The following is a 72,089-nucleotide window of genomic DNA, read 5'->3' as shown; positions in this document are numbered from 1 at the left end:
CGACACTACTTTCAAGAGTGTTTGATTACAGTAGCCTCGGAAGTGCCACTTAATGATATTATAAACAACCGTGACGCTATGGGCCGGATTGCCAAATGGGCCATTGAGCTCCTCCCGTTCGACATAACATACAAACCTCGACGAGCCATCAAGTCGCAAGTATTGGCCGACTTCATCGCCGAATGGACGGAGGCCGAACTCCCTAAAGAGTACGGTGCATACTCCAATTGGATCATGCACTTCGACGGTTCTAAAATGCTGGCTGGTCTAGGGGTTGGCGTCGTCCTAACATCCCCAACCAGAGATACTGTTCAGTACGTGCTGCAAATATTGTATACAGACTCCAACAATTTAGCTGAATACAAAGCTCTGTTGCATGGTCTTAGGATGGCAGTCTCCATGGGCATTCAACGTTTGGAGGTGCGTGGGGATTCAAACCTTGCAATATCCCAAATAAACGGAGACTTTGACGCCAAGGATCCAAAAATGGCGGCCTATCAAAACGACGTCCTAAAAATGTCAGCTCAGTTCGAGGGGCTTGAATTTCACCATGTGGCTCGGGAAAACAATCAGGCAGCGGATATCCTCGCCCGCATCGGCGCAAAACGCGATGCAGTCCCCCCCAACATATTTTTGGAAAGGCTGTTTAAACCATCCGTAGTATGGGAAGGGGACACCGGTAACAACAGTCCGGACACGGCCGAAATACCCGATACCGAACTCTGTGACACAATCGGAGGCTCTGTCACCGAAATAACACCTGCAGCCCACGAAATAATGGCCATCATTGCCCCATGGACTGAACCATTCCTGGCCTACCTAACTAGACAGGAACTTCCGGAGGACCAAAATGAGGCACGCTGCATAGTGCGGCGATCCAAGGCCTACAAGGTCCATGAGGGAGAATTGTACAAAAAAAGTACCACCGGAGTCCTTCAAAGGCGCATCTCCGAAGTGAAAGGGCGGAATCTTTTGGCGGAAATTCACACCGGACTCGGCGGTCATCACGCCACAGCCCGGGCTCTTGTAAGCAAGGCCTTCCGTACAGGATTCTATTGGCTAACGTCCCGGGCAGATGCACATGACTTGGTCCAACGTTGCGCCGGTTGCCAGCTCTTTGCAAATCAAAGCCACATGCCACCCACCACCCTCCAAACAATCCCCATTACATGGCCCTTTGCGGTCTGGGGGCTTGACATGGTTGGACCCCTTAAAGGGGGAACCCACAAGAAAAAATACTTATTGGTCATGGTGGATAAATTCACCAAATGGATAGAGGCCAAACCTGTTAAAACAGCTGAATCCGGACCAGCGATAGACTTCATATCCGGGGTTGTACACCGTTATGGTGTCCCCCACAACATCATCACTGATAATGGCATGAACTTCACGGCCGATGAGGTAAAACTCTGCTACAGCAAAATGGGCATCAAGCTCGATTACGCTTCAGTCTATCACCCACAAACCAACGGTCAAGTCGAGCGAGCAAACGGTCTTATAATGAGTGGCATTAAGCCCAGACTAGTACGCTCCTTAACAGAGTCTAACACGCACTGGGTAGAGGAGCTCGACTCCGTACTTTGGGGGCCGCGGACCACGCTGAATCGTAGTACCGGATACACACCCTTCTTTATGGTGTACGACGCAATGGCAGTCTTGCCCTGTGACATAATTCATGACTCACCTCGAGTGCGCATGTATGAAGAAAGAGAAGGCAAGCTCGATCGGCAGGACAGTCTAGACACCCTGGAAGAGGAGCGCGATGTAGCGAAAACCCGTTCCGCATTTTATCAGCAACAGGCTCGCAGATACCAAAGCAGAGAAGTACGAGCCAAAACTTATAACATTAGCGAACTAGTTCTACGCCTGCCGGATAAGAAAAAGAACAAGCTCGAGCCCAAATGGGAAGGTCCTTTAATTATTGACCAAGTTCTGACCGGTGGAGCGTACCGACTGTGGGATGCATCGACTAGTCGACTCGAGCCGAACCCATGGAACGCGGCCAGGCTCTGAAGATTCTACGCCTAGCACCGGACTCTATGTTAGTCCCCTCCCTGTGTCCATTTTCTGCATATACATCATCTGTCTTGTTTCCCTTTCTTTCTTTCTTTTTTATTTCTCTAGGCCTTCAAGGGTCACCTTGTGCCTCGCTTGTACTTTATAGATGCGCTAGCCGCACTCTTCATACCTGGGGGCTTCTTTCACAGAAGCTTAAATTATTTATCTAGGCCTCATGCCCAACACATGTGTTATACTTCCGCATATACCTTTTTTTCACCATTATATGCATCGATATGACTTAAGTTTTGGCCAAGCTAGGTTGCCTGGCTCTTGTATTTATGCCCTACATTCCCGTTAATTCGGCTAGGGCATAAGGGGAGCACCTCTGCGATTGTTACTGCCAGGTCAGCCAGATGTGTACCTCAGACTGGGTGAAGCCGAAAGCTAGCATTCTTAAGGGAATATTCGGTCGATGAACAAAAGATGATTTTTATTTATTGTCCATATCTGCCCCCAGATGTTTTTTCTACGTTTCCTATCGCAGTCCGGACATCACTTTAGGGCATGCTTACCCAGGGAAAGGAACCCTTAACAGAACTATTCTCCCTGGAAGATGTTTCTTACTACCCATGTAATATAACATAACTAGTTGGGCACTTGTCTGATAAAGCACTAATGACCCCTACGCCTGGTCTCCACGCATACCCCGGTTTTATATAACTGAGCGGGTATTCGGATTCCCTCCGGACTATCGGGTCCGGAGGTTGAAGCGAAAAGGTCCGCAATGACAAATGATCTACAATCTGGCTAGAAGGCATTATACATGTCACTTTAATTACAAAGTCATGCAGACTGACTAAATTCCTCCTCTATACCATCCAACAGGCGGTCTAGCTTACAATCCTATTGGGAATACTTTGTGGCTAATTCTACTTGCCCATAAACTAAGCTAACGGGGATCTCTTTTCCGTTGGGCCCCACAGGTCCGACCTCGGCCATGTGATTTGGGTCTGCCTTGGTATACCGCGTCTTCACCATGGCCCAGGCTTCTTTGGCACCCTGTCGGCAGGCTGATATCTTCCATAGTCGGAAGCGCCGCCGTGCTCCCTTCAGCTTCTCCGCAAGCTCTGCAACGCCTTCTGGCAGGGAGACGGATGGCCACAAGGCCTGGGCAACACCCTGCATCACCTGCCGAACTTGTTCGTGCAGATGTGATAGCTCAGACAAAAGATCACCCGCAGACCCGGGCATTTCCTCCGTGGGATGACCCATCAGCATACCTACAAACATAACGCTATTAGTCAGTTTCTTCGCCGAAATCCTTTAAAAGGATTCGTTCCAACACTTACTGAAAATGCCGCGCCCAAGCCGCTTATTCTCCTTCTCGGAGTCCGCAAGCTGGCCCTGAACGTCTTTTAGTTCCACGTTCAGCTTAATATTGGCGTCTTGGAGATTGTTTTTCTCCCGCATAACCTTAGTCAGCACGCATTTGCCAGCCTCTAGCTTTCGCATAACATGCTGGTCCCCCGGATTTTCTCCGGATTCATCTGCATCAATTGTTAGATATGCAGACACGCCGCACACTATATGGTAACCATCATTCTTTAAGGTAAATGTTACCAGCGGGAGCCTTTTTCTATTCCTGCAATGCGGCAAGAGCGGCCCGCAGTTGGGTCTTGCATTCCTCCAGCTCCTGGGACAGCCTAGTATTCTTCTCTGTAAGAACCTGCACATTAAAGATGATCCTTAAATCAGTTCTGCTAACTGTTTCAAGTCTCAGGGGCTACTGATACATATAAATCGCCAGATTTACTCACCCGTACATCCTTTACATACTGATCCGTGGCTCTGGCTAGACCATCTTGAGCAGCACGGAGGTACGCCTCTCCAGAATTGAAGGCGTCGAACGCCTCTGGTGAGAAACAAGCGTCGCGGAGTACGGCCCGGCGGCGCCTATGATTCATGGCACTTTCCACTTCTGAGTTTGTAGCGGATAATCTATCCGCATCCTCTATAGGGGGATTATCCGGCGCCTGCCCCATATCGGCTTCCGCCTCCATGTCCGGTCCTGGCGCCCGACTGGTGGAAGCTTGATTGGCAGCATCGCCGGACATATTCCGGCAAGCGTTTTTTCTGTTAAAGAAATGCGGGCGTCATTACATTTTGAGAAAGACGACAACCACGGAGCGGGTTTTTTCCTATACCTTTGCGCCGGCGTCTCCGTCCTGACCGCCTTCCTTTTTGGCCTACCCGGCCTCGGTGCCTCTTGTTGGTGAGTTGCTGCGGGTTCGGCAGGGCATCCCGAATGCCTACCTTGTAAAAGATGCCATGTGTATATGGTGGGTGAAGTGACTAAAAGGGGATCCTAGTTTTGGAGTTGGGACTTTTTGATTTTTCTTACCTGTGATGCAGGGAGCAGTCCGGGATAGTCGGCCATAATGGACACCAGGGCATCGTCGCAACTTAACTGATAGAATTGCCGGTCTATCAGTTCCACGGAGATAACCGGATCTCCTTCAAGTCCAGAATCGAGGGACCGGTCAGGGTCCTCTGGTTGGGGAGAAGGGCTGGTGACCTCCTTTATGGCTTTTCGCAGTTCTTGCCGCAAAGTGGCAAGGTGAATACTTACGACTAAGAATGCGGGAAAAATGGGGGCAGGGAGATATAACTTACCCAGCTTGGAGGATTGTACATGGAGAATCCATCCCGTGGCTTGATGCGGGTGAACTCCTCTTCCTCACCCTTGAACAGTTCGGACAGAATTTTCGCTAGAGTGGCAGCATTGTCCGGACCCTTACGCCCGCAGCAGGTGGCGTCATCTGCCCCGTTATAACACCACAAGGGGTGCCCACGATATTGAAGTGGCTGCACTCCCCGCATTATGCAAATCGACATAACTTCGATTATTGTCAATCCTGATCGAGCCAGTGCTTTGATCCGGTTCATCAGATAGAGGACTTCTCCGTTGTCTTCCGCCTGGGGGCTCCGTGGGCGCCAACTTCGGCGCTTCTTCAAAGGAGCATTGTTGAACTCAGGAAGACCCCGCCGAACAGGGTCCGGAAGGGGGACGTCCTCCATATAAAACCATTCTGAAGGCCAGTCTTCGGACGGCTTCTTCGGGGTACCGGACAGGTATCCGGTATCTGCGATGCGCCATATTCTGGCTCCGCCCACTTGATAAAGTGATTCCCTCTGAGTGCGAGGGACAAGGCAGAATAGCCTTTTCCACAGCTCGAAGTGAGCCTCGCAGCCCAGGAACAACTCGCAGAGAGCAACATAGCCGGTGATATGTAGAATGGAGGCAGGGGTGAGATTGTGTAATTGGAGGCCGTAGAACTCCAGGAGCCCGCGGAGGAACGGATGAATTGGAAATCCGAGCCCCCTTAGTAAATAAGGAACAAGGCAGACCTGTTCCCCCATGGAGGGACAAGGACAACTCTCCGCTTGTGCCCCGCCATTGTAGGTGGCAAGCCCGGCTCGAACGGGCACCATATACGCCAGAGGGAGAAATCCCTTAGTCTGCAGCTCGACTAATCGACTGTGTGGGACTGAACACCTCTCCGAATCACCGGGCTTAGGGCTACGGGGGCGGGAGGAGGAGCTGCGGAGGTCGTCCATGCTGGAGTGGATCTTTCCGAAATGCGCTCTGATGAATTCTCTCTAGGGGAGGATGGTATGGATCGGATCTAAGAATCCCCATTCCTTTAATAGACAATTTATTTATCTAGCTAGGGGGGTGAAGGTAAAAATGCCCTGGCACCTCGTATTCATTCGACGCATGGGAGAAAGCCGTTATTGGGCATAGAAGCCAAGAGGTTCAACACTTATGGAGCCGGACACTACTTACGAACACTTGAAAGTTGGAGAAGAACCCGCCTTGCAATGCCGAAGACAACACTGCTCGCCGGACTCATCGTCATTGAAGCCTGGTTCGGGGGCTACTGAGGGAGTCCTGGATTGGGGGGTCTCCGGACAGCCGGATTATATCCTTTGGCCGGCTGCTGGACTATGAAGATACAGGATTGAAGACCTCGTCTCGTGTCCGGATGGGACTCTACTTGGCGTGGAAGGCAAGTTAGGCAATACGGATATGCATATCTCCTCCTTTGTAACCGACCTTGTGTAACCCTAGCCCTCTCCGGTGTCTATATAAACCAGAGGGTTTTAGTCCGTAGGACAACACACAATCATACCATAGGCTAGCTTCTAGGGTTTAGCCTCTCTGATCTCATGGTAGATCTACTCTTGTACTACCCATATCATCAATATTAATCAAGCAGGACGTAGGGTTTTACCTCCATCAAGAGGGCCCGAACCTGGGTAAAACTTCGTGTCCCCTGCCTCCTGTTACCATCCGCCTAGACGCACAGTTCGGGACCCCCCTACCCGAGATCCGCCGGTTTTGACACCGACACCTCCCGTACTCAAATAGCTACCCCGCACGACACTTCCTTGCCAATAAAAATGGGGATCCATGGTGACACGTAAATGGTAAGTAGAACACCCACGGTTTCAATAATACTTGTGTTTCCGATTTGTAACATGACAACACTTGTTACAAAATGACTTTGTCGATTGTTAAAGTGTGCGCGTTCACAAATCAGACACAATTCTTACCATAGCATGTTGGTGCCATGTCATGACACCATGCCAAGTTTCATGATTTTTAGGCTAGTTTTGGATTTACGGGAATTTTAAAACCAAGTTTCTCGATGTTTCCAGCCAAGCCAAGACGCCCAGATGTTTGAATTCCATTCCCATTTCTTGCATGGGACCTAGAAATTCGCCCAAGTACACATAAATGCTATTTTCAACTAACTTTGGCGCACTCGAGCATGTGCTTGTAGTTCAAATTTGAATTATGTGCATTAAATGCCTGGAAATTTAATTAATGTATAAAAAGGCCAAACGAACCCTGAATAATTCCAAAATTTATCCCGAAACTCCTATTTGGTCTAAGCTGCCTGTGTAAAAAAACAAGGCAGGAGAAGGCAGTGTATGTCGTTTCGCACACGGAGGTGACACCCCTCTCGGAACCACGAGCCTTCTTGAGAGAAGCTCTGTTTTGCAAGAAGCTTATACCAAAGCTTGTCCCAATTTGGCCAAAAAATTTACCACATCATGTTGGTGTCTTTTCATGACACCATGCCAAGTTTCATGATTTTCATGCATGTTTTGGATTTACAGGAATTAAAAAACCAAGTTTCTCAATATTTCCGGCCGAGCCACGACGCCCAGATGTGAATTTCATTCCCATTTCTTGCATGGGACCTAGAAATTCACCCAAGGACACACATGTGATTTTTCAACCAACTTTGTTGCACTAGAGCATGTGCTTGTAGTTCAAATTTGAATTATGCACATTAAATGCCCAAGAACTCAATTAATGTATAAAAAAGGCCAAACGAACCTAGAATAATTCCAAAATTTAACATGGCACTGATATAGTTCTATGTTGACTCTATAAAAAATCAAGGGGGGAGGCAGCGTATATCATTTCACACACAAAGGTGACGCGTTCCCTCTCGGGAACCACGAGTCTTCTTGAGAGAAGCTCCGGTTTGCAACAAGCTTATACCAAAACTTGTCCCAATTCGGCCAATTTTTTTACCACAGCATGTTGGTGCCATGAAATGACACCATGCCAAGGTTCATGATTTTCAGGTGAGTTTTGAATTTATAGGAATTTAAAAAACCAAGTTTCTCAATGTAATCGATCGATCCACGACGCCCAGATGTTTGAATTTCATTCCCAATTCTTACATGGAACCTAGAAATTCACCCAAGGACACACATGTGATTTTTCAACCAACCTTGGTGCACTGGAGCATGTGCTTGTAGTTCAAATTTGAATTATTCACATTAAATGCCTAGAAACTCAATCAATGCATAAAAAGGGCCAAACGAACCCGGAATAATTCCAAATTTTAACACGACACTCATAGTTCTATGTTTACTTTGTAAAAAAATCAAGAGGGGGGCAGCGTATGCCTTTCGCACACAAAGGTGACACGTTCCCGCTCGAAACCACACGCCTCTTATTGAGAAGCTACAATTTGCAAGAAGCTTATACCAAAACTTGTCCAGCCATTTTTTACCACAACATGTTGGTGCAATGAAATGACACCATGCCAAGTTTCATGATTTTCAAGCAAGTTTGGGATTTACAAGAATTTAAAAACCAAGTTTCTCATTGTTTCTGGCTGAGACACGACGCCCAGATATTTGAATTTCATTCCCATTCTTGCATGGGACCTATAAATTCACCCAAAGACACACATGTGATTTTTCAACAAACTTTGGTACACTGGAGCATGTGCTTGTAGTTCAAATTTGAATTATGCACACTAAATGCCTAGAAACTCAATTAATGCATAAAAATGCCAAACGAACCTGGAATAATTCCAAATTATAACACGACACTCATATAGTTGCATGTTCACTGTAGATAAATGTTCTACAATTCAAACACCATCCATTCCCTCCGTAACACCATTTTGTCTTTCAAAACAGAATGAAAAAATCAGGTATACCACAAACAATTTACTAGCAAGAATCGTGTGGGATGTGATATAAAATATCTTGGCGCACCGTCTTGTCTAGCTTACGTAGGAAGCTTCGTCGTCTACAGTCCACTACCTGCGCTTGAACCACACTTGCGTGCCAGTTTCTCGCGGCACCGAGCAAAATTTTTCTGCCACCGCGGAAATATCTATCTCCCCACCCCCACCAAAAGCCACATTTCCACTGTTCCTGCTTGCTTTCCAAGTTCAAACCTTCATTGCTGCTTACTGGCAGCTCAGCCTCCTCGCCGGCAACCCTTCTTCTTGTTGCGCGGCCTCGTCGATATGGTTAAGTAATCCACACCTCGCCCACACCATCCTCCTCCTTCCCCATCCCACATGCCCTGACCGATGGCGCGACACCTTCCACCGAAATCACTGGCCCCTTCCTCCAATTAACTGCCGCCCACAGCCATTTTGCATGCAGTATAATGTGGAGCTCAGTAGCATCTAGCAGCGAAGAAGAAAATCACGACCGCACGCACGGACGAGGTCGCTATGGCTGCCATGCGTTCCGACCGCCAGATCTTGGAGGGGCACCTCGTCTTCGAGGGCACAATCGACACCGCCACGCGGTTGTCTACTTTAAAATATAGTTCGTGCTGTTTTCTCGAGGCCACCGCTAGTGCCTTCTAGTAATTTGTCCTTTGTAATGTTAATATGCAATCTGATATTCTGAAATGTAATGTCTAGTTAATAGTTTGGTCCAACAATTACTACATTTCGTAGTACTATTCTCAAACATTCTTGATTTCATTAACTGTCTTATCTTCTAGTACATGTTCTGTTCTGCAATGTCGTGCTCAGTTAACTGTTTTGGTGCATTTGGTCTGCTGTCCTTTTAACTGTTTGGTTCAGTTCCGCAATTTGATTTTCATTTGTTGTGGGTACAATTTTGTATTGTTACGCATGTGAGAAATAAATCTAATTTGGATGTACTCAATACATATTCTACTGATAGTATGGCAACTCTCAGTTAACCTGATCAAGATCTTCCTTATATGTGTTGCAGGGAAACAATCGGAGACACTGCGGTTTACCATCGATGTTTGCTCATGCATGGTCCTTTCTCTAATAGCGCATTATTGTGCAGTTGCAGGAATCATTCTAATATTTAGGTTTCTTACAATTTGGTCTTGCACATGTAGGTCCTGTTGTCAGAGGCTTAGACCCACTGTTCGACCCATTTTGCATATGTGGAAATGAGATGTCCATGAATATCAGTCAAGTCAAGAAACTCAGAAAGATTGTTAGGATAAAGAAACTTGCGATGAATAATAGCAAGATCTTTGTTTGCGCAACGAAGAAGACATCAGTCAACTATAGGATGGTACTAACTCTTTTAGCTTGTTTTTACCCCTTGCGCCATTTCAAAATTTATAATAGCGATTTATGCATATCTTTGTTTTCAGTACTTTTCAAAGAAGTTCACCGATGATTACTTCTGAAACCACCTGCATGGTTAATAGGCGAGGAAGGTATTCATTCAACACCCACAATACAATATTGAAGTCTTCCTGAAGAGGATGAAGGTTGGGCGGGCAATTATCCATAGCCACTGGCCTAAAGTTGCAAGGACATTCAACATCATTGAAGGCTCAATATTCGCCTTCTGCTTCTGCAATTTCCCAGATGAGATTCATCTGTCTATTTACTGTGCATGATGCTACTTTTCTAAAGGTTTTCGATGTTGCATGTGAAACTTGGTGTTGTTGTGTAATGGCGTAGCTAGCTATATCCCTCTTTGGTGTAATTGAGTGCTGAAGCTATCTGATGTAATTCGATTATGAAATCCTGGTTGCCGTTATACGGATATGAAACATCTGGTGTGTTTATAAGAAATGTCAATTTGATTACTACATGGATTATCAATAATAGGCTAATTACCCTACTTATTGGGGTTTCTATTGCAGGCGGTTACTCAGACAACATTGTGGGCGATGAACTCAATCAACCCACATGGTTTCTAGAAAGTAGGTGTGTTGGTGACGATGACATGTACCTAGGGTAGGGTAATAGGCCTGACCTAGATGCCCTTCCCAAGGACACTGCCCTAAAGTCAAGTGCATTCAAGAACCAATAGAAGATACCAACTAAAATCGCATTAGAGTGCAATCCACTCGACCAAACATACCACTCGGATACCCCAATTCCACTCGACCAGTATATAGTCATTCGACCGCACAAAGAATCACTCGGAGCATGGAAACACTACAAAAAAGACACATCCGTGACATTTTGGGCCGAACGATTTTTTTTCTGTCATACATATGACACTTCTATGACGATAATTGTGACAAAACCCGGTATCATCATAGATGTGGTGGGCTCCTACTTCTATGACAAAAAATCATGACAGAAAATGGCCTTTTCGTCCTGGGCGGGCCGGAGACGCTGCTGCATGACATTCTTTGGGCCGTCCATGACGGAAAAAATCGTGGTAGAAGCGAGGGGGAGGAAAATTTCGGGGAGTTCCCGGTTACGGTGGGAGGTCGGGGCCGAGCGATGCGCATTTCTCTCGTACACGTACGCGTGTGTGTGTGGGGCGTTGGCTCTAACTGAACCCGAGCGAGGTGTTGGGCTCTAACTGAACCCGAGCGATTGCACTGCAGGCTATGAGTTACTGAACCCGAGCGATCGATCGATGGCTGTTAACTGAACCTGATCGAGCGATTCCTTCACTACTGGTGCTAACTGAAGCCAATCGATGCCGCCTCTGGGATGAAAAGTGAGCGTTGCGGGGGGGGGGGGGGGGGGGGTTGGATGAACAGTGAACGGTGGCGTTGCCTCTGGATGAACAGGACCCCGTGGTGTGGTGGAGGGCTGGATGAACAGTAGATGGTGGAGGGGTACCCGTGGAGGGGTGGTTGAACAGGACCCCGTGGTGTGGAGGGCTGGATGAACAGTAGACGGTGGAGGGGTGCCCGTGGAGGGGTGGTTGAACAGTAGTCAGTGGAGTAGCGCGCGGTGGAGGCTGGATGAACAGGAGCCTGTGGAGGCTGGAGGAGGTCGATGGTGGAGATGAACAGTATCCCATGGAGTGTCGTTTTGTGGTACGCCACACCCCTCCCGATGAACAGGACCCCCGTTTCGACCGTAGGAGGTCCGTTTCGTCTGTTTTGTGGTACGCCACACCCCTCCTGATCAACAGGACCCCCGTTTCAACCGCAGGAGGTCCGTTTCGTCCGTTTTGTGGTACGCCACACCCCTCCCGTTCAACAGGACCCCTGTTTCGACCGTAGGAGCTCTGTTTCCTCCGTTTTGCGGTACGCCAGACCCCTCGCGATCAATAGGACCCTGTTCCGAACGTACCAGGTCCGTTTCCTCCGTTGTGCGGTACACCAGGCCTCGTTTCCATTGCCTGTTCCGTCCAAGCCCTCCCAATGAACACGATCACGCATTCCGTTCCGACCCAGCCGGTTGGCTCCCACGCGTTCCGTTGCCTCCCGATGAACACGACGCATTCCGTTGCCTCCCTATGAACACAAAGCATTCCGTTGCCTCCCCATGAACACGACGATGACGCTGTTTCTCCGTTCTGACCCAGCCATGTACACGAGCCCTGGCCGTACGTATGCGCGAGTAGGCATTCGAGACCCCGCCCGTATGTACACATACGTGGCCGTATTTTCTTTCTTGCACCCTGGCCGCTGTACGTATGTGTACATGCTACGTGCGCGCCTCTACTACGACACGTACGCGCCTCTACTACGACACGTGCACGCCTCTACATCCACCAGTGTATATGTATGTACACGTTTGCGACTAGAATGACAACGCTACATGCGCTTCGACCAGGTGGGTCCCGACTGTCAGGCACTTCCTTGCCTGCAAAGATGTAGCTGGTGGGTCCCAGCAGTCAGGGGGGCTGTCAGTGTCAAAACCGGCGGATCTCGGGTAGGGGGTCCTAAACAGTGCGTCTAAGGCGGATGGTAACAGGATGCAGGGGACACGATGTTTTACCCAGGTTCGGGCCCTCTTGATGGAGGTAAAACCCTATGTCCTGCTTGATTATTCTTGATAATATGAGTAGTACAAGAGTTGATCTACCACGAGATCAGAGAGGCTAAACCCTAGAAGCTAGCCTACGGTATGATTGTTGTATATGATCTATCGACTAGCCTGACCTCGGTTTATATAATGCACCAGAAGCCTAGGATAACAAGAGTCCTAGCCGAATACGCCGGTGGGGAGGAGTCCTTGTCTTGATCACCAAGTTTTGTAGAATCTTCCATGTATGCGGCAGCTGTCCGAACTGGCCCTTGAGTATACGGCCATGGGGTCCTCGGCCCAATCTAATAGATCGGGAGATGACGTGGTGAGTACCCCCTAGTCCAGGACACCGTCAGTAGCCCCCTGAACCGGTCTTCAAGTTAGAGACGCTCCTCGATTCTTCCGAACTGTTCTTCATCTTCGGTTGTCGGTCTTAGAAACTGGTTCAAAAAATCTTCCCATCTTCGATCTTGAGGATCGCCGAAATGCATTCGACGAGTTTACACGTCGGGTATCCGAGGAGCCCCTTTAAGTTTCCGGCCTTTATCAATGCCTTGTTATTTTTATGCCGCACCTCGGGTTTGAAGTTGTTCCCGGGAGGCAGTGTCCTCTTGCGTCCGAGCTCTAACGCCGGATAGCATTTGAGGTATCTTTTGCAGCCGAGCACTAATGCCGGACTGCTTCCGAGCTCCAACGCCGAAATATATCCGAGCTCCAACGCCGGACTGTGTCCAAGCTCCAACGCCGGACTATATCCTAGATGTCATAGATCATCTTGGTCCAAAAAAGTTGAAGGAGTTTAGCCGAGCTTAATGCTGGAAATGCCCTCTATGGAGCCAGCCACTACGGCCCGAGCTTTTTGCCGGATTGCTTCCGAGGTGGTGCACCACCCCGACTGTAGGCCGATTTTTGTCAATATTTTTGATTGGTGCAATTTATTCTCTGCCGAGATATATAGCCAGTAGCCCTCAAGGTGTGTGTCGGTTTAAAACCCGAGATGCACTTGAAGGATGACGTAAGACCGCTGATCCCAGTAGCCGCTGAGACTTAGGTTGATTTATAAAATCGACCTGAGGATCAAGTCCTAGCTCGGCAGGATACTTTGGGACACAAAAAGCGGCGTGCTCAGTCCTCGAGACTCAGGTTGGGTGCGTCCGACCAACCTGAGGATCAAAATCTCCTCGGAAACTGTATTGCACTTAAAATTTTCTGCATTGGACAGGCAATGCAGTAGCCCCCAGGACACTGGTTGGGTGGCAACACCAGATCAAGTGATCGATGTGCCCCTTTAATATTTGTAAATAATAAGCCCGAAGCCCAGTAGCCCCCAAGCCTTAATGCGGGAACGGGTGGCCTAATTAAGGATCGATATCCATAGTAAAATCACAAATTATGTGTAATGACTCTATGTATCCAAGTACTTTACGTCATTAATGCTCGGATCCACATTGTACAAAACTTTGTTGACCGGCCATCAGCTTCCACCTCCTCGGCCAGTAGCCGAGGAGTGTTTGTCCTACTTTATAAAGCCTTTATGAGGGCAAAGATTTACGACAAACAAGGGAGTTTGGCCATACGATTTTATGAACAAAGGTACGCAGAGAGATATGTTATATTACTGTTTAACATAATAAATGTCTTCGAAAGAAAATAGTCCCGCTATCGGTTCCTTTCTTTGGGTTGTCATGCTAAGCATGATCATGCAGCCTCAGCTCTAATGTAAGAGCATAATATCGAGGATTTAGTTTGGGAGGCCAGTTAATAGCCCCCGGTAGTGTTCGGCGACATTCGAGGTCAAGCCGTAAACACTTCGGCCATTGTTATGAATGGCCCGTCATTTAACACTGTCATCGGATCGCTGACCAGTTTACGCTTATTGTGACAGTCAGTTTTCGGCTTTCTCCACTGAGGTGCTTAACCGTGTGAGCTGGAAGCACAATCGCAGTGGTTCTCCCTTTGCACGCCTAGCCAAACAAAGCGGAACGTAGGAAGCAAGTGCAGGAGCGGGGCAACCCAACTATTGACTGAAGACACAATTTGAAACCGATGCATATATAGCAATATCCGAGAATATTTTTGCCAAATCTATAAAGGTGTCCGGCATTGCACTGCGATACTTGTGCTGAAAACACACAAATAGTTTAAAAGTTCCATAAGCTTGGAAAACCAAAAAACGTCAGTAAAAACTTGACGTCCGAACAAGATCAAGTGTTCGGTGGCAATCCGAAAATTGGTCTTAGAAAAAAAAGAGTGCTTCGGTCGTGCTTTAACATTACACATCTGATCTCAAGACTTCAAGCGGGTCAGCCTACGGCTGCAGCCTCCTATCCCAAAGGCGGAGTGCTTCTCGTTAGACCAGTTTAGCGAACTAAACTTGAGCGGTCACTAGAGAGAAAATGAGTTATCTGGCTATTGACCACACACTCACGTCGAAAAAGGAGCGATAGAAAAAGACTTTACAATGACCAAGAAGAAAACACATTTAGTATAAAATAGCTCATATAAATTTTAAGAGCCTCCAAGTGACTTGGGTAAAAGATTTTATGTATAATGATTGTATGTACCGAAGTACTTATATCATATCTTTGTTCAACCGAACTTTAAACGCGTCTTAACCGACCGTCGGCTTCTCCCTCTTCGGTCAAGGACCGAAAAGTGTTATTTACTCCACCTGTCGAGAATATCGACAGTGTTTCCGATAACCAGGCAACCGGGCCATAAGGCTGTAACAGACAAAGCGCGCTCAGGGAACTTATGCTATATTACAGACGAAGTGTAAGAAGCATCTTCAAAGAAAACAGTACCCCCACCGATACCTTTCTTCGGTGCTCATTATTGTTATGAGACTTGTGCAATAGATTTTTTGTACTCATGAATTCCGTTGTGTGCCGACCATGATTGAAAACAATAAGAGCGCTAGCTTTCGGCTTCACCCAGTCTGAGGTTAGAGCTCGGAGGACCCGGTCGTGACAATCGCAGAGGTGCTCCCTTTACTCCCTAGCCGAACAATCGGGAACGTAGGGGTAAGCACAGGAGCCAGGCAACCCAGCTTGCAAATCGCTTAAGTCAATATGGTGCATATTGTGGCGTAATACACGAACAAGGAATGCAGCCGTACAAGTATAATCATACGCAAGAGGAAAAACTTCATAAAGGAAGCCCCCAAATAAACGGGGTATTTGAATATGCGTGTCACAAACAAAGTTTGGACAAGGAAATTTTTTACAAGCAACTTTTTTCCAAAAAAGTATAATGCTTGGTCGAACCGAACACAAGTTAAAAATTAAAACTTTGAGCATGAAAGCGACTTAGCTGGTTAATGTGTTCGGCATTGATGACGCGGTCCGAGCTTGATGCAGGACAAGGTTCCATCCCTCAAGCCGGTCCCGAAGTGGCGGAGCGGAGAGCTCGACACGCCGAAGTGGTGGCATAGCACGGTCAATGCAGACCGGCAGAGTGACGACGAAGTCCCTGGATCATTTTCCTGTGCAAAAAAATAGTGCAAACCAGAGATAATAGTAATAATAATAATTAAAAAAAATTGTTGCATAATAAATAATTTATGCAAAGTGAGTAATAAAAGAAATATGGCCTGGCGCCGAAGTCAATGTCGATGCAGGGCGTCGGCGTGATGTGGTAAATGCGTGATAAAGCCTGAATTCACAGGTCGGTTCGAGTTCCGGATGCGGCGTTCGCCGGACTATGTACGGGAACTGACCGAACCACCACGCGACCGTCGTTAATGCGACCATCATTTGATAGACCTGTGTATAGATGATGGACAAAACAGAGTAATAATTCCTTGGGAAAAATAGACCCAAGCAAGTAAAAAATACTAGGATTAATAGCACCTGGTTTATTTGTTGTAGCAATCCGAAGAAAGGTGATTCCCAAAATTGGGACTCGATCCGCACACCCATTGCCCGATGGGCGATAAATCGATGGTATGGTGATGCTGGCAAAGGTTGGCTCGCCGAGGCAAAGCCCTCGGTCCAGCTAACGTGACGGAGCTCGTCGGCTAGTGACGCCGTAGTCTCCGGAGTAGGTTGATGAAGAGATGGGGAAGCCCCCGGTCCAGCCGAGATGTCGAAGCCTCGATGTCAGCCGATGAGTCGAAGTAGGTCGGCGTGATGGACACCAGCTTGAAGAAGCAATAGTGCTGCCCTGCCGATGCAGGGCATGATGTGGTCGATGTCGCCTTGATGAAGTGACTGTGTGGCGATGCCGGTATGCCCGCTCCGTGTAATCCGTGGGGCGGCGATGTTGGTGATGATTTATCCTTCGCGATGCCGGACTCTTGTTCGGCTTGCCGAGATGATGATCCGAAGAAGTTGAGCTCGGCTCAACAAAGTGACGACGTGTCTAGCGCAGGTCGGCAGCCTTGGAGCAATATCGCCGGACTGGTTTGACACTAGCATGATGATGAAGGCGACCTCAGGGGAGGCTTTAAAATTTACGGGCACGTGTTTAAAAACAACGCACAATACCCTAGAAGAGAATTCCTCTAAAAAGGTTGTCCAATGTCACGTTCATAAAGAAACATGAATTCGGGTCGGATCCGTATTCGCGCAGAAAATGGATCTGAAAATTGATCCACTCATCGGAAGGTTCCCGGAGTTTGAACCGTCGGATCGAGCTAAAATTTGGAGGGGTGGTAGATATGGGAATTCCGCAGTAGATGAACGGTTGGATCTTCCAAAGGACCTGCGAGCTAGGCTCTGGAGACCACGCCATAAACTCATCCAGATTCCCGTCCAGATTTGACAGGGCTCTGGTATATCATAGATTGTCGGAGATTCCTCCATCAGAACTCGACGAAATTTTGCATGGATGTTGTAGACTCAATTCCGCACAATTCCACCAAAGGGATCGTCAATGCGATGCTCTAAGAGGTGGTGGCAGCAGATACAAGTTTGCTGTTCGGAAAAATAGCACGGTCGCTCGAGGGCAATGTTGACGTTGAGCCCCCGAGCTCCATGGATGATTCCTCCATGATCTTCATACAGATCGGAGTTGATGTTGATGAAGGCCCTTGTACTAACATGATGATCGGAGATGGAGCACGGTCCTCGGTCGAGCCAAGGTGATGAGTCGAGCCGGCGACGAAGATGCCGGCATCGCAGTTGACCTGCAGACGAGCCATCGATCCTTTTGCCGATCACACATCGGAACTCTCAATGAAAGAACCAATGTCGGTGTCAAAACCGGCGGATCTCGGGTAGGGGGTCCCGAATTGTGAGTCTAAGGCGGATGGTAACGGGATGCAGGGGACACGATGTTTTACCCAGGTTTGGGCCCTCTTGATGGAGGTAAAACCCTACGTCCTGCTTGATTATTTTTGATAATATGAGTAGTACAAGAGTTGATCTACCACGAGATCAGAGAGGCTAAACCCTAGAAGCTAGCCTATGGTATGATTGTTGTATATGATCTATCGACTAGCCTGGCCTCGGTTTATATAATGCACCAGAAGCCTAGGATAACAAGAGTCCTAGCCGAATACACCGGTGGGGAGGAGTCCTTGTCTTGATCACCAAGTTTTGTAGAATCTTCCATGTATGCGGCAGCTGTCCGAACTGGCCCATGAGTATACGGCCATGGGGGTCCTCGGCCCAATCTAACAGATCAGGAGATGACGTGGTGAGTACCTCCTAGTCCAGGACACCGTCAGGGGCGAATCGTTTTTTTGCCCGGACGCACTTCCTTGCGTGCGAAGATGTAGCTGGTGGGTCCCAGCAGTCAGGGGGAAACGTTTTTTTTGCGAAATACACTGCGGTGGATGACGGCGAGGCCTAGGAAGGGGACGACGCGGAGCTGGGGAAGACGCGGCAGTGGATGCCCACACGTAGAGGAGTACGAGGGTTCACTGGTTCGTTGTGGTGTGAGGCTGCCGTCGCCGCAGAATAACAGGGGGTGCCGGTCATTGACCACGTCGACCAGGCCGCGTCGAGAGCACTAGGGCGGTGGACGACGGCGAGGCCTAGGAAGGGAACGACACGGAGGCAGGGAAGACTCGGCAGTTGTTTCCCACGCGGAGGGGAGTACGACTGTATGAGGGTTTACTGGTTCGTCTGCCATCGCCGGAGCATAACAACAGGTGTGGGTGAGTAGAGGGATGGCTAGGCCAGCGATGGGAGTACGGTGGGGCGGTGAGGCCTGAGCGGAAGCACAGCCGACCGCGGGGAGGAGGGAGCAGGCAATCTCACCGGCGCTTGTTTGAGCGGCTGGAGGAGGAAGAGCAGAGATTGAAGAAGCACGACAGCCGTTCGATGGACATCCAACAGTCACTGCTTGTGCGTCAACCTTTTTATAGGAAAGCCTCAAATCTGTGGAAAACAACATACAACCCATCTGCCGTTATTTCTAATAATTTACAGCCCATTTGCTAATTCTTAAGGTTTTTTTTTGGAGCCCATATTCTTTCTGTTAGCATTACAGCCCATATTGTGGCCACGGTTAAAAAATTATACGAAATTTTGCATATTTCGGTGCGGTCCGAACTGTTTTTAGTCTCGAAATTTCGACTCACATTCAAACTGATTTTAAAAATAAATGTATATCAATATAAAATCCAACAAATTCTCCACGCATAAAAATTAATGTAATTTAAAATCTCGAAATGAAAAAAAGATATTTGAAACTAATTGCCGGTTTGATGTGTTTTAAAAATGTACATCCCATTTCTCATTACTGATGGGCCATTTTCTCGGCCAGCCGAATGAAAGCTCTCCTCGTCTTGAAAGATTTGCAGCCCAACAGGCCTGACAAAGCGACTTACTTGGCAAATCACAAAAAAACTGGGCTGTGGCCGTGGACCCAGCTATCAGCCTCTCCACGTACAGTACTCTTCCGATGGATGTCGTTCCTTGACCACGTTGACCACGCCGCGTGGAGAGCACCACAGCGGTGGACGACGGCGAGGCCTAGGAAGGGGACGACGCTGAGCCGGGGAAGACGCGACAGTGGAAGCTCACGCGGAGAGGAGTACTAGGGTTCGCTGGTTCGGCTGCGGTATGAGGCTGCCGTCGCCGCAGGGCCTGGCCGGCGGTGGGAATAGTAGGGGGTGGTGAGGCCTCCGCGGCAGCACAGCCGGCCACGGGAGGCAGGAGCATGCGACACGACCGACGCTGCTTTGGGCGGCTGGAGCAAGAAGACCAGAGGTTGAAGAAGCACTACAGCCGTGGGATGGACATCGTACGGTCACTGGAGTTAGAATCGTTCATATTGACTAAGTTGCCAAAGCCCTTCGTCCCCGTCAACTTAGTAGGCCCACAAGTCAGCCTCCCACCAAGGTGGGTCCCAGCTAGCCGGGGGAGTATTCATTTTTTTGTGCGTAATAAGGAGGCACTTCCGGTGGGTCCGAGCTGACAGCGGGGGGAACGTTTTTTTCACGAAATACAGTGGCCTGTCAGGTGGGTCCCAGCAGTCTGGGGGCAAACGTTTTTTCGCAAAATACGGTGGCCCGTCTAGTGGGTCATTGCTGTCAGTTGGAGGAATCATTATTTTCCGCGTAATAAGGATGCACTTACTTGCTGCGGCCGTGGACCCAGCTGAGACTCTCCACGTACAGTATACTTCCGATGGAAGTCGTTCCTTGACCACGTTGACCTCGCCGCGTTCCGTTGCATGCATGCGTCCATGGGCGTGGTGCGTCCCCACTGTCAGCCTCTCACGTACAGTCATCTTCCGTTGACTCTCGGTTGTTGACCACGTTGACCACACCATGCCGAGCGCACCCAGACTTGAACGACCCGGAGATGGGGAAGACGGGGCAGTGGATTTGCAGCTGGAGAGGAGTGGGAAACTTCACTGGTTCGGGTGCGCGGCAGCACAGCCGCGGTGCCGCCCACAGCAGACAAGAGCAAGATAGAGGTTGAAGAAGGAGCATGGCTGTTGGATTAACATCCAACGGTCCAGCTGCTAGAATCATTTGTTGATTAAGTTGACAAAGCCGTGCGTACACGTCCGCTTAGTAGGCCCACAAGTCAGTCACCAAATCTGACGGGTCCCAGCTGTCAATGGGATGAATAATTTTTTTCGCAAAACAAGGAGGCACTTCCTTCCGTGCGAAGATACAGCCGGTGGGTCCCAGCTGTCAGGTGGAGGAAACATTTTTTCAGCTTAATAAGGAGGAACTTTCCTTGCGTGTGACCATGGACCTCGTGGGTCCCAGCTGTCAGGCTCTCCACGTACAATCCTCTTCCGATGACTCCCGTTTGTTGACCACGCCGCACTGAACGCAGCGAGGCGGTGGACGACGGCGAGGCCCTGGACGGGAATGACTCGGAGATGGGAAAACGTGCCAGTGGAGTCGCAGATTGAGAGGAGGAGAAGGGTTATAACTAGTTCTATTGCGGCGTGGGGCTATAGTCTATGGAGAATAACAGGAGGTGTCGAGGGGTGGAGGGATAGCCTGGCCGGCGGTGGGGTAGCGCTTCGCAGCGATGCGTGCTAAGCAGAGCCGCTAGCCGCCGGAGGCCGGACCAGGCGGTCTCGGTGATGCTGGAGGAAGAAGGCGAGATATTGAAGGTGCATGCCAGCCGTTGGATATAAATCCAATGGCTGTGGATGAAACAATCATTTGTTGACCAAGTTGACAACGCCCTGCATAGGCTTCGACCTATTGGCCCACATGTCAGCCTGCAAAAATGTGGCATATATTTAACCCACGTTTTCTAGAATGTACAGTCCATTTGCTGGGCTGGGTGAACAAATAATTTCACGCCAATCAGGCCCATTTATATTTTCTAAGAAATCCCAGCCCATTTGCACTTCCTTGAAATACACGTATTAGGTGGGCTCGTTATATATATAATGTTATGTTAGAAGGAGCAATTAATATCAAAGAATAAACCGAAGATGCACATTATATATATATATATAATTAAGAAATTAGCGAGTTATTGCTCAAAATAAAAATGAGTGCATTATTATTAAATTGGTCGTTAAAATATTCACAAGCTTTTGTACGCAATCACCAGGATTTTCCTTGCCTGTGAGTCAAAAATAACCAGGATTTTCCTTGCCAACTTCCGTTAAACATTTACTTTTATAAGTTAATAACACGTGGGATGTTTTTATAATGTATATATAAGTCTCTATAAAATATACGATAATAGTAATAATATAAATCTTTCCCTAATAATAAAGCACGGATTGACTCTTTGGGTTCACCGTCACAATACGCTTCTTTCCGTGAATTTACGCATTCAGTTTTTTTCCGTTAGTTTTGATCGACAGTCCGTCCAATTGCTGCGAGGCGGTACTAAAAACTGTGTCCATCCAATTGGTCCACGTCCACATTCTCTTATTGGTCCTGCATGCATGTTTCGGCCTGCATGCATGCTTCTGTATCTGTACCTTACCTGATTTTCACACATGTACTCAGAGTAATCCCACCTCGATTGCTTACATGAAAGTCTACCAGTTTATATACCTAGGAAAATTGCATATCAACAACGAGCCTCTTGAATCAACAAACACAAAATGAGAACAAAGGGAAATTGTACAACAAAACGGTAGTCCGGCGTGAAGCTGTTCAGTCCGGCGCTCGCCGGGGTGAGGAAGCGGAGGCGCAGCGCGCAGATGCTTGCGACGCAGCCTGTTCCACACGCTAGCCACCTCTGCCACACACGATATGGACACGAGAGTGGTGGCAGGGGTGGCTTGAGGCTCGTGGTGGACCAGATCCAGCGAGGGGAAGGTCGGATCCGTCGGCTTGGAGAGGGAGGTGTGGAGGAGCACGCGGGACAGAGGGCGGAGGAGGATGGAGGCGGAATGCCGAGGTCGGGCTGTGGACTCGGAGTGGAGGAGCCACGGAGAGGCCCGGGAGCCACCACGACAGCCACGAGAGCGAGATGGGCCTGGCCATGCTCGGCGGTCGTTAGCTGACTTCGTGTTTCTCTGCTGATGATCCCTGACCACCTGCTGCCCGGGGTCAGCTACATGCTGTTATCTCATTTTGCTTGGTAGTTTCATTCTTGCTTAAGATTAGACCTAGCCGTGTAGATGCAGATGGACATTGGAGGTACAGTGTTGGCATTGACGACTTGGATAAAAATATTTTTGTATGCACTCCGAGTTGGTCAGTCTATATACACTTAAATTTTCACATTCAGTTTCCTTCAGTTAGACGACAACAAGGAGATAATGCACTCCTTTTTCTGAAAAAAATATCATAAGGGGCATCTTTTGGAAGAATGACGAGCCATGTTGGCCGTAGTTGGAGTGAAAGAATTACAACTTTTTTGTGCCAAATAATCAAATATAGCACTGGTTCAGAAAAAAAACCGAAACCATGAGAAATGTTGTTGTTGGATGTCAGTGCGCATCATATATCCTCTTGGCCATGCCGGTCATAACAGCAACAAATTTCTTCAGGCTGGTGATGCTCATATTGTCAATCATTCTCACTGTGGTGCCTGAGACAAAAACTCCTAAGGCAGTTTGGTAATTTATGACGTTATTACACCGGAGCACATGTAATGACAGACTCGGTAAAGAAGAATAGAACGTAAGTGTGAGCCATATTTTTTCCCGTTGCAACGCACGGGCCCTTTTGCTAGTATATATAATGTGGTTAGAAGGGAAAACATAAATTGGACACAACATTACTTTTACAAGAGACCTGCGTTTTATACCCCACAGTAGGCATACTAACAAGTTCACACACAAATACAACAGAAAAGGTAAACATTCATATCAAACTCAGGTTCACCGGACACGTTCATATTCATATCCAACATTCACTATCAACAACTCAAAAGATTCATATATACACAAGCTCAGCATATCTATGCATCCAAATGATTGATAGATCACACGACAATATTCATACATAATTCACAAAAAGATTCAGATATACACATGTTCAGTATGTTTATGCATCCAAATGATTGAGATCATAGCCAATATGATCCATGGACGAACTTTAATTACCTAGGGTACAGACTGGTAAATGGTGTTCAATCGGAGGTACTTCTTGCTAAAATTAGTTCTTGTACGAGTAAACTTTCGAGTACATAAGAGGCAACACAGACAATCTGAACTTTGCTTGTAGGTTTATCCTCAAATAGTGGCCTCGTGCCGAGGGAGGTTTGAGCAACTTGGCCACTACTTTCATCCAACTAGTTTACTGGCTCATCTTGGTCCTGTATCTCGCCAAAATTCTACATTGCAGACGAGAAAGGAGGTGATACGTCTCCAACGTATCTATAATTTTTGATTGCTCCATGCTATATTATCTACTGTTTTGGACTATATTAGGCTTTATTTTCCACTTTTATATTATTTTTGGGACTAACCTATTAACCGGAGGCCCAGCCCAGAATTGCTCTTTTTTTTGCCTATTTCAGTGTTCCGAAGAAACGGAATATCAAACGGAGTCCAAACGGAATGAAACCTTCGGAAACGTGATTTTCTCACCGAACGTGATCCAGGAGACTTGGACCCTACGCCAAGGCATCAGAGAGGCGGTCACGAGGGTGGGGGGCGCGCCCCTGCCTCGTGAGCCCCTCGATGCTCCATCGACGTACTCCTTCCTCCTATATATACCTACGTACCCCCAAACGAACAGATACGGAGCCAAAAACCTAATTCCACCGCCGCAACTTTCTGTATCCACGAGATCCCATCTTGGGGCCTGTTCCGGAGCTCCGCCGGAGAGGGCCGTCATCACGGAGGGCTTCTACATCATCATAGCCTCTCCGATGAAGTGTGAGTAGTTTACCTTAGACCTTCGGGTCCATAGTTAGTAGCTAGATGGCTTCTTCTCTCTTTTTGGATCTCAATACAAAGTTCTCCCCCTCTCTCGTGGAGATCTATTCGATGTAATCTTATTTTTGCGGTGTGTTTGTTGAGATCGATGAATTGTGGGTTTATGATCAAGTCTATCTATGAATAATATTTGAATCTTCTCTGAATTCTTTTATGTATGATTGGTTATCTTTGCAAGTCTCTTCGAATTATCTGTTTGGTTTGGCCAACTAGATTGGTAGTTCTTGCCATGGGAGAAGTGCTTAGCTTTGGGTTCGATCTTACGGTGTCCTTTCCCAGTGACAGAAGGGGCAGCAAGGCACGTATTGTATCGTTGCCATCGAGGATAACAAGATGGGGTTTATTTCATATTGCATGAATTTATCTCTCTACATCATGTCATCTTGCTTAAGGCGTTACTCTGTTTTTAACTTAAAACTCTAGATGCATGCTGGATAGCGGTCGATGAGTGGAGTAATAGTAGTAGATGCAGAATCGTTCCGGTCTACTTGTCACGGACGTGATGCTTATATACATGATCATGCCTAGATATTCTCATAACTATGCTCAATTCTGTCAATGGCTCAACAGTAATTTGTTCACCCACCGTAGAATACTTATGCTCTTGAGAGAAGCCACTAGTGAAACCTATGGCCCCCAGGTCTATTCTCATCATATCAATCTCCATCACTTTAATCTTGCTTTGCTTTTTTACTTTGCCTTTACTTTTTACTTTGTATATCTATACCAAAAATACCAAAAATATTATATCTATCAGATCTCACTCTCGTAAGTGACCGTGAAGGGATTGACAACCCCTAATCGTGTTGGTTGCGAGTAGCTATCATTTTGTGCAGGTACGAGGGACTTGAGCGTGGCCTCCTACTGGATTGATACCTTGGTTCTCAAAAACCGAGGGAAATACTTACGCTACTTTGCTGCATCATCCCTTCCTCTTCGGGGAAAACCAACGGAAGCTGAAGAGGTAGCAAGAAGGATTTCTGGCGCTGTTGCCGGGGAGGTTTGCGCGAGTCAAGATTTGACTCCCGACAACGAGCCATTTCTGGCGCCGTTGCCGGGGAGTCTACACAAAAAGTCAACATACCAAGTACCCATCACAATCCCTATCTCTCGCATTACATTATTTGCCATTTGCCTCCCGTTTTACTCTCCCCCACTTCACCCTTGCCATTTTATTTGCCCCCCCCTCTCTCTCTATCCTCCCTCTATTTCTCTATTTTCCTCTTTTTGCCCGTTTCTTGTTTGCTCGTATGGTTAGAATAGTTGTTTATTTATTACTAAACAGAGAACCTAAGATCTATGGATCCTCATCCGCTTGCCAACCTTTTTAAGAGATCCAATTATGATGAACCAATTCCTAGTGATTTGGATGCACTAGATTATCTTTATAAGCTTTTGCCTGAAATCCGTAAATCTGAAAATTGTGATGGAATACCTTATGGAGTGATTCACGATAGATCTTTGAATAAAAAGCATGATTGCAATGATTTTACTATAAACTCTCTTGATTCATTTGTGCTAATAATATGCAAAGCCCTAATCTTGGGGATGCTAGTTTTTCTATGTCCCCTACTTGTTGCAATGATCATGATTGGGGTGATTCATCTTATGATCTTGAAAATTTATTTAAACCCCATGATGAATATGATATTGATAATAGTGTTTCCAATATTATTGAAAGTGGGTTTGGAAGAGTGTCAACTTTAGATCCCACTATTTTGGAAGAGTGTCAACTTTAGATCCCGCTATTTTGGAAGAGTGTCAACTTTGCATGCATATGCATCGTGTTGAAAATATTTTGTGTGATAGCTATTTTGTTGAATTTGCTTATGATCCCACATGCAATTATTATGAGAGAGGAAAATATGGTGGTAGAAATTTTCATGTTACTAAATTACCTCTCGTTTTGTTGAGATTGCTATTGTTTCTTTCCGCTTCCTTGCATATGCTAGTTTTTGCTTGCCTTGATTTGTTTGCCTATAAGATACCTATGCATAGGAAGTATGTTAGACTTAGATGTGTTTGTCACATGTTTTATGATGCCCTCTTTGTGCTTCAATTCTTGTCTTTCATGAGAGCATCATTGAAATATTATGCCTAGCTATAAGGCTTTAAAAAAAGCGCTTCTTGGGAGTCAACACAATATTTGTCCTTGCTGTTATTTAATAAATAAATTATCTAGCCTCTGTTTTGGTTGTGTTTTTTGTGTTTAATTAGTGTTTGTGCCGAGTAGAACCATTGGGAAGACTTGGGGAAAGTCTTGTTGAACTTGCTGTAAAAAAACAGAAACTTTAGTGCTCACGAGAACTGCTTTCATTTTTATTTTAAGAGTGCTATTTAGTTAATTATTTTTCATATGATTAATATATGAAATCCTCACGTCCAGCAATTTATTTTAGAATTTTTGGGGTTCCAGATCTTGCGCTAGCTACAGATTACTACAGACTGTTCTGTTTTTGACAGATTCTGTTTTTCGTGTGTTGTTTGCTTATTTTGATGAATCTATGGCTAGAAAAGTAGTTTATAATCCATAGATAAGTTGTAATACAGTAGGTTTAACACCAATATAAATAAATAATGAGTTCATTACAGTACCTTGAAGTGGTCTTTTGTTTTCTTTCGCTAACGGAGCTCACGAGTTTTCTACTTTAAGTTTTGTGTTGTGAAGTTTTCAAGTTTTGGGTGAATTCTTTTGATGGATTATGGAACAAGGAGTGGCGAGAGCCTAAGCTTGGGTATGCCCATGGCACCCCCAAGATAATACAAGGACACCAAAAAGTCAAAGCTTGGGGATGCCCCGGAAGGCATCCCCTCTTTCGTCCACTTCCATCGGTAATTTACTTGGAGCTATATTTTTATTCACCAACATGATATGTGTTTTGCTTGGAGCGTCTTGTATTATTTGTGTCTTTTTGTTTTAGTATGCCACAATCATCCTTGCTGTACACACCTTTTGAGAGAGCCATACATGAATTAAAATTTGATAGAATACTCTATGTGCTTCACTTATATCTTATGAGCTATGTAGTTTTGCTCTATGTGCTTCACTTATATCTTTTGAGCGTTATAATTTTGCTCTATGTGCTTCACTTAGATCTTTTAGAGCACGGTGGTGGATTTTTTTTAAAAAACTATTGATCTCTCATGCTTCACTTAAATTATTTTCAGAGTCTTAATAGCATGGTAATTTCCTTAATAATAATATGCTTGGTATTCAAGATTTGTGAAACTTTCTTTTGAGTGTGTTGAATACTAAGAAAAGTTGGATGCTTGATAATCATTTTGAGATATGGAGGTAGTAATATCAAAGTCATGCTAGTGGAGTAATTGTGAATTTGAGAAGTTCTTGAGTTAAAGTTTGCAAGTCCCGTAGCATGCACGTATGGTAAACGTTATGTAACAAATTTGAAACATGAGGTGTTATTTGATTGTCCCCCTTATGAGTGGTGGTCGGGGACGAGCGATGGTCTTTTCCTACCAATCTATCCCCCTAGGACCATGCGCATAATACTTTGGTTTTTGATGGCTTGTAGATTTTTGCAATAAGTATATGAGTTCTTTATGACTAATGTTGAGTCCATGGATTATACGCACTCTCACCCTTCCATCATTGCTAGCCTCTACGGTACCATGCATTGCCCTTTCTCACATCGAGAGTAGGTGCAAACTTCGCCGGTGCATCCAAACCCCGTGATATGATACGCTCTTTCACACATAAACCTCCTTATATCTTCCTCAAAACAGCCACCATACCTACCTATTATGGCATTTCCATAGCCATTCCGAGATATATTGCCATGCAACTTTCCACCATCCAGTTTATCATGACACATCCATCATTGTCATATTGCTTAGCATGATCATGTAGTTGACATAGTATTTGTGGCAAAGCCACCGTTCATAATTTTTTCATACTTGTCACTCTTGATTCATTGCATATCCCGGTACACCGCCGGAGGCATCCATATAGAGTCATACTTTGTTTTAGAATCAAGTTGTAATCATTGAGTTGTAAATAAATAAAAATGTGATGATCATCATTTAATAGAGCATTGTCCCCAAAAAAAGGGAAAGTCCAAAGAAAAAAGAAGGCAAAAAAAGGGGCAATGCTACTATTCCTTTTCTACACTTGTGCTTCAAAGTAGCACCATGTTCTTCATATAGAGAGTCTCTTGAGTTATCACTTTCATATACTAGTGGGAATTTCATTATAGAACTTGGCTTGTATATTCCAACAATGGGCCTCCTCAAGTGCCCTAGGTCTACGTGAGCAAGCAAGTTGGATGCACACCCACTTAGTTTCTTTTGTTGAGCTTTCATACATTTATAGCTCTAGTGCATCCGTTGCATGGCAATCCCTACTCCTTGCATAAACATCAATTGATGGGCATCTCCATAGCCCATTGATTAGCCTCGTTCATGTGAGACTTTCTCCTTTTTGTCTTCTCCACATAACCTCCACCATTATATTCTATTCCACCCATAGTGCTATATCCATGGCTCACACTCATGTATTGCGTGAAAGTTTATGAGTTTGAAATTATTAAGGTATGAAATAATTGCTTGGCTTGTCATCGGGGTTGTGCATGATGAGAGCATTCTTGTGTGACGAAAATGGAGCATGACTAAACTATACGATTTTGTAGGGATGAACTTTCTTTGGCCATGTTACTTTAAGAAAACATAATTGCTTTGTTGGTTTGCTTGAAGTATTATTATTCTTTATGTCAATATGAACTTTTGTCTTGAATCTTCATAATCTGAATATTCACACCACAATTAAGAAGATTTGCATTGAAATTATGCCAACTAGCACTCCGCATAAAAAATTCTTCTTTTTATCATTTACCTACTCGAGGACGAGAAGGAATTAAGCTTGGGGATGCCTGATACGTCTCCAACGTATCTATAATTTTTGATTGCTCCATGCTATATTATCTACTGTTTTGGACTATATTGGGCTTTATTTTCCACTTTTATATTATTTTTGGGACTAACCTATTAACCGGAGGCCCAGCCTAGAATTGCTGTTTTTTTGCCTATTTCAGTGTTTCGAAGAAACAGAATATCAAACTGAGTCCAAACGGAATGAAACCTCCGGAAACGTGATTTTCCCACCGAACGTGATCCACGAGACTTGGACCCTATGCCAAGGCATCAGAGAGGCGTTCACGAGGGTGGGGGCGCGCCCCCTGCCTCATGGGCCCCTCGATGCTCCACCGACGTACTCCTTCCTCCTATATATACCTACGTACCCCCAAACGAACAGATACGGAGCCAAAAACCTAATTCCACCGCCGCAACTTTCTGTATCCATGAGATCCCATCTTGGGGCCTGTTCCGGAGCTCCGCCGGAGAGGGCCGTCATCACGGAGGGCTTCTACATCATCATAGCCTCTCCGATGAAGTGTGAGTAGTTTACCTCAGACCTTCAGGTCCATAGTTAGTAGCTAGATGGCTTCTTCTCTCTTTTTGGATCTCAATACAAAGTTCTCCCCCTCTCTCGTGGAGATCTATTCGATGTAATCTTCTTTTTGCGGTGTGTTTGTTGAGACCGATGAATTGTGGGTTTATGATCAAGTCTATCTATGAATAATATTTGAATCTTCTCTGAATTCTTTTATGTATGATTGGTTATCTTTGCAAGTATCTTCGAATTATCCATATGGTTTGGCCAACTAGATTGGTAGTTCTTGCCATGGGAGAAGTGCTTAGCTTTGGGTTCGATCTTGCGGTGTCCTTTCCCAGTGACAGAAGGGGCAGCAAGGCACGTATTGTATTGTTTCCATCGAGGATAACAAGATGGGGTTTATTTCATATTGCATGAATTTATCTCTCTACATCATGTCATCTTGCTTAAGGTGTTACTCTGTTTTTAACTTAAAACTCTAGATGCATGCTGGATAGCGGTCGACGAGTGGAGTAATAGTAGTAGATGCAGAATCGTTTCGGTCTACTTGTCACGGACGTGATGCTTATATACATGATCATGCCTAGATATTCTCATAACTATGCTCAATTCTGTCAATTGCTCAACAGTAATTTGTTCACCCACCGTAGAATACTTATGCTCTTGAGAGAAGCCACTAGTGAAACCTATGGCCCCCGGGTCTATTCTCATCATATCAATCTCCATCACTTTAATATTGCTTTGCTTTTTTACTTTGCCTTTACTTTTTACTTTGCATCTCTATACCAAAAATACCAAAAATATTATATCTATCAGATCTCACTCTCGTAAGTGACTGTGAAGGGATTGACAACCCCTAATCGCGTTGGTTGCGAGTAGCTATCGTTTGTGCAGGTACGAGGGACTTGAGCATGGCCTCCTACTGGATTGATACCTTGGTTCTCAAAAACTGAGGGAAATACTTACGCTACTTTGCTGCATCATCCCTTCCTCTTCGGGGAAAACCAACGCAAGCTCAAGAGGTAGCAGGAGGCGGTTGAGAAAATGAACCACCCAAATTTTTTGTGCAGTTCAACCGAAATGGAGCATCCTTGGCGTGCAGACTGATTAAGTGCCAGATGAATATACGCGTCAACAAACTTGTCTGGAATCTTTAGACTCCATGCCATATAGTTCGCTACCATATGTGCCCCATAACCAAAAGGCACAAGTTGGGACCAAAGACTGAACTGTGTTTTTCTGGGCTATGCACCAAGCAATATTTTTGGCATTCACTCTCCTAATACTTGGAGTTTGACAATTGGTTGACGCCAGTTGATACTCGAATGAATATAGGCACTTCTTGTCAACATCGATGCTTGTCTGAGTGAACTTTGGAGTATATAGCAGCAGCATAAGTACCTGTCCATCTGATCATTTTGTGCAGTTCTACTGAAATCACCCGATGTAATGATTTGCCTGCGAGTTCAGGCTCCAAATTACTCCTTTATGAAATCGGCAAATAGTAGCACAATACCAAATTACCAATACATATGTCAGGCACAATAATCAGGATAAAGACTAGTACCAACCTGTGTGAGGTAGCATATCAATTACTATTTCCTTTGACTGGAAGCCGAGATAAGCCAAGCGACTGATAGCAAAGGAAGAAAGCAAGCGGAGATTAGCGACTGACAGGAAAGGACGGAAGCTGTCGAGGCAATGAAGCACCCAAAGTTTTTGTGCAGTTCCACCAAAATCGAGCATCCCTGTTGGCACATATATTGAGAGAGTGAGATTACTGTAATAGCGGGGCTAGTTGATGAAACATACACTAACAAATAGAAGCACCCTCATTATCTTAATGGGTAAAGTTAGCAACATAGTAGTCTTGCTTAAAGAGAGGTATTAGTTTATTTAATCAGCGCCAATTAGCTCAACTCAACACTCAAAGCATTGCCATTTATCATAGGTTGCAAAACTTTAACATCCAAAGATAAAGGAGTTTCTCATGATAGTAGCACGATACAAATAGAGATGACAGCAAACTAATTTGGATGAAGGCCGTAGGCCCGTACCAACCTGAGAAAAATTTATTCATGTAGTCCCATAAGAGATGATAAATCACTCACTGGAATCACACAATAGTATATATTTTTGTGCACTTCAAATGTATGGTTGAAATCACTCTTGTTTACCAGTGCTGAGATTATATCGAAAGATTATCAAGAACTTCCAGCAGAGTTAAAGCACTGGCTGGGATACAGTTCATTGTATTGTCTTATGCAGTTCCACTAAAATGTATGATTGGCACAACATGATCCCTGTTTGCACAAGTAGGAACAAGGTGAAACATTCATTAGCTTAGTGAGAAAGGATAGGAAGACATTAGCATATTACTCAAATAGTAGCATCAAATTCATGATGGACAATACGCAAAACATTGCCTCATTGAACCAATGGCAATAAATTGACATGCAAAACAATAGCACTATTATGTCATGACACTAATAATATTCCCTCCCTGCTCCACCACATGATTCACCTCCATAGACAAACATACACACGTACATGATTCAGCATAGGGTCCTACTAAAGATTTGTTTAACTCCAATAGGAAAATTAGGCAGTAATAAATTAGTGGTACTTAAGTACTCCTAATTAATTAAGTGAGACAACAGAAGTGGAAGGGCTCCTTGGAGGATCGTCTTACATGTAAGGTAGTCGTTACCGGAGCCCTTGAATGGCCTCAACTGAGGCCTCTGGCTTCAGCAAGATCGCCTTGGCACTGTTTATTCTTCTTCTTCTTCTTCCTCTTCATGCTCTGTTTCTCTTTTTCCTCACCAGTTGGTGAAACCAAGTACATGATTGGCCTTCTAATTCAGAATTGGTTTTGTCAGTGAGGGAGTACAAGTGTACTAGTAAAAAATAGCATTATTTTCTCATGGCGGTCGAAAAATAGAGATGAACACATGCATTAAATACCATTCTTACCTAAAGGAAGGTTATGGCGCAAATATGGATGATGAGGATTGGAACACATATCTCCCTTTGTGTAGTTCCACCAAAATGACCAACTGTTCCATTCTGACATTCCAGTTAAACATCACAAAAGTCACTTCTTTTAAGAAGAGTTTTGTGCAGTGCACCAAAAGGTCACAACAGCAACCAGGTGAATTGGATATCCCTGTTTGCAAAAAAAGGCACAGAGGAAATAGTCAGAGTCTCAAACAATTGCAAGCAAAAACATTTGGCTAAACTTGTCATGGCTTATAACAGTGGCATGGCTTCATTTTTACCAGGGACATTAGATTAAGAACAGTGGGTGCACCAGCAGTCCAACACCATGTACGTAAACAGGGGCATAAAGTGGTGATTCATAGCTTGTTGCCCCGAGAAACAAACATCCAAGAAACATATCTGGGTTGGTCCCATTTTTGTTCACTCTAGCCACCTACTCCTATGTGTGGATAGCAAATCTAGTCCTGGTCATACCACTGTGTACAACGTTACCCCTATATTTCCCTTTTCAACCAAGAGATCGGTTGGATGACCAGTCCATACTACTTTCACCCCCTTTCCTTCCTATTTGTACCAAGTCCGATGTACATACTAAATTCCCCCACCCCCACTTTATTTCTTGTTTGAAACAAGTACTCCCTTCGTCCGGAATTACTTGTCATCAAAATGGATGTGTCTAGAACTAAAATACATCTAGATACATCCATTTCAATGACAAGTATTTTCAGACGGAGGGAGTACAAGATTCGACTCCATGAAGTAGCTTTACCTCTAACAATAGAAAAAAATGTGACATTGGACCATCCGATCGAGAGGGGCTGAGAGGTAGAAAATGATGCACATGTAGCGACGTAGCGAGCTGGGGAAGTAGAGCTAAGGCGGTTTCGAACGAAGATATACCTGAAGGTCATCGGGATGTGGATAGGTGGGCGGCGGGAGGCCGGATCCGCCCACAGGCAATGATGAAGGGATCGGAGGACCTCCCACGCCGGTGCTCGGCCAGAGATAACGGTGCGGCCGGCAGTGGGTCTCCTCCCTCGCTGTCGATGACGGCCTAAACGCTGCCCCTCCTCCCCTTCACCGGCGGAGGGGGATACGTCCGGATCTGTAACCAGTGGTGAGGATAGAAAGCCAGTGTTTTTTGAAGGGAGAAAGACAGTGTTACTACCCCTATCTTGTTTAGATCTAGAGAGGATGAGAGTGTGTGAATAGAGCAACTCTAGCAAGCAAGCGCGGAGGCTCCGGCCTATATATACGTAGTGGGGTACTTTTCCTTTTTCACTCCATCAAAACAATCGTTTAAAATTGTGTACTACTACATGCCAGGTCGCGGTTTTTTTAGTTGTTGATTGTTTATTGAGATAGCTACCCACTTGTTCTAACTGGTGTTACGGTGTGCCAGGTCGCACTTTGTATCGTTCAAGTCTGGTACTACAAGTCTGTCCATTAAATGAACAACCACCCCCTCGTAAAAATTGTGAACAAGCCCATGGCTAAAATTAGCGGAAACGTGGGTTGCCCCAACATGCATTATTATTTATATTTTCTACTCCCTCCGTTCCTAAATATAAGTCTTTTTTATTAGCCACACCTAAGACAAGAATTTTTTTATTAGCAGTGAATCCCACATGTCAGAGACACAAAAATTGTGGCAAGATGCCCTTAGGCAAGCCAAAGTGTGTCTAACAATTTGAGCAACTCAGGTTAGGCAAGTGTGGCACGTGTGGGAAAAATAATGTGGCACCATAAGACAAACATAGTCACAATCCAAACAGCCCCATAATTATTTGTGACATGCATGAAAATTTGGTTAGTTAAATTTATAGTCAAAATTTGGCATGGTGCATCAAATCAACACATGCAAGTATCAAAAGGAAAGTCATGGCATGCATGCACGCGTTGTACTCCCTCCGTTTCCAAATATAAGTCTTTTTAGAGATTGCAACAAGTAACTACATACGAAGCAGAATATGTCTACTCCTACATACAAAGTAGCCCATTTGAAATGTGTAAAAAGACTTATATCGAGTGCAGTGCTTTGATGTGTCGTGTCAACTCGTACAAGACCGAGAAATTTTATTACTACAACGCCCTCTCCCTCGCGAACTGAGCTCCGGTGCCTTAACTGCACCTGCCTTTGGATGCATGACAGGAGGGCAAACCACCTGTTGGGCCCACCTGTCATAGACGCAAAGGCAGGAGCAGTAAGTAGAAGCTTTCGCTACACGCTATCCCTCCCACACGAGGTGGACGGACATGCACCAGTGGATTCGATACTGTAGAAGTAGGAGTAACATCATTGTTCGTCTTCTCGAAGAGGCGAAGAGCCAAGCGCAACCCGAACGTGGCAGTTGCAAACGCTCGCGTGGTGCGGTTCCTTGGAGTACTAGCCAGGCTCTTGCATGAGAAAAAATTGCTATTATTTAACAATTAAACTCCATTATCCATTGGTTGATACTTATTCTGCATAGGTCCACACACTTAGCACCATTTCCTCCTGGGGTCACCAATGTTTATTTGCTAATTAATAGCATTGCATGCAATGAACTAGCCATTGCAAGTCATTAAAAGCATGCACACCTCTCATCTCTTATTGGTTGATATGTCAAGAAACAAGAAACAAGGTAGAAGTTAATGCACCGCGCCTAAGTGTTTTGGGACTATTTGGTTTTCGTAAGATGACTTACACACCTAGACGGAGGGAGTAGTATAGCCCTGTAAACCAGAAAGGAGTATTTGCCTTTCTAGAGATTTCAACAAGTGACTAGACTACACCGTGTGCAGTACTCCCTCCCTTCAGGTTTATAGGGCTCAAATCTCAAATCTCATGAACCAAGGCATTTTGCGATTGGAGGAATGTATCTCGTACTTTACAAAACTACCCTAATTAAACTCATGCATTAATTATGTAGTTCTCTCGTTTTCCACTCCGCCTTGGTCGCGGCGCACAATATTGAGCACTCCTATATGACTAGCCGCTCTATCTACACGCGGGACATTTCAAAGCATCCGGGCCCGCATGCCATCCACCAAATCACAGCGAGGTGCTACAGTCGAGACTCACCTGTCACCCCAGTGTGGCCGTCATGACCCGTCATATCACAAAACCCATGCCTTTACCAGCAGTGGTAAGGTGGCCTCCAAGTTGGACTGGACGAAGCAACCATCATTTCACTGGAACGCTCGTTCAAGCCCTTTCTTCCCTTTCTTGAAGAAAACCTCACTCCAGGCTACTCACTTCTGCCATTTTTCTTCTATACCGATGAAGGAAAGGTGGGCGAATCAGTTATGCTGCTATATTTTCATTCCAAGAATCTTCTTTTTGCGAAGCACCAACCGATTCTCACATCCTATTCTTTTCCCGTTTTCATTGTGATTGTGGTTTCCTTTCGATTGCTTTTTTGTTTGTCAGTTCATTGATGGATCCTGGAGCACTAGGCAAAGACTTGCCGGCGGACAACCCACTGGAGACAGCGATCTCCAGGAAGCGAGCACCGACCAACGAGTTGACCGTGTTGGCGGGCCAACCCATGGAGACGAAGAACTCCAAGAAACAAGCACTGGCCAAAGAGTTGAGGACGTTGGCGGACGAACTCCTCAAAGGAAGTTGGAAGAACAGCAAGGGCCCCACCGTGCCTACTCCAATAACTCTGATTGCCACCTATGTGAGGCTCAAGACCGAGTTTGAGGAGATAGTCGCCGTTGAGAAGCAGTATTCCCCTGGCAAGGTGATGGCCCCCATCGAGGACGAGGAGATGGCCCCCGGAGGGATGAGATCCCCTGGTGAGCTGCACAAGGTAAAAAATAATGGCTTATTATCATTGTGGTTTTTGATTATTTGCAATGTGCTTCCTAATATGTTAGGGTTGTGCAGGTGCCGGTGGACGTCCTTGATGATTCCGATGTCGTGGCCCGTCCTGTTGGCATCGCCCCGGAGATCGATTCCGATGCCGCTGTCCATCCTATGGACATAGCCCCAGAGATCGATTCCGATGTCGTGGTCAGTCCTGTGGACATCGCCCCAGAAATTGATTCCCATGCCACTGTCCGTGTTGTGGCCATTGCTCGAGAGATCGATGACAAGAAATAGTTGGCTGCGCTAATCCCTCAGGGTAGTTTGCATTGCCCTGTGTTTAATTACCAGAATGATGCGTGTTATCAAACCATCTTAGGGCTAGTGCACTGTCTTGTGTGGGAGGATCTTGCTACTTTTGTTTGATAGTGAATCATGCGATGAATCATGCGAACCCTCTTCGAGTTATGGAAACAGATGTATCCTCACCAGCTTTTGATGTAATATATGGCATGCTTAGATGTAAGTTTGAACTGTTTATCATATCAGCAGGGCTTGTTTGATGATTCTTGGTGTTAGTAGGCTAGCTACCGTGTGAGCTATAGTACTTGCAAAACACTCACCGAAGAGAAATGTTGGGGCTAATGAGCTCGTGGTACGCTTATACTTATCCCTCGTCGATCGACCAATAGCCCTAGCTCCTAAGATTGTAGGCTTAGCGATCGTTCAGACAATAGTCGACATACATTCAGGCCTCATTTGGTTCATAGGGTAGAAAAATCGTAGCAAAAGTACAGAGAACGTGCAACACAAAATCATAGCAGTGCAGAGACGTACCCCCCCCCGTTCCAAAATAGATGACCTAGGCGGGCTAGTTTGGCCTAGTGGGTTTCAGTGATATGACGTGGTACAGTGCCGTCCAGTCTTCGCGTGTGGTAGTAGTATTGCGGGTACAGTAAGTTTTCTTGAAGAAGCGGAATTCAACGAAGTCATGATGGTTCCTTCGTCTGAACAACTTACAGTGGGAAAGGTTGGGCCTGCGATACGACCGGGCTAGACCAGGGTAATTTTGTGCATGGCAGGTGGACCAGGATGGCCGACGTCCCACATGTCGGTGAATGAAAGTACTCTTTCCAATATAGAGGACGAGCAACGAGTATTCATTGTTTATTTTTGATGAAAGCTATTGTCTCCACTGTTGCGACGGAGGAGTGTGAAACACGGCAGCCTAGTGAACTTGGCATGTGCACCACTCCCTCCTTCCTCATTAATGCCTAGGTTACAACTTTTTCTCACTTTCTCTCTATCTATTTCCTCTCAAATGTTTTTTTACCTTTATTTTTTAAGACACAATTGTTTTATGCCTTTTTTAGAATTATTTTTTATACCTAGGAGCACGTGTAGAGACGGGCTCTTGCAAAGCCCACTCGTTGACTTTGTCAATGCCTCTCTCTTCTCCACATAAGGAGTACTACTTGCTATGGATGCATGCGGTGGGCAGCTGGTGTCTTGAGGGGCCAGGGCAGTGAGAGCGGGCTCCGGAAGCGGTCCGGACTCCAGCATGGCCCACCTCACATTATCACCATATATTTCTTGGAGTCCGTGCGCGGCGGGCGGGCGATCTCTTCTCCCTCCCCCGTTTCTCTCTTCTCAGCGGACGCTCGCCGAGCGATTAGATTTCAGCTATCGATGGTTTATTTAATTACGGTCCCACATGTCAGTGAAATTGCAGGACAACGCATGTCCCCTCTGGTGAGCGGCGTGCGAGCCGGACTATCGGGGTTACGACGCGTACGAGTCGTAAGTGTGCCGCCTTTTCCTTTAGAACTTGCGAATCGTAACATTTTCACGCGATTGATCGATAGAAATCCAGAACAAAATGATGAGGGCGGTGATTTCCCGCTCGTTAGGCGGGCTAGTTCGAGTGATATGACATGCTACAATGCCGTCCACTTGCTCCATTTTTATGTAAGCAAGAGCTTACACTCTTACGCGGGAGGAGTGCTAAACACCGCGGATCTGATTTTGATCGAGGGATAACTGTTCCCTACCAAATAATGGAGGATTGTTAGCGATTATAGCATGATAGTTAGGGCATCTCCAGCGCTGGCCCACAAATTTACACCGACATCTGTCCGAGGACACTGATGGATGCCATCCGATGCTGCCCGCATACCTTTCGACAACTATATGAACTAACCGGACGAAATTCGTGCAAACAAAGCAAATTTCAAATTAACCAGATGAAATTCATTACATTTCGAAAACTTTTCCTAGAAACTGGACGAAATTCATTACATATTTCACACAAACCGTACTAAAACCTACTGTAAACCTAATCTAAACGATTGCCGGCGCCCGACCACCATGTCCGGCCATGAACCCGAGAAAGCCGGCCATTGCCTACTAATGGCACACCAGTTTTGCCTACTAATGGTGCACTACTGGGAAAAGGCCTACTAGGGGCGCACCAGTTTTGCCTACTAATGGCACACTACTGGTGCGCCACTAGTACCACGCCACTAGTATTATATACTAATGGCGCACCACTGGTGCGCCATTAGTATCTGGTATACTAATGGCGCACCACGTCGTGCGCCATTAGTATAGACCAACATGCGCCATTAGTATGCCTCCCAGGGGGCCATATTTACTGATGTGCTTTGGCTTACTAATGGCGCACTGTGGGGTGATGCGCCATTAGTATCCTTTGGCATACTAATGGCGCACTGTGTAGTGATGCGCCATTAGTATCCTTTGACATACTAATGGTGCACTTTGAGGTGATGCGCCATTAGTATGAATAATAGGTTTTATTTTTTTACTTTTCTAATTTTTGCACAGGTTACAAAATATATTATTGGACAGAATATAGACAGCACCACACAGCAACAGCAGATTCATCGAATACAATAGAAGATTAGTCTCCGAATACAATTCATCATATTAGTCTCCGAATTCAAACGGCCGAACAAAGATAGAACATTACAAGTCTCGAGACCGCAAGTAGCGAGTTTGTCTTCACATTACAAGTCGATATCGATCATCTAAACTACCATCACATAGAAGAGAGTTGTGGTCATCACGATGAGCATCATCACGATGAAACTGGTCTTCATCCGGTTCCTCCAACGCTCCCTCCTCTCTCCCGCTAGACAGCGGGCGTATCTAGATGCCGCCTCTGCCCTAGTGGTGTACCCTTTGTAACTGTTATCGATGAAACGGTGAACCTGTCTCCGACACTCCTCCCAGTCGTCATAGACTCCGGGAACCTTACCCTTATACACGACATAGGATGGCATCTCTATGCACAAGCCAAACAACAGACAATACATAAGCAATATATAAGTATGCAACAAAAGGATCGGAAGAGAAAATCAAGACATTAATAGCACGATTCATGGTCGTACTAATAAATAGCATCGATTACATCTAAGTTGAACGACTGTCCAAACCAAAGAGACATACAATTCATTAAAGTTTAATTACAACATGAGCCAATCAATATTTCAGAACTACTCATAGCATCACTACTTTCGACTCGACTCATGGGACCGAAGCGTGGATGAAGCCGTCGTCTGTCGTGATGGTCATGAAATCGTGGGCGCTGTCAGCCTGCATTTGTAGCATTGTGTTTATCTCACTGTTGGATGGTTGATATCTGAGGTAGAACTGCCCCGAGGTATGAAGGACATCTTGATGGATGATTTCTGCAAACTCCGACTGGATGCGAAAGAATTCTTGTCTTATGTCCGCGTCCTGGATTGCCGCCAAGCTCGTGGCCCAATCTTTGAGATTATCTGGTAGCAGAAGGTGATGATGGTCTCGTACGATCGCTCGCATGTGATGGAGGGTGTAGTAGGCATCCTTCTGACTGCCAGGCGGCTGCTTGACGCAACAGAACTTAGTATTGTGGGCGAACACGTGCTTGCCGTACCTACGAACTGGCCTGGTGAAGGTGCCTCCAGATTTGGCGTAGCCGGGGAGAACATCTTCAAGAACTTTCTTGATATTTGTGTCACGGTTCGGGTCGAAATACGTGGCCATGGAATATTTCAGGCTTAAGAGGATGAGTGTGCAATGTGTGTCACTGCACAGAACATGGAATGTTAGAAAAAAGAACGATCGAAATCTAAGAAATCATATGTTACGGGGCGGTTAGGGGATGAATTACTCGGGAAATTAAGGCACGAGGAAGTTATCCTTATCTGGGTTTGCCAGAATGATGCCTTCGAGGTATGAACTCGCGACTTGGCGGTCCCCAGCGCTGCCCAAGAGCTTGGCACACATGTAGAAGGGGTCGACTATCACGATGTCCGGGGTCTTGTCTCTAATGATCCGCATCTCCATACTCAGCGAACATAGCCAGACGAAGGTGTAGTGCAGCGGATGAAGGTTAAACATAGCAAAGATGTCATCAAACCGCAGGACGATCGTACCCCCGATGGTGCCATCCACAAAGCCCTTGCCCTTTGGCACCTTGGCCACGAAAACCGGTATGCCACATCATTCTCTCTGAGACGCCGCTTCTCCAAAGAAAGAACACTGTAATGCAGACTCCGCATTGCACCAGTTGCAGCATTGAGCATATTTGTCGGTAGCATCGCCCTACCCGCCAAATGCACCCTCCTCGATATATCCTTAGGTGAAGGTGGCCCGTCCTGAGCACGGATCGTACTCGGTGCCGGCTGGCTCGCACCGGGGCCCTTTTTAGTCTTTCGTTTCCATCCCTTCTTCTTGATCTGCTGTAATGGGACCGAATTCTGCTCACAGACCGCCTTCTTGAGCGTGTTGGGGCTGATAATATTTCGCACCTCAGCTATCTGAGGCTCGGTGAAGGCGGTAGCTGGAGGCATCTCCTGAGAACTGAACGCTAGACGACGCCTGTTGCAATTGGGTTTCTCCGTCTTACCAGCTAGATCACGGTCGTCTTGGTTGGGTTCTTGAGAAGGAGGCCCGCAGAACTCGTCACCGTACCCACGTTCGGCAAAGTACTTATCGACGTTGGTAAATGTACCGTCGTCGTTGTCGTCGTCGTCCGGATCCTGTGCCATAGGGATGTCCAGCATGTCCGGTAGCGTTGCGGCGTTCTTGCCATGGCTTGGCGCCGGCACAACTGGCGGTCCTGTCTGTGGGGTGGTGTCCCCCGCCCCCAAACGAATCTGGCTCTTCGGCCAAAGCAGGGGCCAGCTTACGCAGGTGCTGAGGGTCATCTCATCTTCTTCGTCGGCCCTAACGGGTCGAATCGGAGGTAACAGCTCGTCGCGGCCTGGCAGCACCCGAACCACTTCAACCCTATACACTGTGGGTGGCATCGGATTACCGTGGAACATGGGGTTGCCCGGTTGAACGATTCTGCCCTTGGCAACATCGACCAACTCACCGCCCATGAAGTGCAGGAGAGTGCAAGGAACGTCGGCGGCACCCTACGAAAACATGTAGGGCGTCAGGGATGCCCAGTCAAAGGCAAGGAGATGAAGTCATCGGCCGAGAGGCTTAGTTACCGTGATGTCGTCGAGCTCGGCTAATGTCGAGGCACCGCCAACGACGGGCGTGCAACTGATGGAGGGGCCGCTTGCTGGCGAGGTGCCAGCCAGCGTACACCCGGGTGCATTAAGCTCCAATGCCCGTGCCGGCGCCGGAGACACGAATACCGCCTCCGCCGGAGACACCAATGGCGCCGCCGGAGACACCAATGGCGCCGCCTGCGCGTTGTGCGAGTTGCTGGCCGTGAAGCTGGGAACGGGGGGAGGCCCCTGTTGGCCGCCTGCAATCCACGTTGTCAGCCCATGAATCAACGTAGGCACCATGGCGTTGAGCGTCGTTCCCAGTTGTTGTTGCACTTGCTCTTGGACAATCTCCGAAATCTACGCCACTTGTGCCTTGAGTGCTTCAACCTCGCGCGACTGGCTTTCTGAGCTGGTCTTTTTCTCCTTTCGCCCACCAGCGGTATAGTATGACGACCATTTTGTGGACAAGCCTTTGCCGGCCACACGACCAGCTGACATCGGCTTACTGAGCTTATCCTTGTTTTTCATTACATTCAACGCCCTATTTAAAGGGGTGTCGAAAGGGGAGCTCTGAGACGACACCGCGCTACTGCTTTCATTGTCCTGCGGAAGGAACGTGAACCATTTAGAAATATTGGGGATTAATTAGAATGCAACCATATGGAGCTAATTACACGGGGGTGTATTCCTTACCAGAACAAGCTCAAGCGCCCTGGTCTTCGGATCCGTGGTAAGCTCCTTTGTTACCGGGTCCTCCTTGTATTGGGCCCTGAGACAGTTCCTGGTCTGCTTGTCAAGGTATTTCTCGAAGCGGGGCGGTAGGCCTTGCTCGGCACGCTCCGCGTCCTCCTTGTCCCATATAGGCTCCGCCACTCTGTAACCGCCGGGACCGAGTTGGTGGACCCCTAAGTTCAACTTCCGCATTTCTTTTCCCCCACTGACTTGATTCGGAGGTTGCGCTGCTCTCGCACTTGATCTTGAACTCCTTGTAGTCATCTTCGCTCATCAAAGGATATTTCGCCTTGATCTTCTCATAACTAGCACCTTTTTCAATCATTGCCTTCATCGTGCTTCTCCAAGTAGACAGGGCCATGCTCATCCTCGTGAGGGCAGCATTGTTCACTTTATTCCCTGAGAGGCGTGTGTTTGCAAAGTCAGCGGGGAACTTGTATCGTTCGTGCAGCTTCGTGAAGAGGAGGCTGCGCAAATTCCCTCGGTCCTTATGCCTTAGGTTCTCGGTGTTGATCGAGACGGTGCTCCAGAGAATGCACCCGAGCTGAACCGAGTACCCCTTGATTACTTCTTTGGGCGCCGTCGGATGCCCGTCGGAGTTCACTTCAGTAAATTCCTCCTTGACGGTGCCGAGAACGCTCGGGCGCCGGTCCTTTCGTTGCCTCTTTGGTTGGCTGCCATCTGTGCGTGCGCCGCCATCATCAGTGGTGGCATCCTCGGCGGCACCATCAGTGGTGTCATCCCCGACGCCACTAGGGGTTGTGTAGTCAGGATCGGTGTCTTCCGCGGCATCCTCATAGTGGTGAGGTTCTTCCTCCAACTCCTGGGATAGCTCCCAGAATTGCTTGCCGCCCGAACCGCCGGCCTCATCGTTGTGGGCCATGTTTTGCTCTAAATAGGAAAAAAGTTTGGTCAAAAAGTTGGTTATTGTCAAGGAACAAGATCATGGTCTCATCATTTAGGGTTTGTCGACACCGAGGCATCCTAAAAGCTAAGCTTTTATCATTTAGGGTTTGTCGACACCGAGGCACCCTAAAAGCCTAAGCGTACATCATTTAGGTTCTCATCGACACCGAGGCACCCTATAGAAGCCAAGGTTTCATCATTTAGGGTTTTTCGACGCCGAGGCACCCTAAATGCTAAGTTAAGTTTTCATCATTTAGGGTTTATCGATGCCGAGGCACCCTAGGTTGGGCCTAATCACTTGGCACTAATTAATCACTTGGCTCTATTGCCACCTATCTTGGGTTTATCATCTAGGGGTTATCGATGCTAAGGAATTCTAAGTTGGGCCTAATCACTTGGCTCTATTGCCACCTATGGTTTAATGCAGCAAGAATGGCGGGGCAGTTGATCCTACTTAACTAAGTACTAAGATACCCCGGCCCATGCATTAGTCCCAAGTACCCCATATGTCCTATTTTTAGCAAAGTCATGCTAAAATTCACGGAAAATTTCAGCATGACCTTTGCTGAAAATATGACATATGGAGTACCCGAATGAACGGAAGTTAATCAACATTCCGGAAAACTCAAGGGCCTCTCGGGGTACCTGCAAATTCATCATGACACAATGGTCGGAGACAAAACCCAGCAAACTAGCAAAGTTACTGACGTGTTTACAGAAATTGTTTTCTGTAAAAGATGATCATCATCTTTGCAAGTTATTACTTGTCAAATACAGAAGAAGGAACAATTTATTTGTGACATAGTTACAAATGATGATAGAATAAAGCAACACCCTCCACTAGCCAAAAAACAAGTGAAGTTTCACCCATATAAGAACAACTTTATAAAATCAGAGAAGTTGCTAAATTTTTTGTATCCTTCATATACACTGGAGTACAATGCTTAATAATGTTCCATCATCATTACAGAAAATTGACAATTGTCCATAACAGTTAACTGAATTTTTTGGCTCATAGCTTGGGTGGGTTAAGTACTAGGAGACTTTATAATGTGCAGTACAGGTGCAGTAACAGGCTTCTGAGTTAAGAAAACATTTCTGTTTGATTTTCAGTAAAAAGGCTTAAGAACTCAAACATTGCAAGCACAAAATTACTCCAAGAAATTTACTCCTGCAAGCACAAAATACAATCAAGAAATCCAAGAAACACATGGTCTTGAGGATATTCTTTATGACTGATTATTTCAGTTTTACATGCAGATTTTGACCAAAAAACACATGGTCTTTTTAACAGTTTTTAGTTTGGACAGAATACTAAAAACTACAGTTCGGACAGAATTCCTAACACTTTGGTCTTGTAGTTACAATAGATTTATAGTGCAAATTTATAGTAGAATTACAAATACAATGTGAGCCAGAACCATACTCCAAATGTAGTGAACAAACAGGTACTACATAACACCAAGCTAAACATTAAACAACCTAATATAGTGTGAGCATCAAAAGTTCCAATAGCCCGTTACAACAACTATTTGTGCAGAGATAAGCATGAACAAAGACAATAACTGAAAGACACATTAACTAAGCAAAAAGAAAGGCAAACCAGCAAACACACACACACATCCAAAGAGATTTGGTTGCTTCATATATATGACTAAATAGATGAGTTCAGAGGGGGGAGGTTTGGCTAAAACACTACCTGCACTCCACTTAACTAGATCACAATTTTAGAAAGAATTGTCACAATAATCAACATGAACACGGGGGAATTTGCTGACTTTTGCTAACCCTAGAACACTGGGGAAGAGGGCTGTGGTACTCGCGGGAGGTAGCCTAGGGGGAAGGAGGGGAAGGGGGAGAGGTGAGGAATCACCTGTGGGATAACGGTAGGCTGCCGTAGGAGGGCGCCGGTGTCGAGGAGGCGACGGGCGGCGACGTGTCGAGGAGGAGGCGGCGCCTTCTTGCTCAGTCTCTTGCTTCCCCGAGCCCTTCCTCGAGCTAGAGGGGAGGGACGAAGGGGTCAGGCGAACTAGAGCTAGGGGGGGAAGATTACTAATGGCGCACCACCTAGCGGTGCGCCATAAGTATGTTTTTTTATAGCAATGGCACACCCACGAGTGGTGCGCCATTAGAAATCTTTTTTTAGATAGCAATGGCGCACCAACCGACCGGTGCGCCATTAGTATGTTTTTTATATTATTTTTAAAAAAATGAATATGAATATGAAACCGTAATAATTGTTGTTTAACAACAATTGTAGTCTACACTTTATTATTATTATTTTTTAGAAAATGAATATGAATATGAAACAGTAATAATTTTTTAAAAAATATCATCAAATTTGTTATTTGAAAATATCATCGGCGGCGTAGCTGGAGCGGGGGAGGGTGCGGGGGGTGCTCGTCGGCGGTGGCAGAGCGGGGGAGGGTGTGGGGGGTGCTCGTCGACGGAGGTGGAGCGGGGGAGGGGTGCGGTGGGTCGTCGGCGGCGCTGGAGCGTGGGAGGGGTGCCGTGGGTCGTCGGCGGTGGTGGAGTGGGGGAGGGTGCGGGGGGTGCTCGTCGGCGGCGGTGGAGCGAGGGAGGGTGCGGTGGGTCGTCGGCGGCGGTGGAGCTAGCGGGGGAGGGTGCGGGGGGTGCTCGTCGGCGGCGGTGGAGCGGGGGAGGGGTGCGGTGGGTCGTCGGCGGCGGTGGAGCGGGGGAGGGTGCGGGGGGTGCTCATCGGCGGCGGTGGAGCGGGGGAGGGTGCGGTGGGTCGTCGGCGGCGGTGGAGCTAGCGGGGGAGGGTGCGGGTGGGATCGAGATCGAGATGGAGGGAGATAGTTATCGAGATGGAGGGGGATCGAGATCGAGATGGAGGGGGATCGAGATCGAGTGTCCTCATGAATATTCAATATTTTATCATATTGAATATGAAAAATATCATCAAATTTGAAAAATATTCATGAATTCAAAAAGTGCCCATGAAATTTAAAAATATTCATGATATCAAAAAGTGCCCATGAAATACAATCGAGAAATGAAGACTACGATTTAAATACAATCGATCTTAGCTAGCTATATGTTCACAATCTTCTTGCCCTTCTTTTTCGCAAATGGAGTTCTTCTGTGGAACGGACGTCCTTTAGGTAGGGTGGTCCTGCTTCTTCTTGTGGTGTATGCTGCTACTTCATCGTCGTCGTCATGTTCGATCTTCGGGTCGCCGTACTTGTCGAAGTCTTGCTCATTGGCTACTCCATCCATTCCGATGATCTTCCTTTTGCCTCTCCTCACGACAACACGACTGGCTTTGAAGGGTCGGTAATGAAGAAGCATTGGTCCACTTGGGAAGCCAGTACCCATGGCTCATTTTTCGCGGTGACGTTTGCGCCCGCGGTCTTGGATTTGGCTTCAGGTATAACCATGGTGGTGAAATACCGGTCTTCTTTTAGGACGCTCTTGGACCATCTGACACGGAACATCGGGACCTTCTCTCCAGCATAGCTCAGCTCCAAGATCTCCTCGATCCTTCCGTAGTATCTTTCCTTGTCGTTACCGGTGTAGGATTCCATCGTTACCCCGGAGTTATGATAACCATCGCTCTTCATGTCCTTGTCCTCGGTGTAGAATGTGTAGCCGTTGATATCGTACGCCTCATAGGTCATCAGGTTGTGCTCGACGCCCTGTGACAAGGCGAATATGAGTTGTTCTTCCGCGGAGGAAGCCTCATGTAAAGGGTATGACAGAAGCTTCTGCTTGAACCAACGTGTGAAACATGAGTTGTGCTCTTTGATTATATCTCCGTCCGTCCTCTGTTGGCCTCGGTCATTGTATGTCTTCTCAATAAAGGTTTTGTGCTCTACCACCCAAGGATCGACCATGTCTATGTGTTGTAGCACGACTAGGTTTGCTCTTTCAAAGTCGGCGAGTCGACCCTCAAAGTCGACATGCATTTCGCGGCGACCCTCACGGTGACCCCATCCAGCGAGCCTGCCGAGGTGCCTATTGACGGGCAGACCAACGGGGTTCGTGATGCCTAGATAATTCATGCAGTAGGAGATGCACTCTTCGGTCAGAAAGGCCCTGGCTATGCTTCCCTCTGGATGTGACATGTTGCGAACGTATCCTTTGATGACACCATTCATCCTTACGAACGGCATCATGCTGTGCAGGAACGTCGGCCCGAGTTGGATGATATCCTCCACGATATGGACCAGCAGATGCACCATAACGTTGAAGAATGCGGGCGGGAAGTACATCTCAAGCTCACATAGTATCACCACGATCTCTTCCTGTAGCCTTCTGAGTTGCCTCACGCCAACCGACTTCCGAGAGATGACGTTGAAAAAGTTGCATAGGCCAAATAGCGTTTCACGTATGTGCGCGTCCATGATCCCACGGATTGCAACTGGAAGTATCTACGTCATCAGCACGTGACCGTCGTGAGACTTCATCCCACCGAACTTCTGCTTCGCTGGGTCTAGGTATCTACTTATCTTCCCCGCGTAACCGTAAGGAAGTTTTACTCCTACGAGGCAGGTGAAAAACTGATCGATCTCCTCCTGACTTAGAGTGAAGCACGCGGGAGGGTAGTCATTTCCGGTCTTCTTGGCCTTTTTGCCTTTGCGATGAATTTCTGTGTCCTGCTTCGCCTCATCATCATCATCATTAGCGTGAAGCTCCTCCCTGATGCCCATTGATTTCAAGTCTGTCCTTGCTTTCGGCCCATCCTTGGTCCTCTCTGGCATGTTGAGCAGGGTACCTAGCAGACTCTCGCACACGTTCTTCGTGATATGCATGACATCAAGGCTGTGAGGCACACGGTGGATCTTCCAGTACGACAAGTCCCAGAAAACATACCTCGTTTTCCATACCTTCAGCAGCGGCTCTGGCACCTTTTGCTTCTTTCCCGGCTCTGGCGCCTTTTGCTTCTTTCCCGGCACGGGGCATTCTTTCCAATTTTTCAACAGCTCATCTATTTCCTCACCGCTCCTCGTACGCGGGCGTCTTCGGGGTTCGGTTTCACCATCGAACAAATCCTTGTGTTTCCTCCACGGGTCATCGTCGCGAAGCCACCTTCGATGTCCCATGAACACGGTTTTCGAAGACTCGGGATCTCTATCTAGCTGGTGATACGTTGTGTCATCCATGCACCTGACGCATCTAGAAAATCCGTGGACAACCTACCCTGCGAGATATCCGTAACCGAGATAGTCGTGCACCGTCGTGAGCAGTGCGGCTCTCATAGGGAAATATTCTTTCTCTGTAGCGTCCCACGTATTGGCTGGCGTTTTCCACAGCGTGTCTAGCTCCTCTTTCAGCAGCCCCAGATACAGATTGATGTCGTTCCCTGGTTGTTTCATCCCTTCAATTAGCATACTCATGTGAATGTACTTCCTCTTCATGCACAACCAGGGGGGAAGGTTGTACATCCACACAAACACAGGCCAGGTGCTATGTGTGCTTCTCTGGCTGCCAAACGGATTGACTCCATCGGTGCTCATGCCCAGCACGATGTTCCTTGGATCCTTCCCAAATTCTGGGTGTTCGAAGTTCAACGCTTGCCACTGGCTCCCATCCTTAGGGTGACTCAGCATCTTGTCTTTTTTATTTATCTCCGAATCATTTGCGTCATCTTCTCGCTTCTTCTCCTCCCTATCCGCGTGCCAACGCAGGAGCTTTGCTACCTTAGGGCCCGCAAAATACCGCTGCAGACAAGGAGTGATCGGAAAGTACCACACCAATTTTTGAGGAGCTTTCTTCCTCTTCTTGTATCGAGTGATGCCGCACACCGGACATATGGTAGACTCTGCGTGCTCGTCCCGATAAATGATGCAATTGTTCATGCACACATGGTATTTCACGTGCGGTAAATCCAGAGGACACACGATTTTCTTCGCCTCCTCGAAACTGGTCGGGCACTTGTTCCCCTTGGGAAGACGTTCGTGCCAGAATGACATGTTCTCGTCGAAGCATGCGTCGGTCATTTTGTGTTTTACCTTCATCTCCAGAGCCATGAGCGTTACTTTCAGGCGGGTATCCTCGGGCTTGCATCCTTCATACAATGGAGTAACCGCGTCTATCTCCAGTTGATCCAGCTTGGCTTTTTCTCGGGCGTCAGCTCTTGCGTTATCCGTCTGCTTGAGAAGCATCTCTTGAATATGAGGGTCCTGCACCCAGCCCATCGATGGTCCATCGTCATCTACTCCGCCGGCATCTTCATCTTCATGATCATGCCCTTCGTCTGCTTCGGCATCTTCCTCATCATCATGTCCGGCATCTTGTACATGATGACTGTGTACAACATCACCATCATGATCATGTCCTGGAGATTCTTCATCTTCTCGCCCGCCCGAGCCACGGTGGTTTTCTTGCTGCCCTTCCTCATTTCTTGCCCGGCCCCCATGGACGACTTCATAGTCATCTTCATCACCTTGCCACCGATAGCCATCCATGAAACCACGCAAGAGCAGGTGGTCCCGCACTTGCCTGGAATCCGGGTCCGCAATAAGGCTCTTCAGCTTGCATCTTCGACACGGACATCTTATCTCTGTCTCATTCTTTTGAAGCATCTCGGCCTTCGCGGAGCTCAAAAACCTATTCACGATGCCTTCGGTCATTGTGCAGACCATGGTCGCCTGCGGGGTAGAGCAAAACGATATTTTAGAACCAAGAAAAAATTTGGCATGACTTTCCCTAAAAATAGGACCAAAAAGAATGCATAGTGCCAAAATTCTCGCCGAAACGGAAATGAATCAACATTCCAGAAAAATATTGGCAACTATCGCATTTCAAATACCGGTACCTGCAAACACAAACATATATGCAACACCACAAACATATGCAACACCACAAACATACATAGATCTAGCTAGGCCACAAAAAGTGCATGTGCATGTTGTTGGAGGGAGAACAACATAAAGATAGCTTCCCCCCTTACTTACCTATCAAAAAAAAGGTAATTTAACCACTTAATTTGGATGAATCTATGGTGAAAATGAGGTGAGGAGGAGGAGGCAGCCGAGACAAGCTCGGAGGAGGAGGTGGAGAGAATGAAGTGGGGAAAGTGAGTGGGTAGGTGTGGCTGTCCAAAATATCTTGTTGGTCCCAGGTTACTAATGGCGCACCACCTGAAAATGCGCCATTAGTAACCCTGGTTACTAATGGCGCACCTGCTGGTGGTGCACCATTAGTAGTTTTGCAAAAAAATAAAAAATATATATACTAATGGCACACCGTGGCATAGTGCACCATTACTAGTTTAAACTAGTAATGGCGCACTATGCCACGGTGCGCCATTAGTAGTTTTGCAAAAAAAGAATAAAAAAATACAGTAGTGGCGCACTGTGTGGCTGGTGCGCCATTACTAGTTAGAACTAGTAATGGCGCACTGTGCCTGGATGCGCCATTAGTATGTTTGGAAAAATGAAAAAAAAATTTACTAGTGGCGCACCATGTGACTGGTGCGCCATTAGTGTCTTCCACACTAATGGCGCACCTGCACATGGTGCGCCACTGCTATATAGGAGTGGCACACCACATGTCAAGTGCGCCATTAGTATCCATTTCATCTATAGCCCTTTTCCTAGTAGTGTTGCCTTTGCCTCCTCCTCATCCGCCTCGATAACCTCCTCCTCCGGAGCACAAGGTTATGAAGATTTCCGCCTCCATGTCGCCGTCAAGCAGCTAATCAGCCGCCGATGTTTACCCCACCAAGCTTGGCGTCGACTGAGTGGAGTAGCGGTGGCCTTCCCGGGACCAGAGCGGCGGCGACCTACCGTGTACTACTCTTCCTCGCTGCCGGCTGCGCCCGCGCACGCGCGCCGGCTTCGTGGTCGTGGCGGCGGAGGGCAGCCGGGGGGTGGGGTGGCGGCGATCTCCTTCATTTGCTCCTGTGACAGTACGTCGAAGAGAGCTTTGGAGCGCGCCCGGAGCGGAGCCGCCAATGTCCCTCGTCTGCTACTACGACAGTACGTCCAAGAGAGCTTCGGAGCGCCAGGAGGCCATGGTTGAAGTGGTGCCGACAGAAGGAAGGGACTGGAGGAGAATAAGTGTGGGTCTCCGGCTATGGCTGGGAGCTGGGGCTCAAGTTAATATAGCGGGCGAATGGCAATGAGCCGCGGCAGACAGATGGACAACTGGCGTCGGAGTAGGTTCGTCGGGCGTGAATGCGGATGCTGCTTCAGTGACTTAACTGCAGATGCGTTTGGGTTACTGACATGTGGGCCCAACGGGCATCTGGCCCACATGTCAGTGACACACCAATTGCACCTGCAGTTAAGTCCGGTGAATGCGGCATTGACATTCTGGAGAGACGGTGACCGTTTCAGGCGGGAAGCGCGTGCTAGCAATGCAAGGGGTTTCGGTGTGCAGTGGCACTAAGATCGGTCGCTCACGATAGTACATACTCCGTACCATACTACCATAGTACCCTCTCTAGCTTAGGCTGTTTTATAGATTGTCGTTGTGATGGACGATATACATGAGGAAGGCGGTCCGAGTATGACCGTTGGTGTTGAGCCAGGTGAATACATGCTCGGCGTTCGCGCAGGCCTCCATCAAACGTCTAAACAGTAATGTCAGGCACCGCCGGGGCACGCAGGTGATGGGCTCGCCGTTTGCGTTGCGCCATGAGCAGGACTTTGATTTAGAGGGCGACGTGCATGCATTAGCATGCTTTGACAGCGTGAGCGTGAGTGTCTGACGCGAAGTATTTCATTTTCATTTGGCTGACGAGGGTGTATTGCAGCGACGAGTCCGTGGTTTGATTCCCCACATACGCATAATTTTGGTTTTTACAGTATTTCTTTCTCCATTGACAGGTAGGCCCGCGTAGATAGATAAAGAACACGAGCTGATGAGGCGCATGCAGACTGTTTGACTGGTCAACTAGACAAATACGGATCTATACGCTGAGCCAATGACCGTATAATCACCATATCTCGTATACAATGATCAAAATGAGCTATCAAGACAAGTTCGATGACCGCCAATTTATTTTACTCGATTATAAATGACCAGGATTGAATGGGAATCCAAATTTGCTTCGTCTTCTGTCCTTGAGCTCTTGACAAACCAATGCACTATACGATTGTCCGGCCACTCCACCCCAGAGCTCTCACCAAGCGTCGTTCATGCCACCGTGTCGCACACTAACCGGTAAGGCAGCGATGGCATCCCGCCGCGCCGAGTTCCTCGCCGCCCACGACTGCACAAAAAATGGTAGGGAAGCGATGGCATCCCGCCGTGCCGAGTTCATCGCCGCTCGCGACCTCACAACTATGTGGGAGGAATTTGAAGATGCCAAGGCCGAATGGGCGATAGAGCAAGAGGCGGCCAAAGCCGCACAGAGGGAGCGGAAAAGTCAGAAAGCACTCAAGAAAAGAGAGGCCCGCCGCCGCAAGAAAGAAAAGGACGCACGCGCTGCTGCGCAGAGGTCGGCGGAGATCCAAGCACGGTGGGGTGTCGCCGACAAAGCCGGGAAGGAGAACGACGACGTCTGGCCAGCATGTGAGAAGTAGTAGTACTAGTAGTTAGTGTGTGTGTCTGTGTCTGAGTATGAGCATGTACCAATACTACTAGTTACTACTGTAGTTTTTAGAGCAAATTACCAGTACATTAGCCAAGACTAAATGGAAAAATTCCTTTCCTAAGCATCAAATGGCATCTCTTTCTCTATAGGAATTGAGATGCATGTCATCTCACTTCCTATGATTTTCATATTCCTATCCTATGAACGAAAGGAGGCCTCTATTGGAGTAACTACTGTAGCTAGCAGTACTGCTGGTACAGTAGTTTTCTTCAAGAAGCGAAATTCAACGAAGTCATGATGGTTCCTTCGTCCGAGCAACTTCAAAGTGGGAAGTGGGCCTGTGATTTGACGGCTCATTAGTCATTGTTACTGCGGCGCGACGACCTGGATGACTCTCCCTTGGAGTTCTGCGTGCATGGCAAGTGGACCAGGATGGTCGACGTCCCACATGCGGAAGTTTTCTTTCTGATATCGAGGAGCAAGGAAACCGCGTGGTATAGTATCACTGATGATTGGTTCGCAAAAACTAGTATCACTGCCGATTTATAATTATTTTTTATTTCTGATGAATGCTAGCATTTCAACTCTTACGACGAAGGGTGCCAAACACGGCACGTGCTGGATGTCCCACACGTCAGCGAAAGGAGTGGGACATGAACAGTGTGGTGGAGCCCAGCGTAAAAAAGCAGCGTGGTAGAGCGTCTCCACTTCTTCCACTTCTGGGTTGGAAACCACACGTAGTAGTACTTAGTGGTATGAACGATACAAAGTGCGACCTGGAGAGAAAGACATGTCTAGTTGGAAGGTCTCGGGGCATACACGTAAACAAATATAAAAGTTAATATGTGCCTCCAACTAATATAGTAGTAGTAGAGTACTTAGGCACGTACTCCATAACATCACCATGCATTGCACGTACAACATTTAGTGGTAGTATGTAGTAAGAGACAAATGCCGCCCAAGAGTTCCCTTCTCGACCTACTTTTGGGTGTTTGGTAGAGTGTATGGAGGGTGCATGAGTCCACACTAGTTTAGCACAAATACACTAGAAGCATGCATGAAGAGAGCATGCATGAAGAGGGGTGTTGAGTTGAGCATGCATGAAGAGGGAACAACTATGCTGAGACGAGAACGCAACCAAACACACCCTATATGCCACACATGTTCATACCATTTGTGCCTTTCTACTTCATTTACTGTGCTACATTACTCAGGTTCGTACGTCCACTCCTGTGTACATGTCCATCTCGTAGTTCCAGTCCCACGTGTTCTTCATATAGATGGAACGATCCTTGATGCTAGATGCTAGATGTCTCGCATGTTGGCAAAAGGATGAACAAAGCTCACGTAAAAAAATAGAGTGGAAGAACATAGATTCCGGACGACCGAGAAGGAGCAAGGAACCTCGTGGTGGAGCGTCTGCACTCATAATATTTAATATTATTCAGCAATATAAAATTAACCAATCATCTCCATAGTGGACTGGAAGAGTACGAAACACGGCAGCCCAATGTAGTTACATCATACTAGTACATGGCTAACCCACGCTATCACCATATTTCTTGGCTTCCTGCGACACCTATCTCTAGTAATCCAGCAGCCCGTATCACTTCTCCCTCCTCGTCTCTATCAAAGTGCGGCGGTCTAGCGTTTCTGCCGTCTATTGAGGTCGGTTAACTATCACATGTTAGCGACATGCCAAGAGCATTCTAAAAAAATTCCTTCCACGTTCCGTTTTCAAAAAGAAAAAAATCGTTTCACGTACGAATTTGCATGTATGCTTTGAGCAACTTGCATGTCCTATACTGCTCCTGTTTGATACTCTAACTTAGCTAGAGGTTAGACTAACTCAAGACTAACCCTGAACTAACTGTAGCCAAAGAGGTGTTTGGGTGACAGGGTTATATTGACAATAAATGCACTTCATGGAGAGAGATAAGTGATTTTTTAGTGGTCCCAATGAGAACTATCTCCAGTTAGCACCTCTTGGGTGGGATAGTTTTTTTTGGTGGGTTAGGTGCAACTTGCTCCAATTTAAACCCTCATGCTTGGATACTTTAGGGCTATTTGAGACCCAACTAGCTCAAACTAACTCTAACCCATGGATCCAAACAGGGCCTATGGGCAGTCTTGATGCGGAGCAGTCGCGTGCACCGGGAAGCGGCGCTCTCTCGGCCGTAGCGCCACTTCAAAGCCGGCGCCAGTGAGAGGTCGCCTCCGCTCTGGCCGGGCATTAATGCGGCACTGACGCTCCAGGGCGACACTGACCGTTTCATGCGGGAAGCGCGCGCTGGCAAGGGAGTATAGGTTTTGAACCGTTTCAGGTGTAGTACTGGTAGTTTGCAAAACTACTCAATTATTGCACTCAGTTTCCTAAGAAATTGTGGTAAAAAACGTTACTCCATAGCCCACTTCCCTTCTCGTTCCTCTTCCACCCCCCGCGCACGTCCACGGGAAGCGACCGGTCAACCCTTATATAGGAGTGTAGCACAAAAAGATGCATGCATGACCAATAAAATTTCCATATTAAAGCGTCGCTCCGGCGGGAGTATGGCGTATGTTGTTACCTTCGGTCGGCAAATGGCTACCGGGTGACGGTGACCAGAGAAGAGGCGGCGGGAGGGGAATGAATGCAGCTACTATTTGGGTTCGCCTTTCGGCTTAAATAAATGCGCAGCATCACGTGTACCCGCGGGTGCACAAATTGTAACATACGTGTCTGCTTAAGTGGGCGTCACGTAACTGGTGTGTGCGTGAGAGAGATTCTGAGAGATAGAGTGCGTGTGTGCGACTCTACTCTTCGGACATGTACTCAACCTTTGGCATCGGGATATAAGTATAATGGTATTTACTTTAGCTAGTGATTTACATGGCCATGTTAACGTGGTTGTGTCAAAAAAATGTCACTACCTGCTCATGATTTGCGTTATATAATTACAAGAAAGATTCTCGTGCATTGCAGGGAATATCAACATGCATTTTTTTACAAACACTTGTTGTGATTGACCCATGCAGGAGTAATCCCATGTGTAAAAACTAATGATATCTCGAGAATTTTATCAGAAAACTGGTATCTCGAGAATGTCATCGAAAAAATCAAAGATGAGAGATAAGGCAAGGAGGAGTGGAGTGTGGTGGTGACTGGTGGTCGGAATGGGCAGAGGCATGGGGATGGACGGCGCTGGCAGGCGACAGTGGCCACCATGCATGCTAGATTGTTCCAGAGACTTATTCCTTTTTTAATTGCTGAGCAACATGAGGTTGCGGGAGATAATGTTGTGGAGAGAGGTGCGAGTATCTTTTGTAAAATTATCATATTTTGCTTTCTATCCTCAGATATAGATCATACGGTCTGTATTACAAGATGGCAGGCACACCATCACCGCCAACTCATTTTTTTATAAGGGTACAGATGATAAGTTTGCTGACTACTAAAGTAAAGTGGAATTTGTCCATGTTATGCAAGTAAATAAAGGTGATTGTTTATCATACGGGTAAGGTTGGATGAAGAGTGGTAGGAACAAATGCTCTGCCTAGAGCATGTGTGTGTGAGATGGAGTCTTAGTGTGTGTGTGTGAGAGAGAGAGAGAGATGGAGTCTTAGTTTGTGTGTGTGTGTGAGAGAGAGAGATGGAGTCTTAGTGTGTGTGTGGGGGGGGTGCGTGCATGCGTGCGTGCGTGTGTGTGTGTGCGTGTGTGTGTGTGTGTCGCGGGGTCCTCTGTGGCGGATGTAATTTAAGTGTGCATGGCTTCATCATAGAGAGGTGATGTGTATGGCAGAGGCCACCAACAATGGGGTGCGAGAGAGAAAATGCCCGTAGAGAGGGAAGAGAAGGTGTGTGCGCGTGAGAGGAGTCGACATTGAGAGAACGTGTTTGTTCGAGAGACACCGAGGAAGACTACTATATATCGATGGTGCATGTAGGCGGGAATTAAACAAAGGGATGGTCTTATTGGTTTCGGGGATATAGGGGAAGAGTGAGAGGCGGGGGGGGGGGGGGGGGGGTAGCTAGAAGGAGATTGTTAAGTGTGAGTGTGTGTTTTCCCCATCTAGGCGGAAGTTATGTGCACAAAATAGGAGAACGATTCGATGTGGCGTTAGGATTGAGGGTAATTAACTACGTATGGAGACATAGAGACCTTAAACGTGCATGTGTGAGAAGTATACATATATACGTGGGATGTGTGTGTGTGCGCGCGCATGATCGAGATAAAAGAAAGAAGACATAAGTCATAAGATCAACAACATGGGAGAGACGGATCGGTATGACAATATGCATGCATGTGAGAATGCAGGGAAGAAGGCCCGACAATTGAGCATGTGTTTTTGTCTTTAAGAGATAGTGGCGTGGGCTGGAGCATGCATCTATGGCGAGCAGAGGGAGTGAGGCGCAACGATTGTGCAAAAGAGACCAACCTATAAATGCATATGTATGGAGAGACATATATAGTGTGGGTGATAGGAAGCAAGACTCCGTGCGAGAAAGAAATGTTGACGGAGAAACTACAGATAGATACAGATATGGAGATGCTAGCTAGAGGGACATCCACTAGTTTGGGTGTTGGAGATGACCGTCGGGTGGTTCAAAGGGTGAAGTTATCACTAGTAGAAAAGGGGGCAAAGGTCCAGGCCGGGTTAGCCCATTAGTCCCGGTTCAGTCTAGAACCGGGACCAATGGGGGCATTTGACCCGGTTCGTGAGCCTAGGGGGCCGGCCGGGCCACGTGGGCCATTGGTCCCGGTTCGTCTGGACCTTTTGGTCCCGGTTGGTGGGACGAACCGGGACCAATGGGACTCACTCCTGGCCCACCACCATTGGTCCCGGTTGGTGGCTTGAACCGGGACCAAAGGCTCCCCTTTAGTCCCGGTTCATGCCACCAACCGGGACCAATGAGGTGCCTATATATACCCCCTCGCGTAAGAGCAGAGCACACTGCTCTGTTTTTTTTGACCGAGGGGGAGAGGGCTTGGTGGTGCTCTAGCTCACCTCCTATGCACACAAGGTGTTCGATGGAATGCCCGAGCCACACTACTTAAGCTTTCTCCTCTCCAAGCTCGACCTCCAAGCTCCATTTTCCTCAATATTTGTCTAGGTTTAGCGGTCCATCACGCCCCGTCCCTGTCTTCACTGCCGTCGATCACCCGCGCCGAGCTCATCGCCGGCACCACCGTGGTGAGCCTCTTGTTCTTATCTTCTTTCTGAAAGGAAAAAATATTCTTACTTGTATGTTTACATAGATACTTGTATTATTTTCTTACTTTCATTATTACATCTTATATAGTGCGATGGTTTTGGTATCCGCCCCCATCGGCCCTCGTCCTGTCTATGATTCGGATGTGGTATATATGTTATCTTTATAACTATTGGTTCATTTATTGTTTATGAAAATTATGCCGACCAACGTGACATAGATTTTATTTATGTAGGATGTATGTGAATCAGAAATTCCAACTGACCCTATTGTCGAGAGGTTAAATTTAGTTTAAGAAGAAAACAATTTGTTGAAGGAAAAAATAAAAAAAAATTGAGGAGGAGAAGATGATATTGGGGTTGCATGTTGCGGATGTCGTCGATGATCAAAAGATCAAGATGGATGCAATGCGCTTGAAGATTAGAAAGATTAGAAAATATGCCATTCATACTGAGGCTTGGTATCATTATGCCGTTGGATCAATTGTTACCTTGATTGCGATTATGACCGCATTTGTTTTCGCATTGAAATGTTTTACATAGTTTCAATGTATGGTTTAATTAATTAGATGCTCTGGAGAGTTATATGTTGTTAGATGAGAACTATGTATGTACTTTGGTTTTAATGTGATGATGAACTTCTATTAATTTGGACACTTAATTATATATAATGCACGCAGATGAACCGGCAATGGATGTACGGTGACAGACACACCTCCGAGTACATTAAGGGCGTGCATGAGTTTCTCGATGCGGCTGAGGCAAACAAGCAGAATGGTTTTATGTGTTGTCCATGCACTGAATGTCGGAATACGAGGTCCTACTCTAATCGGAAAATCCTTCACTCCCACCTGCTTTACAAGGGTTTCATGCCACACTATAATGTTTGGACGAGGCACAGAGAAATAGGGGTTATGATGGAAGACGGCGAAGAAGAAGAGTACGATGACAACTATGTGCCCCCTGAATACGGTGATGCTGCAACGGGGGGAGCTGGTGAAGATCAAGAGGAACCAGACGATGTGCCCAATGATGCTGCAACGGGTGAAGCTGCTGAAGATCAAGAGGAACCAGACGATGTGCCCGATGATGATGATCTCCGCCGGGTAATTGTCTATGCAAGGACGCAATGCGAAAGTCAAAAGGAGAAGCTGAAGTTCGATCGCATGTTAGAGGATCACAAGAAAGGGTTGTACCCCAATTGCGAAGATGGCAACACAAAGCTCAGTACCGTACTGGAATTGCTGCAGTGGAAGGCAGAGAATGCTGTGTCTAACAAAGGATTTGAGAAGCTACTGAAAATATTGAAGAAGAAGCTTCCAAAGGATAATGAATTGCCCGACAGTACATACGCAGCAAAGAAGGTCGTATGCCCTCTAGGATTGGAGGTGGAGAAGATACATGCATGCCCTAATGACTGCATCCTCTACCGCGGTGCATACAAGGATCTGAACGCATGCCCGGTATGCGGTGCATTGCGGTATAAGATCAGACGAGATGACCCTGGTGATGTTGACGGCGAGCCCCCCAGGAAGAGGGTTCCTGTGAAGGTGATGTGGTATGCTCCTATAATACCACGGTTGAAACGTCTTTTCAGAAACGAAGAGCATGCCAAGTTGATGCGATGGCACAGTGAGGACCGTAAGAAAGACGGGAAGTTGAGAGCACCCGCTGACGGGTCACAGTGGAGATAATCGAGAGAAAGTACTGGGATGAGTTTGCAAAGGACCCAAGGAACATATGGTTTGATTTAAGCGCGGATGGCATTAATCCTTTCGGGGAGCAGAGCAGCAATCACAACACCTGGCCCGTGACTCTATGTATGTATAACCTTCCTCCTTGGATGTGCATGAAGCGGAAGTTCATTATGATGCCAGTTCTCATCCAAGGCCCTAAGCAACCCGGCAACGACATTGATGTGTACCTAAGGCCATTAGTTGAAGAACTTTTACAGCTGTGGAATGGAAACAGTGTACGTATGTGGGATGAGCACAGACAGGAGGAATTTAACCTAAAGGCGTTGCTGTTCGTGACCATCAATGATTGGCCCGCTCTCAGTAACCTTTCAGGACAGACAAACAAAGGATACCACGCATGCACGCACTGTTTAGATGACACTGAAAGTATATACCTGGACAAATGCAGGAAGAATGTGTACCTGGGCCATCGTCGATTTCTTCCGACGAACCATCAATGTCGAAAGAAAGGCAAGCATTTCAAAGGCGAGGCAGATCACCAGAAGAAGCCCGCCATGCATACCGGTGATCACGTACTTGCTATGGTCAATGATTTACACGTAATCTTTGGAAAGGGTCCCGACGGACTAGCTGTTCCGAATGACGCTGAGGGACACACACTCATGTGGAAGAAGAAATCTATATTTTGGGACCTACCCTACTAGAAAGACCCAGAGGTCCGCTCTTCAATCGACGTGATGCACGTGACGAAGAACCTTTGCGTGAACCTGCTAGGCTTCTTCGGCGTGTATGGGAAGACAAAAGATACACCTGAGGCACGGGAGGACCTGCAACGTTTGCACGAAAAAGACAGCATGCCTCCGAAGCAGTATAAAGGTTCTGCCAGCTACTCTCTTACGAATGAAGAAAAAGAAATTTTCTTTGAATGCCTGCTTAGTATGAAGGTCACGACTGGCTTCTCGTCGAATATAAAGGGAATAATAAATATGCCAGAGAAAAAGTTTCAGAACCTAAAGTCTCATAACTGCCACATGATTATGACGCAACTTCTTCCGTTTGCATTGAGGGGGCTTCTACCGGAAAACGTCCGATTAGCCATTGTGAAGCTATGTGCATTCCTCAATGCAAACTCTCAGACGGTGATCGATCCAGAAATCGTACCAAGGCTAAGGAGTGATGTGGCGCAATGTCTTGTCAGCTTCGAGCCGGTGTTCCCACCATCCTTCTTCAATATCATGACGCACGTCCTAGTTCATCTAGTCGACGAGATTGTCATCCTGGGGCCCGTATTTCTACACAATATGTTCCCCTTTAAGAGGTTCATGGGAGTCCTAAAGAAATATGTCCGTAACCGCGCTAGGCCAGAAGGAAGCATCTCCATGGGCCATCAAACAGAGGATGTTATCGGGTTTTGTGTTGACTTCATTCCTGGCCTTAAGAAGATAGGTCTCCCTAAATCGTGGTATGAGGGGAGACTGACTGGAAAAGGCACTCTTGGAAGTGACTCAATGATATGCAGGGACGGATATTCTTGGTCTCAAGCACACTACATAGTTCTACAGAACTCTACCTTGGTGACCCCGTATGTCGATGAACACAAGAACAGTCTGCGCTCCAAACACCCGGAGCAGTGCGACGACTGGATTACATGTGAACACATCAGGACTTTCAGCAGTTGGTTGGAAACATGTCTCAGAGGTGACAACACTATTTATGATGAGCTGTACTTGTTGTCCAGGGGACCATCTTTGACTGTATTGACTTACAAAGGATACGAGATAAATGGGAATACATTTTACACGATCGCCCAAGATCAAAAGAGCACCAACCAAAACAGCGGTGTCCGCTTTGATGCAGCAACCGAGAGCGGAAAGGACACATATTATGGTTACATAGTGGACATATGGGAACTTGACTACGGACATGATTTTAAGGTCCCTTTGTTTAAGTGCAAATGGGTCAATCTGTCAGGAGGCGGGGTACAGGTAGACCCACAGTACGGAATGACAACAGTGGATCTGAAAAATCTTGGGTACACTGACGAACCGTTCGTCCTAGCCAATGATGTGGCACAGGTTATCTATGTGAAGGACATGTCTACCAAACCAAGAAAAAGAAAAGATAAGGAAGCGAATACATCATACGATGAGCCAAAGCGCCACATAGTTCTTTCAGGAAAAAGGGACATCCTGGGAGTGGAGGGTAAGACAGACATGTCTGAAGATTATGAAAAGTTTCATGAAATTCCTCCCTTCAATGTCAAGGCTGACCCAAGCATCCTGATAAACGATGAAGATTATCCATGGTTACGGCGCAATAAGCAAATGACACAAGCGAAGAAAAAGTGAAGACCTTCTCCCGCAACTATTATGATGATACCATGCCAACTTTGTAACACACGAGTATGCTATGCCAACTTTTTCAGAGTTCATTTGAAAACTATGAATTTAGGTCGAATTTTCTCTATAGGTGCATCTATGTTCATTTTTTTAGTAAAGTTAATCACAAACTTGTGATTCACACAAATTTCAAAGAATTCAAATTTTAACTATTCAAATTTGAAAACTAATGGCACTAACAGAAAGTTTATAATTTTTCTAAAACTAATGACACTAACAGAAAGTTTATAATTTTGTTGACCTAAAATCAAAAAGAATTAAAAAATAAAGCAAAAAACAAAAGAAAATAAATAATACAAAAAACAAAACAAAAAAACTGGAAAAAAATAAAAATAGCAACAATAAGTATTTTGTTGTAAGTAGAAACAAAATAAAATAAATAAAGCAACAAAGAAAACAAAAAAACTAAAAAAGTGTTTTCAAATTTGAAAACTAATGGCACTAACAGAAAGTTTATAATTTTTCTAAAACTAAAAGCAAAAAGAATTAAAAAATAAAGCAAAAAACAAAAGAAAATAAATAATGCAGAAAACAAAACAAAAAAACTGGAAAAAATAGGCACTAAAAGCAAAAAAAACTAAAAAATGTTTTCAAATTTGAAAACTAATGGCACTAATAGAAAGTTTATAATTTTTGTGACCTAAAAGAAAAAAGAAATCACTAAAAAACTATAAGTATTTAGTTCTAAGTAGAAATGAAAAAATAAATAGCAAAAAAGAAAAAATGCCTATAATATTTGTTATGACTAACTAAAATTACCAAATTGAGTATAATGATAAAACACAGTATTGTTAAATAGCAGGAAAAAGAATGACTCAAAAATCAATTTTTATAGTAAAGTTATTCATAAGCTAGTGATTCACACAAATTTTAAAACATTCAAAAATAAACTATTCAAATTTTAAAACTAATGGCACTAATAGAAATTTTATAATTTTTGAGACCTAAAAGAAAAAAGAAATCACTAAAAAACTATAAGTATTTAGTTCTAAGTAGAAATGAAAAAAATAAATAGCAAAAAAAATGCCACCTACTGGGCCAGCACGGCCTGAATACGACTAGAAACCCAACCATGGGCCAGGATTCAGGCCCGCAGCAGGCCCAGTAGGCCCACATGCATTGTAGTGTCTCATTAGGCCCGTTAGCCTGCAGTTCAGAGGAGTTCGAAAGGGAACACAGAGCTGGGCTTATAAACAGGTGCGGGAGCTCTTCAGCTAGCGAGGTGGGACTAAACTCCCACCACCGCGCCAGTGCAAGGCCATTGGTCCCGGTTGGTGGCACCAACCGAGACTAAAGGGGGGCATTGGTCCCGGTTCTTGGCACAAACCGGGACCAATGCCCCCCTTTAGTCCCGGCTGGTGCCACCAACTGGGACCAAAGGCTGCCGCTTCCCGCCCTTTGGGCTGCTGAAAAGAGGCCTTTGGTCCCGGCACCAACCGGGACTATAGGGTGCATTGGTCCCGGTTTGTGCCACGAACCGGGACCAATGGCTTTGCTATATAAGCAAAGACTTAGTGTTTTTCATTTCATCTCTGCAGTTGCCCGCGCCGACGCCGCCGCCAGGCTGCCCGATTCACACCCCGCCGAAGCCGTCGTCGCCCGCGCCCCGCGCCGTCACCACCTCGTGCCGCCCCGACGCCGTCGCCGTGCGCCACCCCGCGCCGCCCCGACGACGTCGCCGCCTCGCATCGCGCCCCGACGCCGTCGCCGCCCCACCTCTGCCTCCCTGCGCCGCCCCGACGCCGTCGCCGCCCCGCGTCGTGCCCTGACGTCGTCGCCGCCCCGCCTCTGCCTCGCCGTCGCCACCCCGCCTCTGCCTTCCCGTGCCGCCCCGCCCCGCCTTTGCCTCCTCGCGCCGCCCCGACGCCGTCGCCGCCCCGCGTCGTCGCGCCCCGACGTAGTTGCCGCTCCGCCTCTACCTCGTCGTCGCCTCTGCCTTGCCGTGCCCCAGCTGCCCCGCGCCGCCGTCGCCTTTGCCTCGCTTTGGTCAGGGCCGGCACCGCCCCCTCCCCCCTGTTTTTTTGCAAATATATAGATGTTTTTTTCCTGATTATATGTTCTCTGTGTATATATATGTTCATGTATATATGCAAAAGATAGATTTTTAGAAAAAAATAGTATTTTTTCTATTCATAGATTTTTTTGGTGATATTGATTATTGTAAATATGCAAATGTTTGTATATTCATATGAACTCTCTCGGAGAAAAAATGTTATCGGGGAGAAAAAAAAGTTCTAGGATTGTCAAGGGGTCGAGAGGGGGTCGAGCGTCGCCGAGGGGTCGAGGGTCGAGAGGGGGTCGAGGGTCGAGAGGGGGTCGAGGGTCGCGGAGGGGTCGAGGATCGAGAGGGGGCGACGATCGCCGAGGGGTCGAGGGTCGAGAGGGGGTCTAGGGTCGTGGATGTAGTGTCCGACACAGACGGCCACATGTATCTCACACCCACGATACTTGCTATTTAGGGTTTCCTCTACCGCTCGGTGACCCTCGACGACCCTCGTTCCTGATAAAAAAAGAGGAAGAAGAAGAAAAAAAGAGGAGAAGAAAGATACATGTGGTCGTCGGTGTCGGACACTACATCCACGTCCCACAAGTGACGCGGGCTTCGACGCCCACGTCACTTGTGGGACGTGGATGTAGTGTCCGACACCGATGGCCACATGTATCTCACACCGACGATACTTGCTATTTAGGGTTTCCTCTACCGCTCGGCGACCCTCGACGACCCTCGTTCCCGATAAAAAAAAGAGGAAGAAGAAGAAAAAAAAGAGGAGAAGAAAGAATAGAGGAGTACTCCTCTATTCTTTCTTCTCCTCTTTTTTTTCTTCTTTTCTTTTTTTATCCTTGAAGCGTTATCGAGGCCACCCCAAACCCTAGAGAAGCAGCGTCGAGGCCACCCCAAACCCTAGAGAAGCAGCGTCGAGGCCACTAATTAATATTAGTTCTACATTTGCCACTAATATATCCATCTGTCATGTTTGAATAATAATTGCCATGTTGTAAATATTTGTAGAAACTATGGTCACGGCCCGAGACGAAGTACAAGAAGAGTTGTTGGGGGACATAATCGCACGAGGAAGTGATGCCGTCTGCTCGTTGTTTCTCAACGACACCAATGGTCTGGAAGCAGCTGGCTATGATTATGATGGCTCTGGTGACCTAATGCCGGTGCAAGGAGACTGTGAGGACGGCTCCGGTGACCCAATGCCGGTGCAAGAAGGAGACCGTGATGACGTCTCCGGTGACCGAACCGAGTCCAGCCAGGTATATATATTAGTTAAGCTTGTGCTGACTAGCTAATTGATGCATTCATTGTTTTGGTATGTACACATATTAATTAAGTCTTTGTTCTTTTTTCTAGCCCTCCAAATCGAGCACAACTTCGGTAAAGAGATGAGGCCCGAAGAAAAAGTTGAGCTCGGATGAAAGGTTTGAGATCATAGCAATCGCGCCCGACGGCCAACCGATTGAACCCATCCAGACAAAGAGCGCATTTGTTGCTCAGTGCGGGGTTCTGGTTAGGGACAAGATCCCGATCAGCATCCAGCAATGGTTAAAGCCAGCTACAGAAGACCCTGAGGTGTCTTATGTCAATGATATGCAGAAAAATGATCTTTGGACTGAGCTGAAGTCAAATTTCACCCTACCGCCAGAGGATGATCCGGAGAAGCCAGATAAATAGCAATTAATCAAGTCTTTTGCTCTTAAGAGGATGGCAGAACTATTCAGGAGGTGGAAGAAAGAGCTGAATAAGTTTGTCGAAAATAAAGAGACACCAGAATTCAAGGGCAGATATGAGAAGATCAGAGATCACTGGCCCGCATTTGTGGCCCACAAGACATCAGAAAAGAGTAAGAAGATGTCGGCGACAAACAAGCAAAATGTTGCGAAGAAGAAGCATCACCATCGCATGGGGTCAGGTGGCTACCTCGCAGCCCCGCCTAAGTGGGCCAAGACTGAGAATGATCTGGTTGATAAAGGGATCAAACCAGAGACAATTAACTGGCTAGACCGTTGCCGGACTTGGTTCTTCGGGGCTGGCGGAACCTTGGACCCTGTATCAGGGAAGTGCATTTGGACGGACGAGCAAATGGAAATACCAGTCAAGAGGCTTAAGCACTATATCGAAGCAGCGCAGCAAGGGACATTCGTTCCAGACAGAGAGAACGACGAGCTCACAATGGCCATCGGGAATCCTAAGAACCCTGGATGGACACGAGGCACGCCAGGCTCCATTCTATGGAAGGCTGGGTTTCCGGACGCAGGCGGTTACAAATGCCACGAGAGGAGGAAGAAAGTGGAGCAGATCCAACTGCAGGCGCTGCACGCTAGGGTACATGCGATAGAGGAACGAGAAGCAAATCGCAGCAAACGAACTACTGAAGCTTCCCCCAAAGCTACCCGTTCATCTCAGCAGAGAAGCATCGTGGCTTCCACCGAGCTGCTTCAGCCGGAGCATGTCTTGACGGCTCTTGTCAGCTATCCCGTGGATGCTATCACGGAGTCTCGAAATTGCCACCTTATGACGCAATGGATTAATATGAAGGTCAAGGCGGCTGTTGGCTCTATTTTTCCTACTGAACCAGGCGCACCTTTTCACTGCCGGCCGATTCCAGAAGGATATGCTAGGGTGATGGTCGATGAAATAACGGAGGGATTTGAGGACCTCCAGCTTGACCACCCTACCGGTGAAGGGGAGACTCGGCTGGGTTCTGCTCTGAAGACTCCATGCCTATGGCGGAAGGAGCTCATCAACCTTCCGAACTGGACGCCTCCGCCTCCTCCTCCTCCGGTGAGTCAGGGCACTCCGCCTCCTCCACCGCCTCCTCCTCCGGCGAGTGACGATCAAGGCACTCAGCCGGCTCCTTCTCCAGCGCGTGGCGGCACTCTGCCTCCTTCTCCGCCTGCGCCGGCGCGCCCGAGCAGCTAGCCTCCTCCTTCTCCGCCTCGTCGGCAAGGGAGGAAGAGACCCACCGCCGCTCCGGCTGCTCCGGCGCGTCGTAGTCCTTCTCCTCCGCCTCGTAAGCAAGTAAAGAAGACAGCCGCTCCGTCTGCTCTGCCAACGTCTAGCAATACAACCAAAGGCAGGAGGACATATAGATCCGGTCCTTCTCTGAAGACTCCAGAGAAGTTACCATACGAGAGGACCCCGGAGGAGAACGCCGAGATCACGCGAGAAGAAGTGAGGAACTTCTTTGAAGGGGTGAAAGCAAAGAAACATCCACCTCCGGAGGAGAAGGTAGATCCGGTGAAAGCGAAGCACACTCTGGCTGCCCTGACAAAACCACCCAAGTCTCCGCCGAAAGGCAACTATGAGCGCATTATTGGAAAGGCATTTGCCGAAGTGGAGTGGTCGGGAAGTACTTTCAGTGATCAAAGGCTGAAAGAACGACGAGCTGGGAAACAAATTGCCCAGCTCGGCGAACAAGCGAAGCAATCGTGCCCCCCTCCTCAAGGTGCCTAGTGACATCGTCGCTAATGATCCGAGGATGGTGCCCGGTTATAGCAATCTTGGAGATTACCTGCCCGATGATGTACATTATGATTTCATGGAGGTGCAGATACAAAGATACGAGTACGGGAAGCCTCTCGTCAAAGATGAAAGATCTCTATCAACGATGATGCGAAGATTGCATGATTGGTACTTGAAAATCTGCAGAGAGTCTGGGAGGAGGAGTACTTTGTATGTGAGAGTTAAAAAGGAGCATGACCTCGTTGGAATTGAATTGTTGCCTATTCCATTTGAGGAGTTCTTTCAGTTTTTCAATCAATTGGCCCTCGATAAAGCAACGGTCACCTGCTACTGTCTGTAAGTAGTACTACTTCTGTCATTAAGTCTCTCTATATAGCTCAGCTCTTTCATTGCATGTATTTATAATTATCCTCACTATATTATGCAGATTGAAGATCGTCGAATTGAAGAAAAGACAAATCGGTGATATTGGGTTCATTAACACAAATCTCATAGATGCAACTCAGGTTAAATTTCATGCCGCAGATACCGAGGCCAACTTGCTACGATCGTTGGTAATAAATGAAAACAAAGATATAATACTCTTTCCTTACAACTTCAAGTGAGTGTTACTGTCTTGTGCATATTCGGTTTCCCTTATATATTAGTCAAGGATATAGTAATGTAATTGATGAGTTATTCATGCATGTGCAGTTTCCACTATATTCTCCTAGAGATTAAGCTTGAGCATGGACTAGTAACCGTCTTAGACTCGAGACGAAAAGATCCCCAGGACTATGCAGACATGACTCAAATGCTCGAGAAGTAAGTTAAATCGATCATTATTCACCATATCAGCAACTTTGTTCATTTCCTGATATATCAAGTAATTGTTTTCTTTGTCTGGCAGGGTTTGGAGAAAATTCACCAAAAAAGCTCCGGGACTGCTGAGGAAGCTGCAATTTAGACACCTGAAAGTAAGTACTATAGTAGCATGTTCCGCGCATCTCCTAGTGATTCAAGCGCTAGTTTCATCAATACCATTTGGCATTCTTGCTTATCAGTTTGATTGACCTCTATTTCTTGTAAAGTGGTTGTGGCAGGAACAAGGGAATGATTTCTGTGGATACTACGTTTGCGAGTCCATCCGCCACACGACCTATGAGCGGGGCTACTCTGACGAACAATATGAAGTGCGTAAATAACAACATTCACAATTTTATTTTATTACCATCATTTGTGTTAAGTTTCATTCATTCATATATATATGTATTGACCCCCTTCTTCAAATTAGATGTTTCAGAAGCGGGATGAACTCCTAGCACCAGCTCGCATGCGAGCAATTCAAGAGGAATTAGCAGCATTCTTTCTTGACCACGTGATCGCTGAAGACGGAGAATACTATGTGGACCATGCGTCCGTATGTTAGGAGATTATATTTGTAAGAGATAATTATTGTATATATGTAGCCGGTAGTGTCGGATAGATATACGAGAACTTGTTGTTCGACCAATCTCTCGGAGAAGGAGAGGTGGTCAATATCACTTCTCTCTGTATGCATATATGTTCATGACGATCTTATGTTTCCTTCGTTTGCTTACTAGCTAGCTAGCATGTCTAGTCCTCTCTATACGTATGTATAGTACGTAGCGTCGACCAATCACGGACATAAGAGAGGACACTTCTCTCTATTAATTATAGCTAGCTAACACAATATATGAAACACCTAAATTAACCCCCCCAAAACCCCCCAACCCCCCCCCCTTTAAAAAAAACAAAAACCCCAGCCACAGAAATTCTGACGCGTGGATGCCTATTGGTCCCGGTTGGTGCCACCAACCGGGACCAAAGGCCCTCCTGCCTGGGCTCCGCGCACAGGCCACTTAGAGGCCCATCTGTCCCGGTTTTGGATTGAACCGGGACTAAAGGGACAGGGCATTAGTACCGACCCTTTAGTCCTGGTTCAGGAACCGGGACAAAAGGCCCTTACGAACCGGGACAATAGGCCCGTTCTCTACTAGTGTATATATGTGTGTGAGAGGGCACTTGACTGCATGTAGAGAGAAACATATGCAGTGTGCATGATAGGAATCAAGAGTGAGGGCGAGAAAGAAGGTTGATGGAGAAATAGATAAATAGAAAGATAAAGATGCTAGCTAGTGTGCGTTAGAGATAGGAGTCGAGTGGGTCAGAAGGATGGGTTATGTGTGTGGGTGTGAGAGAGATAGAGAGAGGGTGCATGTGAGTCACATACAAACAGATATCAGAGAGAAACGAGATCCAGATAGACGGAGTTTTGTGTCTGCGAGAGAGAAAGATATTTCACAATGAGAGTGATAGCTAGAGAGACATACGAGGGAATGCAAGATATCTCTAGGGAGAGAGGGTGTGTGTGAGCAACATACAAGAGAACAATGGAGAAATATGAGACCCTGGGAGACAGAGTTTGTGTTTGTGTGTGAGAAAGAGATATTGAAGAGGAAAAGTCGTAGGTTCTCATATCTAAGTAGCGAAAGACATCTCTGTATGAGGGGTGTGCGAGTGGCACACATGGGAATAGTAGAGAGAAATGAGACCCCGGGAGACAAAGTTTTGTGTTTGTGTGAGAGAAAGAGATTCCACATGGAGAACCATAGTTAGAGACACATAGCAGGGAGCGAGATATACTTAGAGAGAGATAGAGTGATGAAGGTCGAGGGAGAGAGTACCGTGAGTGTGTTACGAAGAGAAAAGATCATTGTCGACATACAGGTAGCACGAGAGATACCTGAGAGACGATGAACGCGTATAGGTCCAGAGAGATAGTCCTATATAAGCATGAGTGATAGCTATATGAGATGAATATTTGGATTAAAGGGGATTCAAATAGTTAAACTGGAGATCACGACATCGATAATATCATAACGCAAATTGGTGTATCTAACATGCATATTCATTTGAATTTGGGCACACGTGTAATGTTATGTAGTTTAAGAATATTGGTGATCCATAGATTCTTCAATTACAAACAATGCATGGTTTATATGCAATTAATGTCTAAACAGGATTACACTATATGTTGCGTGTGTGAAACACATTATACATGTTTGAGAAGTAAAAAAACCGCATGAAACACACATTAATTGGAGACAATTAGCAAGGAATGCATACATTGGATTTCAACATAAAGTGGTTTCAAATATTTGAAAATCCAAATTGATGGATACAACCTTATGAAACTGAGATCATGCCATTTCTAAACCATATTTATGTATAAATGGTGTTGTGCTTTTGAAAGTATATATAAAAAATGATGTATATAGAATGTAATTCCAGTTGAAAATGGATCCCGCCCGGAAAAAAATAGAATACAAACGGGATTCGAATTGAGTTGGCACGGTAAACATGCACTCTGAAAAATTTGAACGAAGCAGGGAAAGTCGCAGTAACCGCCCGAAACCAAAATCTAGGTGATGGAAATCACTACTGCCTAGCCCTGCCACGCAAAGCCTATCTGCTGGATTTCTATAGGTTTCGATAGGGGTAGGTTTGTAATTTCACCCAAACGTGACGTAACCGCCTCTCACCCGGATTCATACACGGTGGGTGCCAAAACACAGTGTGTCCTCGGCCGAAATCGACTCCCTCCCCGATTCATATTCATACACGGTGGGCGCCAAAAACAAACTCTCGTCGGCAAATATTCGGTGTATGCGAGATTACCGTCCTATCCCCAACCGACTAATGTTGCTGTGATGTAGTAAAAATTTGAAACGGGGGCTAAGTTTGTAAATTTCCTCGCATTTGAGACAAGTGCGCCCTGAATACATGGTTCCCCCTTCCTCTCTACCTCCCTTTTCCCCATTCGTACTCCGTGGGCGCTAAAACACCCTCTCCACCCCACCCTCCTCCGTCCGCCGCCGTCTGCCACCCCATCCACCGCCATCCTCCTCCACCATGCCGGAGCTGATACCCCGACGCCGTCGTCCATTACAAGAGATCGACCTCTCTCATCCACGGCTTCGGACCGGGATCCTTGCATCCTATCCTCTCGCTTCATCCCCGCCGTCGTCCACCTTGCCGGCGCCATCCTACGACCGTCTCGTCCACCGCGCCCTGCCGCCACCGTCTACCCTCCTAGATCTGCTTCCACGCCGCCGACAGCCATTGCTACCGCAGCACCA

The 72,089-nt window shown here is 46.8% G+C and overlaps 1 protein-coding gene across 1 annotated transcript; it reads right to left on the bottom strand.

The window, feature by feature from the left end:
* Positions 1 to 22,877: 22,877 nt before the first annotated feature.
* LOC147976246 (uncharacterized) lies at positions 22,878 to 43,660 on the bottom strand. Its single transcript, XM_087520793.1, has 2 exons — positions 42,949 to 43,660; positions 22,878 to 22,978 (listed from the first exon to the last, which is right to left on the bottom strand). The coding sequence occupies exons 1-2, from the start codon at positions 43,658 to 43,660 to the stop codon at positions 22,878 to 22,880; spliced, it is 813 nt and encodes a 270-aa protein (XP_087376919.1).
* Between the last annotated feature and the right edge of the window lie 28,429 nt (positions 43,661 to 72,089).

The sequence above is a fragment of the Triticum urartu genome, chromosome 4A, assembly GCF_056163025.1.
Source record: "Triticum urartu cultivar PI428250 chromosome 4A, HENAU_Tu73, whole genome shotgun sequence".
Classification (NCBI taxonomy): Eukaryota; Viridiplantae; Streptophyta; class Magnoliopsida; order Poales; family Poaceae; genus Triticum; species Triticum urartu.
Note: the sequence above shows the minus strand (reverse complement) of the source record. Positions and strands in the feature narration are given on the sequence as shown.

Bases quoted from the DNA above. Each gene is read 5' to 3' on its own strand.
- LOC147976246 (XM_087520793.1), bottom strand. From the start codon at position 43,660: ATGGCCCACAACGATGAGGCCGGCGGTTCGGGCGGCAAGCAATTCTGG. The intron at 22,979-42,948 runs GTCCACCAACTC...TTTTTGTCTCAG, and splicing joins TGCGGAAGTTGAACTTAGGG to GCACCACAGTGAGAATGATT.